A 54,130-nucleotide genomic window follows, 5' to 3' on the forward strand; every position below is an offset into this window, starting at 1 on the left:
TTTGTTAGTTGTTAGGTTATTACTTGTCCTACAACTCTTCAACGGGATCGTGACTAATAATTTGTACCTCTAATAATTTATGGAAGAGATACAGGTGCATATTCTATACAAGTGCTTATGTACACGAGGAAATTTACTATTTTACTGCTAAAATTTGAATTTGAAGATGGATTGAGATGCGGTTTTTTTGCTTTGGGTTCTAAAAGGTATTTATAAACTTTGTGAATATTGCAGATTTACTGGGAGCTAATTTCACTCGTTTGTGGATTTTTTATGCATTTTTTTAAGCATATTCCGTCAATAATGTACCGAGTGGACTGAAAATAGTTTCTCGGCGGTTTTTGGGGTCGCTAAAGACGAATCCGACGTCAAATAATTCCTCAGAGTACCTGAGGACCTGGGTATCTTGATTTTAAAAGCTGAACTTCAATAAATAATTCTTTTTCTAATCATTTTTTAACATTTTATAAAAGTGGGAATTTTACATTTTTTAATGAACAAGCGAGAGAAATTATTCCCCAATAATCTGCAATATTAACAAAGTTTATGAATACCTTCTAATGCAAAAAACCGCTTCTCAATCCAATTTTCTTTGAAATTTTCGTGGTTTCGACATTTTTTGTGTTAAATTCCCTCGCCTGATATTCAAGTAAACAACACTAATTGATAAAAACATTTTTAAACACGTATAAGTTGCACACGTGCTCAAATGAATAATTTATTATTGAATTTTAATAGGTTTTTCAAGTTATACCTTTCATCAATTATTAAAAGCATATTCAAGCAGTAATAAAAAGCAATTTTTTTTAAAGTCTTATAAATGAATTTTATTTCAACTGTAAATGCGGTAGCCACACCCATTTCTACGAAACTTGCTATGATTTAATATAAACTCGAATAAAATTTAAAAAATCTCCCGAGTTTCTGAGCTACATTACTAACATCATATTTTCCCCTCATTAAATGTTTTTTTTTATTGAAATGTCTCCCTATTAGCTCAGTTGGTTAAGGCGTAACCAATTCCGTCCGCGGTATGCTTAGGGTAGCGGGTTGGATTCCCACCGTCGCAACAAAAATTAATTTAATTAATAGTTGTGATGAGCTGGTGTAGTGCATGGTATATCCATGAAGGAGATGCACTCAGCCTCTGAAATTGAGGAGCTGATACATGAAATTATGAGCGGAAAGGTGGTAAAACACAAAAATGGTATCACAATGGGCTCTATAGCCTAAGTGTGTCATTCGTGGGCAGCCAATATAACCTAACCTAGCCTATCCTTTTATTGAAATGAAAATTCTGTTTGTTTGAAAAACGAAAAGTGGGAAAGATATTAAAGTTTTTACAAAATAATTTGCTAGAACGTAAAATAAGGTAGTTGAAGTTTTCGAATGGTATGAAAAAAATTTCAGCGCGTTGATTATTTCAAAAGATACAGAATTTTAAATCCAGAAGTGTCAATTTTGCTTGGAAAACGAATATTTTGGTCCAAAAAGCTCGTATGGAAATGTTTTATAGCTCATTTTCAAGAAAAATAAACTGGCTATTTGAGTGGTCTTTACAATTTGTTGTAAAATAATTTTTATTTTTGGTTAGCTATTAAACATCATATATAATTTAGGGATAACATTTCTCACAATTTTAACCATCCGCGTAGAGCGGTAAGGGGTGATAAAAATTTTTGGAGAACAGATTCCAAAACTAGAAAAGTACAAGTTTTCAAACAAGCTATTGCGATTCCAAATTCGATGATTTTTCGCCTAGATACAGCTTGAAATTTCGGTAAAATTTTGTGGTAAAAAAATGTTTCTTTAATACTAAAAATCATCGGTTCAAACAGAAACCATGTATCTCTTATGAAATTCTAAGAAGTATAGAAGTATGTCCAAAGTTCTAAAATAAAAAAATTCAAATTTTATATTTTATTTGGTTGTACTTTAGGGAAATTATTTTCATAATCTTGGAAGTTGAATGTGTGTATCATCAGAAATATCACCTATTTTATTGTGACCACTAAAACAAAATTCTTAAAAGTTTAATTTAAAGATAATCACAAAGATTGTAATTTATTACTCATAGTAATGGTGAAATATTTAACATAAAAAATCACAAATATTAAGGTAGAGATATATTTTTTGGAATTAAATTACTACTTTTAAAATTTTTAAATCTTTTTAAATTTATAAGTCTGGAATTAATACAAAGTATTCAGATACACAGATATTCATTATTAGTTTATGCATAGTGGTAAAAAAGGTACACGCGTATATTATTTAATTTTAGTGACTGATTTTTGTAAAATAATACCTGAACATTAGTGTATATTATTACATTTTATGGACAGCATGTACAACGATGTTCGTTAAGCAATGCATTTTTTCATTTTATAAATGTTAAATATTAAATCTGATGATATATCATAATCAAACTTAAGGTAGTACGAGCGCCAAGGCAAGTTTAGACTTGTGGTTGAACAAAATTCTTAACTAAATCGGAGTTCAAATTATTATTGCATTATTTTTTCTCGAATCCTAGCAATACTTTTGTCGTTATATTCGTTACTCTTTCGGCTGAGCCGAAAATAAAGTTTTCAGCTTAATCTTAAATTAATAAAAGATGCCTATATGTTGGAATATTTTCGTTTATCTCGGAAACGAGAAATCCAATTTCCATGGAATTTTCGTGGGAAAGTTCGTGAGAAAGCGTGTCTACTTAACTTGATTCCATATATGGAAAATTTTTCAATTGTAAAGTTTATGAAAAAGAGTTATTCTTTATAAAAATCTCTTCTTTCGAAAATATTAACATTCAGCTATTTACCTTTGACATCGAATGTACAGAGTGTCCTCAAATTATAAAAGTTCAAAAGGAATGTTAATGGTCGTTTTGAAATGTAGACCGTTTAGAACAGATAATAAGGAAAACGGTTCAAGAAACCATTCCCGAAATATGTAGAAGTGGACATCCTGTACATTCAATGTCAAAAGTGAATAGCTGAATGTTAATATTTTCCAAAGCAGAGATTTTTATAAATAATAATTTAGTAAACCTTCTAATAAAAAAGTTTTCCATATGAAGCCAACTTAAGTAGACACGCTGTTTATCAATCCTCCAATATTTTCTTTGGCATAATCTCTTTTTGATAAGGTAATCCAAAAAGAGGACCACCATAAATTAAATGATTGGTTAGTTTTATTCTACTGATATGATTCGCTTTCATGAAACTGAAGTTTGTAAAGCTATCTGGGTAAAGATAAACTTAGTCAGGAATGGGACAAAGAAAATTCCAATTTTCAAGAATTTTGGTGAATGTCAGGAAACAATGATTTTACCATTTATTTTTCGATAATCTTTCTGTTAAATTACCAAAAAAGTGGATAGATACACATCAATTTGAAGCTTGAGAGTGCAATCAAAAGTTTTCTGCGAAGAATTCGATAAATTCCTTATTTAAAAAGTCGCTCAACAGGACATAAAAAAACACGTTTCAACGATAATTTAATTAGAATTTTAGGACTACAGTGAAAAAAAGAAAATTTTAATGAAATCTTTTGTAATTGTTTAATTTTTGAACATTTTTGTATTATGTAATAAGTCAACTCTGTCTAGACTTTAGACTTCTTCAGTTCGTATTAATGTTTATATGGGTTTGTTCTGTCTATATAGTGGAGTAGGTAAGTTGTTTATTATAATAAAAATGATGTGCCCAGTAGCTGATTTGGTGGGTGCGCCCACTTCTCTTTCTTGAACGGTAGCTGCCTGAAGACGTTATATAAATAATCTTATTTTATTTTATATTTTACAATAAACATTTATAGTAAAAGTACACATAAATACAAAACTTTGAACAAAAGGGAAGCAGGGCAGTTTTTGGTTGAACAGAAAAATAAAAACAAAAATATAACAATAGAGAAGTTTTAATTTTTCTTTTCGAAAGTTTACTAAAAAATACTAGAAAAATTAAAAAAAAAATTTCAAATTGGTTTTTCGTGTAATTTTTGTGCAAACGCAAGTGACGTCAACACATCCTTTAAGCAACGCCACCGGACGGTGAAATGATAAAATAACATGCAGAATGACAAATAGTTTGTATAATTAAACGTAATTTTTCATAGAAACAACCTGGAAAATTTAAATTTAGCGTGAATCTGATTGGCTCATCGCCTCCATGGGTGTAAATACGTCACTACCTTTTTTATTTATTGAAAAATATAACCCTTTTTTCTCTTTTCTCAAAACCAATACCTAAAATATGAAATAAAATTTGTAGATGGTTTCAAATTATAGTGAAATATATGTTTTCTGTCTTCTATATAGTAGTATTTCAACAACTAACTCAGTCAATCGTTTATTTTCACTTGTTTTTAAAATTAACTTTTAGTAAAAAAGGAAACCATTCCATACCAATCCTTTAAAAAGTTTTCTTTTCTTTCGTCAATGTTTCTGATCGTAACAGAACTAGTTAATATTCAGATATGACACCCATATGTGTAGATGTTAAATAAAATCCGGTTCCCGTTGTTTAATAAATTTTCTGAATATTGTTTATTAATATTCGCTTAATTTTTTACCTCATGTGTATACTAGACAACGTTTGAGAAGTGTACTTAAAAAATAAGAAGAATTAAAACTAAAAATTAATAATCAGTATAAGTCTGGTTTTATCCTAAAGTATAATTTACGATAATATGTTTATTAGAATGTAACAATTATTCAAATTCTGCCTCAATAGAATTAAAAATTTTGTATGAAGTTGATTTATAGATTAGTTGGTTCTCTCTGAAAATCACGCCCTTATTTCAATTCTTTTGCCACGTGTAATTCTTACTTCTGTCGTCTTCCAATGTTAAGCTTTATTACATAATTTATTCAGTAAACCCACAAAATTGTAGTAAATTTCGAAAAATTGTAGTAAGTTTCGAAAAATTAGAAAATAATTTTTTAATATGTTAACTTAGCTACGTGAAAAACTCGTACAATTTGTCCTGCCAGTTCTTTGCTACCCTTCAACGAGATCTCTCTTTCAAAATAAGATACAGAAAAATACAGATACAGAAAAATTTTTCAAGCAAAAATTATTCTTATTTATTAAGAGGAGAATCTTATAAGGCACCTCGGATTGATTGTTTTTCGATTTGCGAAACACTTCTTAAATACCTCTGAAATGCAGAAAATTACCATGTTTTCCTATGAAAATCAAATTCGTAATTCAATTTTTTTGCCAAAAGAGTAGAATTTCGGGGAGGTTGAAGATTTTTGATCAAAACACGATGTAACAAAGGTCAAATACTTGGAATGTGAAGCTGAATGAGAGGAACTGATGGGAAAGGCTTAGTATGTTGGGTTAATTCTTTCTGCCTCATAAAACATACCGATCTTTGAAGTTACGGACCCAACTTTTATAGCATATAAATTTAATTCGTATAAAATGAACTTTATAAAAGACATAATTTATGCTTTGATTCCATACCAACATTTAAAGAAAGCTACAGGCGATCGTGGTAACATCCCATTAAACAATATACATAATTTAAAATGCCACAAACATTTGTATACAGAAGCTACGTCCTTTTTTTTTAAAATAATAATTATATCATGTTTAAATGTACCTTCTCAATTCCAATTTATTGTATATTGGTACTTATTTACTAAACGATTGCATAAACATTAAATACAGCAGTAATTATAAAATAATGTTGTGTAGAATAAATTATGACTCGAAAAAATTCTACAATCACGAGTATTTGCTGTAGATTTTATATATGAATGTTTGGTTTATCAATAAATATAAGAAAAATCTATTAAGTCGGGTATTAACAAGGCCAGTAATTTTAGCAGAACAATAAGCTCTCCTTGTAAGTCAGTGAGATAGCATAAGTTGCAGTTCTCGGAACCTTGTAACCAAAACTAACTTTGTTTCAAAACCAGCAAACTAGGAAAAAGGAAAGTAAGCCAACTCCTATGAGACAATTTACAATTATGAGACTCTATTTTAGATGTTATTCGCATAATCTAGGGAAAAACTCCAGTAAACGAGAAGAAAAAAAGAAGTTTCACCCTTTGTTCACTTTTTATATCAAAAGTTATATGGTGCCGAGTGGTCCATTTGCCCAGGAGATGGTAGCCACTTCTTTTAGGGGGTGGAAAAATATATGCCAAACTATTATAGCGTGTTAGTAACGACTAATAATAATTAACTAGCTCGGTCCGTGAGGAATTCCCCTCCCGTAGTTACCGTAACCCGTGGCTACCCTGTACCCTTGGCTAAAAACAACAAACAACAAATTTCGTAGAAAAGTGGTGAAAAAAGTCAAAAGTCCTTAAATAATTATTAGGAGAACATGTATTAAAAATAGTAATTATATGTCTATATAGAGTATTAGGTGAGCATCTGTAAAAACTAACATGTTTGCCCAATAAACTTATTAAATTTATGATATTTTTTCGTTCGAATTATTTATTTCTAGCGTGTTATTCCTAAGCGGCACATTTTTAGACCGTGAGTATATTTTTCGTCAAACCTAGACATAGTATGCTTGAAAATAAGGGGTAAATCACGGAATCATTCAAATTAATTTAGACTTTGTTTACTTAATAAAATCTGTAGTCTCCTTAATGTTCCTAATTTTAAATAAACGAAGAAAAATAATGAGATCATAAATCTCCCGTTTAAGACAAAAAAAATCTATATAATAATAAAATCAATAGCGTGAAATTAGTAGAAGTAAATCCTAGAATACATCCGATTTATCAGAACACTTCTAAAACAGGAAATATATTATTTGTTGTGTTTATACAAACAATTAAACAAAGTTAATAATTAAAAAATTAATTTTTTTTTTTGTTTGACCAAAATTTTTATATTATTTTAAATGATTAAGATTTATGGTTTAATTATATGTAAATTATGTATTTATTTTACATCTATATACAGGCTTAATCAAACATTTGATAGCCTGAGTCGATTAAAGGTGTTAATATAGTACTAATTTTCAATTTTTATAAGCTTTTTATTAACGTTCTTGTATATTTGCCTGTTTGTCCGATAGAAATTATATTCTTGGAAATTTAGGTAGCTCCTACTGATTTGGAGCCATTAAAATCGCAAAATTTAATGATTATTTAACATTATATGAAATAGATAATATCCCTGTTCAAAAAAATGGGTTGGAATTCTGAACGACATTTGCATCAATTTTTAGAATTCCTTCAAAAAAACGTTATACTATTTTTGTTTTAAAATGTGCTTAAAAGAAACGTAATAAGACGGAACACCCACACGATATCTAGTTCCATCAATAGTTCAGTTACGGACTAAGTAAAAGTCTTAAATCGGCCCACTAATTTGAACGTTTGTATGCCTCATATTCCTATACTCAGATTGATTGATTTAATCTAACAATCTCTATTGGCAGAGAGCATGCTAGATGAAGGCAACAGCTAAATCTATCGCAGAGCTGTTGTTTTATAAAATTTTCAAATTAAAATTGTTGATAAATAATAATTAATTAAACTTGTTGCATTAGAAACTATGAAAATAAGAAACGAAATTGCATAAATAATATATTTTAAATATAAATTAACATAATTACTCATTTAAATTTGTTAGAAAATAAAATTAAATTTTCAATGTAAAACATATATAAAATTCATAGACTTGTATGTCCATCCATACAATTGTATTAAAAGAGTATATCGTTACTATGGTAACTCCTTGAAATAAAACTCATGCATGCAGCAAATAGGTACTCAAACTTTAATCTGTATACAGAGGTTGTGTGTGGCATTTACAATAATTTTTTTAAATTTATTTTTCTACTTATATTTTATTAAAAAAATATATCATCATTTTTATATGATTGTGTTATTATATAAGTATGAATGATGAGAATTATATTGTGAGAAAATTCTCAGTCTTTTTAATTAAAAAATAGAATTAAAACTATAAAATCAAGTTTTTATTTTAATACAAATAGAACATGCATATATATATCTACAATATTTATGAGTTCACGGTAGACATCATCCTGATCAAATATCCGTAATATTTCCGACGAATTCAGTAATTTATGTGCTTAAGTGCGTGTCATGCAAGCATTTACTTTCGTTTGTGATAGTACCCAGTAGAAGAGAACAATTTTGCTTGGAAAGCGAATATCTGAATCCAAAAAGCTAGTACGAAAATGTTCTATACCTCTATATATAAGCTTTCGAATGGTTTGAACAAATTTGTTATAAAATCATTTTTAAAATTTTGGTATACGCTTTATATAAAATTTAACAAAGGGTCAGGGGTGATACAAATTTTTGAGCAATAGATTCCAAAACTACAAATTACAAGTTTTCAAACAGGATATTGCGATTCGAAATTCGATGATTTTTCACAGAAATACAGCTGTTTGAAATTATGGTAAAATTTTGTGGTAAAAAAATTTTCTTTTAATATTTTGGCTGTGTATATTAGATACAGAGTCGACGAGATAGATATTTGTTTTAATATTTTGTACACACTAAGCCAAACTGTCAAGTTGGCCAGAGAGGTTTGCAAACTCGCTCGGCGAACCCACAGAATGTGTGGGCAAGTCTGAAAATGAGGTCTGAGATCGGGCTCGTGATCCCTCAAGTGAATGGTTAGTTTAATAGCTGCCTGGCAATTCGTAAGGTTAGCATTTTTCATAGTTTAAACTTGAATATTTCCATAAAGTGTAAAATTTTAATTTTCCAAATTGTAAATTTTGCATTGCTTTTCGTTTAATGTACTACAAACACATCAATCAACGGAAATCGTCCGTCTGACTTTATCATTATTTTCTCACAATTATGAATTTCAAAATAAATAAATTATTGAATAAATTAATTGTATTTTTTCTTAATAGTCCAGCAGCTACTAATAAAAGTTTTATTATTATTTGAAAGGTAGGATATATTAATGAGTGATATACCTCACTCATTACAACTTTGGCATCAAAAGTAAAATTTAAATTTATTTTTGAGCTGGCAAAATTTTTGCTCAAATCCATCAGATAAAAAAGAAATCGTTGAAATACGAAAAACGAAGAATACGTTTTGGCCTTAATACTACGATTTAATATATCCAAATCATTAATCAGTATTTTTCAAATAATAAAAATCTCTTCAAATATTAAAAGACGATGCTCAATAAATTTCTTAAATTTCTGTTAGTATCTAGCTGCCAGTCTAAATTGGTATTATTAATGACATATGAAATTTTTTTTTATTTTCTTATGATATTTTTTTTTCAATAAAAGTTTTTACAGTTATTTTACAGAAAGTTTATTATTTATATTTTTCTATTTTCATTGTGCTTTCATTGGTGTTGTGAAAAGTTAGTGATAATAATAATTTCGAATTTATTATTGGTATACCCACTGAATATTAGACATTTCTGTACCTCCACTACTTAGGTAAATTTTAACTCATTTTTCTTTATGATTTTTCTTTCATCATTATTATTATTATTTTTATTAACTTCCCAGAGTAAGTTAATGTAATGGGGCCTATTTTGAAAATCTCCAGCTTTACATATTTCCGTGGTTTCAAGGCCTTAATATCCGAATCAAACCTTTTCAATGTGATGTCTGTGTGTGTACGTATGTGCGTATGTTCGTATGTTCGTTCGGATTCTTTCGCCTCGGTTATCTCGCGAACCAGTAATGACATTAACACGTGACTGGGCTTATTCGACGCGTAATCGCGTATTTAAGAACTGAAAGAGTTTTCAGCAGAATTAATTGAGCCGTTTTTCATTTATCTAAGGAGATAATGAACGTTCCAGCATAAGCTGCAATACATGTTCGAAGAATAATCTAGGAAGGCTAACAAGACCTTTATTAAATGTTTTTTCCCCCTCTGAGAAGTTAGTCATGTGGACTACAGGGGTCGCACTCACGCGACTTCAGTACCACACTGACTATGTACTGCCAATTTATCTTTATTATTCTTTCATGTGGCCAAAATTTGGTAGCGCGAACAAGCCGTAAATTGATGGATATTTATTGTCTCGAAAATGGACACTTTGCCATATATATATATATATATCCTGTGTGAGAGAAAATGCTCAACATAGACTCCGAAGCTTATTTACCACGCGACAGAAAGTTAAGTTTCATTGATTTTCGAATATACTACTAATTTTGAACTAAAGAACATCTATAATAATGCCATGAAATTTGAAACTCTCTGTTTAACGGTGGTTGTTTTGGCCAATAAGTAAGATTGTTTCTTTGGTTACCAATTATATATTTATCATCGATATATATTTAAGTGATATTAATCTCAACATTTATGTTTACAAATACATTATATTTTGAAATTTTAATTGATTTTATAAAAAGTTTAGAATCCGATGATCTATTTTTAATGATATTATGGATTACATTATTTATTATTATTTTGACATCAACAATTATCATAATATTTATAACAATTAAAATACTTGATCGTATTCTTGATAATATTGGTGAACAAATTTAACAACTTCAAAAAGTTCACTATGGAATTGATAAAATTTATTGTTGTTTATATGGCAACAATCCATATTATTGTTTTTGAATAATTATAAACAAAGTTTGGAGAATCAAACTTCAATACAAACTTGTGTATTGAATATTAACAAATAATAATAATTATATAATTTATTAAAATAATTGGTATAAAATAAAGAAGACGGACAACCATGCTTTATTATTGTTGCATAGAAATGAAATTTATTTCTAATGAAAATGGTACCAATGATCCAATTTATCATTTTACTTTGCAAGAAGTTCAGAATGATGGTATACCAGGTATGTTATAAATTTTTGAACTTTTTCGTAGTTGATCATATGCGTAGTTAGAAAAGTGTCCCGAATTATACCATAGGATGACTAGGCTGAGCCTATAGGCCACCATAAAACAAGTGGCTCCCACGAGATAAAAAAAATTAATAAGTGGTTCCCACGAGATAAAAACAGTATAATTTTTGAACTATTTCAATTCAGAAAATTTTCGAAGCAATTTATTGCAAATGAAGACAAAAAAAAGAAACAGAAGAAATCAACTTCGACAATGAATTGTTCAATCTTGCAACGAGTACAAATTTACAATATATACAAATGTGACTGATGAGAGATCGTTCTCGATACCTGGATTAGAAGGGCATTCCGGGGTGTAAAGATTATACCGTTTTGTTGTCTAAAATTGAATTATTTTAATTGGCACAAACGAAACCAATGAATGTAAATCTCAAGCAGATGTAGATTTTAAAAATAATGACAAATTCAACGATATTTCGCAGTCGAATAATTCACCTCTCGAATTTAACATTATCTTTGTAGATGATTCTATTACGCATACATATGAACGAATAGATTAATATATATAATTTCCTACGTTTTGGTCGAGTTAATATAGCATTTGATTTTTATAAATATGATAATTCCGTACCAAAAGTAAATAATGTTTAAAACTCGTTTTCCATTAAATATGGTCTATTGAGTTTATGTTGTATTTGAGTTTTCTAGAACTTGAAAACTAAAATATAACTGATACCCAAAATAACAATTAACGGTTTTTTTCAGGGAAGCCTATATCATTATTTTCGTTAAAAAATTATTTTTCTTCTAATACCAATTTCGATTGACTAACAGACATCGGTGTAGTTATCTATATTGACTTATCTGTTCATACTTGATGAGGTAACTTCATCAATCTCTTCACTAATCGAAATTACCAGAAGATAGGTAATTTAATTACGAAAATAATGATATAGGCTTGCCTGAAAAAACCGTTCATGGAAAAAATTAATTAATATTAATTAAATTAAAAATAGCCATGAACACTTTTCGATAGAAAAACTATGATAGGAATTTTTAAAAATTAATAAAATTTCATTAAAAATGTTTCATCTGCTTATCAGATGGGTAAAGATCGACCTAAAATACCAGTCTTCAAAATGTTTGCGAAAAGTTATGATTTGAGGTATTTTGTTTTTTGTTGAAAACTGGCACACAATAAATGTTGCCATACTTTTATACAGTGGCAGCGGCTACAGACATTTTCTAGCTGTTGTAAATTTATTCAATAGATTTTCAAGACTATTTAATTTTTGTGGCCATGAATGACCCAACAACTTCTACGTATTCTTCTTCTATGTATTCATCATAAGTGTAACTCACATAACCGAATATAATTATAATTATTAAATAACAAGTAAATCACCACACAATATATGGGGATATATGTTCGTTATAATACATAATAATTGTTATTTTAGTGATATGCATCAGAGAATCCTAGCTGATTTATCATCATCAGTAGTCCATTAATATAACGAATGTATGTTTTGAGTATTATTAAACGTACGTATATGACATATAATGGTTAACTATGATTGGTACCGTGTAATTGCAAATTTGTTACGTTATATATTAACATTTTTATGCCATGCCTATCTCGCAGCCAACTAGCTTATTTAGCCGTTCAGTTAACAACATAGCCTTTTTATTAAACATCACCGTTCAACTAGCCGCCTGAGACGATATTCAGCCATAGCGTCTAATACAACATTTAATGAACTGGCTGGCTGATGCTTAGGCCATTTATATAGCAACTCTTGCTGTGAAATCCAGTTTTTAATAGTATCACACTTAGTTCCATCTTTTTGTCACTATACTCTCTATTGTACTTTTTTTTGAATAAACGCAATCATATATCTTTATACTGAACACATTTCATTTTGACTGCAAGTTTAGTCAGAAAATGTAATAATACAATAGTGAATATTCATGAAATTTAAATTTGGGGTCAAATATTTTTCTTCCGTAACTTTAATGACTGGACATTTTAACTAAACCATTATTTTAGTAATTAATATCTTTTTAATTACTTAAAATTAATTAATAAAAGTACAAATTCAGTGAGGGCATTTAAAAATTTCTAAAACGGAAATTCAAATTTTTATACGGACGTGACATCATAGTACGGGCTTGTCAAAATTGTTGACATACTGTATGATATTAATTACTTACATTTTATATGGTATTTCATTAAATTATACTGTTCTACGGATTTTTATTAGGAAACTTAATAATAACGAGTGTAAATATCTGTGTTGTAAATTCATTTTTTTAAAGTGTAAATTATACATTGAACTGTCACCAATTGACAGATCACGTACTTATACGTTATCAACAGAGAGCGCCAAAAAACTGCGTTTAAATATCTCCAAATTATAATGTATTTTAAATATATTTTTACACTTTAATACAGCATTTTTAAGCAGTATTTATATTTTTTACTTTGTTATAACGGTGTAAACAATGAATTAAAAATATAAAAAAAATACATGAATATTCCCTATTGTCCACCCCCTTTTCCAACCCCCAAAAACACCCTCCAACTTTCCTGCTAGAAAATAGGCTTATAATAATTAAAATTATGTTAATATATCTGCACTGTATATAGTATTACATAAATTCAATTTATGTAAATTGCACGGTATACAGAACAGTTTTGTTTTTAAATTATTGAGGAAGTGACATCACGCCCTAGTATTGTGTGGTATGTTTTTTTTTTTTTGTTATTCCTATAATCATGATGGATATATGTTTAACACAAAGGATGACATGAAGAGAGAGTACACACTCATAACGATATAAATTATAGCATAAGTATTCGATTCCGTTACCATTTGATTATTTTAGTTTAATTTTCCGGTTCAAATCAATCTTATAAATTTAGTAACACTTATTATTATTATTAAATCTAAGTCGTTAATTTAAACATCTCTTGACAAAATGAAATATATTCTTAGCGAAATAATGATAAACGATAAGCAACGGGTGATAAATTATTCATCAGCTTAATTAATTCAGACAGTTGTGAGTTATAGTAAGAGGTAGTTTTCTGTTTGGCTTCGGTATTAAAATTATTTGGATACTTGTACAAGATATCTTCTTTTTTAAGTTGACATATGCTTGAAACTCGATAAATAAATTTAATCGAGGGAAATGGTTCATACGAAAAATTTGTTAGTTGCAAAGACACAAATCTTATACCGCATCGAATTCGATGTAAGTTTTTAAGCTTCACTCTGATTCATAACCGACAAACATTAGATGAACGCTTTAAATTAGAAAGTTGATCTTTATAAATACTCAAATATTTTTTTTGGAAACATTTTTTTTGTTAACCGAATAGTTTAAACAGTAATTGATAGCAAAAATCTAGTTATTGGATTTATTGGAAATTTTTTTTCGAAGAGTGTCTAGATTTCGCAGAAAAAAAAAATACGAAATAGCAATTTTGATACGAGAAAACAATTTTGAATTAAACTTTTTTGCCTAAGCTGTACGGTTTGCGGAAAAATGTTTCGAACAAAAAAAAAGTTACTTTTTTAATCAATTACAACTTTCTGATTTAAATTGTTCACCAGGAGTGGAATAGAGTGAGCTTGAAAACTTAGGTCAAATTTAATGTCTGGGTAAGATGTGCATCTACCAACCCAACATTTTTCGTTTGAAGCATTTTTATCAATAAAAGATATTTTTCGAGTTTCAAGCAAATGTCAACTTAAAAAAGCACTTTGTAGGTATATGTGTGAATTTTTTCAAAATTTCCAACGATGAAAAGCGTCAAAGTAAAAAAATTTGTGTAACCAAAATGTCAATAATTCGTAGTTTCACATAAAACCCTGATTCGCACATAAAATTTTGACTTTGGAAAAAAAGTAAGCATCGTAGCAAAGTTATATAGTTAATTTATTCACAGTTAAACAAATAGTGGATAGTAGAGTAGTAAACGAGTTTACTTCTTGAGAAAATAAATTAGTAGAAAATGATCCAAATTTTTAGTATGTTATAGTTAACGATACATATTTTTAAATCAAAAAAAATTTGGGTATCTTATCGATCAATTAAGAGAGAAATTCTTAATTAAAAATACACTAAATAACATAATCATCCTCATACCATGCTATGTTATTTAGTGTATTTTTAATTAAGAATTTCTCTCTTAATTGATCGATAAGATACCCAAATTTTTTTTTATTTAATAATATGTATCGTTAACTACAACATACTAAAAATTTGGATCATTTTCTACTAATTTATTTTTTTCTATTACTATGGTGAGGGATCCTCCTTAATTCACGAAAATAAGTATTGGGCTACTTTTCTTGTTTATAAAACTCTTTTATAAGAATTTCCTTGAAATAAAAAACATTTACTTCCTACAAGAAAATATCGACTTTCCATGATTATTTGTAACTAGCAGGTACTTTCTTTTTCCATGAGACAAAAGCTATATTTTGCCATATTAAAAATTATATTTTTTATTAACACCGCTTTTTTATCATTATTCAATACGTATAGATGAAAATGACGAAAATGTTAAACATCACAACAGTATCTACCTACGTATTCTCACGTTTTCGAAATTAAACAACTTTTAAATTCAAATTTTATTACAACTATCAAAAAACAAAAAAGCCGATAGGTAGGTAATAAATCATAATAGATGACAATGGACATTAAATTTACTTATTTGATTCTACTGTTTTTGTAAAATCGGAATTCAACGAATTTAATATCGCATCGGTATATTATAGGGCTACTATATTCAGTACGCCGAATTCTCGCATCTCGTAGGATATTTTGTAAAATCATAATTCAAATATTTTTATTATTTTTAAAAAATAAATAATAGTTTTTTGAATAAATTACAAATAATTTCACTTGTAAATGTTTTTTTAAAGGATTTTTTATATGCTCTTTTTTTATCTAAAATAGTGAAGCATTTAAGTAAATTAACCACCCTATCCGAAAACAAATTATATAACACACACTTCAGTTGAAATTTAGCTGTCCTACAAAAACGTGTTTTTTTTTCGTTTGACGCTAAAAGTTAAAAGCAACAGCGTCTAGAAAGTACATATTGATACGACTCGTGTGAATACGTGTATGAGTTAATTCATGAAATTTTATGATAGGTATTGACGCAGAATTTCATGCTCTACAACAGGCATGGGTTATTTTAAATCGAAGTCACCATTGTTATAACTTTATTGTGTGCCATAAACTTTATTGTGTGTTTCTTTATCCAAGTCCGCATTGCTCACAGAGGATGAAGCGAGACGGGTATACGACTCTTCTACTTTTCTCAGTTTCTCTAATAGTAATGAGGTAGGTAGAAAAAAAATGTTGTCTCTCTGTCTTACTCTTATGTTTAATTTCGCACTGGTTAGGTTATCACTGTCTTACTCGTATTTTAGTTACAGGTCTCGGGGGCTTCTCTAAGCCACCTTTGCCCATGCCTGCTCTACAACACGTCTGAAGTCTGACTTCTGACCTAAAACGAATCATCGATATTTCGTTTTATCATAGGCTCACGGTCTACTAATATATTATGCGATGCCACGCCTCTACAAGTAAATAAAATTTGCACAATTGTTGCTTTTATTTTCTAAGAACGTGTATATTCAATTAAAGTTTTATATCCGTAAATAAATTAATTTTTACATCTGGGTTTGTTTCTCAAAAAAACTTATCACCAACTGTTTTCTAAATAATCAGCCATGTGTTATTATTATTAACGCATTAAAGTACAGGTTGATATTTAAAAGATTTCCAAAATAAAATACCACTGCTTCAATACCTATACCGGATGTACTTATTTGAAACTCGAAAAATAAGTTTTATCGATAAAATAGCTTCAAGCAAAAGATATTGGGTCTATAGGCGCACACCTTACACAGACATTAAACTTGATTCGGGTTTTCAGGCTCAATGAAAAGTTCATTCATTTCAAAACATTTTTTCTTCGAAACATTTTTCCACAAACCGTACAGTTTAGGCAAAACGGGCTGAAAAGTTTTACCCAAAAATTGACTTTTCGTATGCATTCGGGCTAAACCTAGGCACTCTTCGAAAAAAATTCCCAATTAAAGTGGTTTGTTTTTCTATAAAGATCATTTATTTTCAAATTGAATGAAGATTTACGCAAAAAGCTATGATATGTAGTTTCTTAAAGGGTCTAATAAGGTAGGTATGTTTGCTATCAATTACTGTTTAAACTATTCGGTTTACAACAAAATGTCTCCAAAAAGAAAGCTTGAGTTTTTATAAAAAACAACTTTCTAATTTAAAGTGTTCGTCTAAAGTTTACCAAATGAAATTAGAGTGAGATTTTAATTGAACCGGAAAATTTAAATCGTATTCCAATACCCATATAAGATGTATGCCTTTAAAATTAACATTTTGCGCTCGTTAAAAAAGCCACCTGTAGAAAAAAAATCAATTTTCTGACGAACTAAGCTCTTATGATCAGTGGTATAAATTATTTAATAATTCTTCGGCAATTCTAAAAATTAACTACAATATAAGATGTGATGAATATTTTATAAACTAGTCTTGGAGAAAAAACTCTTTGAAATGGCCGAAATCGGAAACCAAAGTATAATTGTAAGAAAAAATCCAAATAATAGATAGGTATTTAGTTCATTGAGTGGTAAAAAAATATATAAATATGTTTTAACTATGAACTTTTTATAACCACCATGTATATGTAATATGCAAAGTATACTAAGTTTAGTCCCAAGTTTGTAACGCTTAAAAATTGTTACTATGAACAAAATTTTGGTATAGGTGTTCATAAAATCACCTAATTAGTCCATTTTCAGTAGTTCTGCTTGTCTGTCTGTCTATCCATTTGTCATCACGATAACTCAAAAACGAAAAAAGATATCAAGTTGAAATATTTACAGCGTGCTCAAGGCGTAAAAAGTGAGATCGAGTTCGTAAATGAGCAATATAGGTCAATTGGGTATTGGATCTGTAAGACCCATCTTGCAAACCGTTACGAAACAGAAAAAAAGTTCAAAACCCATGTCCTCACTACTGGTTTTCGTAATTTACCAGCATATGTCTTAAATCATGAAAGATGCTTAGCTCATGTAAAATGTTTGTCATTGTAAAATTTTCAATTTTTCTGTGCAGACTTTTTGCAATATTCACAAAAATATCCCCTTTCTTTCAAAATTTTAACACCTTCAAATATTTTATCTAGAAAAAGGAAAGTATTGAGTAAATTATTTTAACGTACTCCACCATTCGATGAAGGCCTGTTGTCATAACAAACCAGTAAGAGATCATGAGCTGCAAATTTTGCAATACAATAATTAGTTGCAATTGAAGCAATTAGCTTCCATAAATTATGTGTAGCAAGTTAATGATTAGGAAAGGATTATAATTTATACTTATTATAATTATTAAACAAAACATGTGCTCAAAAGAATTATTAAATATAATTAAGAGTAGTTATATGTTTAGCTATTTGTTTCTAACATTAAACAATTTTATTGAGGTCATTACTTATTTGTTGTTAACAATATTTATTTATAAATAAATTTGAATAGTTTATTGTGCATTCATCATATTCATAATCATCAAATGCATTGTTGTGCATAGAATAACTAACCACAGTTATTTATTTCATTTATAATGCTTGCTTTTATTTACGTACCGATACTTACCTAATAATGAATACAATTATTTTTACAACTCATTTAATTTTGCACGTACATACCTTTTACTTGCATACTGAGAAACTTTCACGTTTCGATTATAAAAACATCGAAAATTGTAAAAAGTTTTCAGAAAAAATATAATTGCAACGTGATAGATTATTTCTTGTAAATTTGAATTTTTTTTATAAATTCTTTCAGAGGCTTAATAAGATAAAGAGATCGTTCATGTAGGGATGGAAGCATAGTTTAGTATATAGTATAGGTATATACAGAACGTTAATAATGCGTTATCATACGTGTATCGTACAAAACTTTATCTACGACTCTAAAACGTTAAACAAACGATAATTTTTATTTAAAATTGGTCATGGCTCATTGAAAAAAATAGAAAATTAAAAAAGTTGCTTGTTAAATGAATTCATTACTGCCCTAGTGTGGTAATGAACTATTTTTCCCCACGCATACTGAATGAGAAAAATACTTTTCTCACGGGCGTAGATAAATAACTTCTCCATATGGTGCCGACTTAATTGGGCATTCTGTATATCTATGTGTTCAGCGCTTCCAGTATAATTTAAAGAGGAATGTTTATTTAGTTTGACGGATCCTTCTTAGGAAAATTAAATTGTTACAGAAACTATATGTTGTTTTTGTTCGTTATTGCTTTTTTAATTAATTTATTCTTCCAATCATCCAATCAAATGAAAAAAATTAATAAATGAGGAAAATAAACTAAATTTTTTAATCTTTGAGTTACATTACTAATTTTATTTAAACATAATTGAGTTTTAATGATAAAACGCCAAATTCGAAATTTTTTGTATAATTTTTATAAGAATTAAGTGTAGATTTCTTAAAATTATGATTGAATTTTTAAGCGCCCGGGAGCCGTTTAAAATCAAAGGTATCCCTGTTAATTCCTTTTTCTTTTTGTTATTATGATGCTTTATAGCTTCGTGAAACTCATCTACGGTACCATGAGTACACCGGTCTACGGTGGTCTTTCAAGCACGTTTTGGCCCCAAAAGAAATTTATGCTATAACCTGCCTCAAAAATGCAAGCGTGGCCATCTTTAGCTTAGGACCCTCCTGGTCAGACTTTATTTGATAACTTTCTGAGTACTGTTTAAAAAGGACTTAGAAGCTTCTTTTTCACTGTCTTAATAAAAATGTCGAGAATTTATACACAGGCTGCTTCTCCATTACTTTCCAAGTCAAATGTGTAAACTTCGCATAGTATATATCATTGCAAACTTCCAATCTCAAAATTTATAAAAATACAAATCGTTATTATGCAAAACATGGCATTGTTTGGATTTTGGATTGATCTTATGGCTAGTTGTAACACGGTGGATTACAAATGTCACTAGCTCCCCGACTATAAATTGAAGTTAAATAATATTCATTCAAGGTCTTACCTACTCAAATACCTTTTTAAAAAAAATGTAATAAATATGAAACGTACATATATCGAATTTATTATTTTCTTATCATAATAATGGAAAATTATAATCAATGTCATATTATACTTTTTTTTTTCCGAGTGCATATTTTTTCGTTCGTATTTACAAATAATGGATCGGCAGCTAACTAATACTTTACTCTTATAAGCTAATTAATTGGAACGCCGGTTGCATCATGTTCAAACATGATGCCGGTTTCTACGATCATCCTCCTTCGCTAGGGAGAGACTTATTAGTGCGAATCATCAAGTTGTACAATAAACTAAATGCCAGTATCAATGGCAGTTTGATTGTTGTTTATAAGACAATTTTAAGTGTGTTGTTAGCTGTAGGTCTAGAAGCTAATATAAGACATTAAATAATGAGGTTTATCATTAAGAGCGATAGTTTTTAAAATTTTAATAATAATTTGAAAATCGTGCTTTATTTTGTAGATTTAGACATCGAAGTTTAACTATCCACAAAATAATGTTCAAATACTCATCGCAACTTTTTGCAGCCCAGTAACACCCGACTGTAACTTCGAATGGGGCATCCGGGTGGCTTAATTATAATAAAAATCTCTATCAAAACATTAGACAAATACCAAACATTACTGGATTCATCTGTTAGGTAGATGACTGATACGGAAATTTTCCACATTGCCTGTAAACTAGACTTCATACCACTACAAAATTTGAAAGTTAAATTAAAACTGATCAATAAACGAAGAAGTTATATAGCTTTCAAAGATTTATGCAGGAAGTTATAAGCTTCCTACTCTACATAGAAGTTGCGCCACCTACTTTTAATCATATTTTGTGTACTTTTCACGATTTTCAAAAACCAACTTCACTTTTCTGTCCGTGCAGTGAGAATTTTTCCCTTGGAGTGATAAAAAAATTTAGTCATCATCTATAATATAGAGACAATATTATAATAAAAATAATAATGGGATTTAAATTCCGTTTCTCAGACCACCTCTATAGCAAAGGCCACCCACATTATTATTTTTTATCTTCTATTTATTTGGTAAACTACATCGAATAAACCATTAATTTTATGATGTGGGTAGAGTCGGTTACTTCGTTTTTATCCAAATGATGGCAGTGTGATCAATTTACCGCCCATTAACTATTTAGTTCACACTGCCGCTTCCTGGATTCTGTAACCTGCAACCTTCCAGCCATTAGTCAAAGCCTCCACTCACACGGCTACTGAGCTGGTTTAGAGATAATAAAACACTTTTATATAGAATTTTTAATTTCAAAAGACTAAAAAAGATTCTAGAAGCTATCTTCACTGTCTTTATTAACTACCGCACTAGAAGTTAAGTTTTCCCGAATGATAACGTTTTGTACAATTATCACAATTATATTTCCGCAGCTAATACGCTTTTTGTTTCTAATAATTACATAATATTTGCATATTATTTTTAATTTATTAACACATATTTATTAAATTAAATAAATTGTAAATAATGAAATGCATTTACAAACATTCTTGACAATAAACTCATTGACTTATTGAGTGTTGTAAGACACATTTGTTATTAATTTCTATCTTCTATTCAATAAAATAAATATTAAACATATTATTATTATTATATCTTATGAATAATGCAATAAATGTTATTGCTTAGAACATTAGAAATGATATTTTGAATGAACTATTAACAAGTGTATGTAGATAAGAGTCTAATGATATACAGGTTGAATCTGATAAGGTTGCCAACTTTCTGATGGTGCACAAAAACTCATTCCAAGTTTTGCTTATGTTTTTTAATATTTGGGTATAAAATATCGATAAAGTTAATCTTTTTTTGGGAGATGCTTTGAATTTGTTCTAATTTAAAAGACTACGCACATTGGATTTGGCTTTTGGATAAAAATACCGGAAACTCCAAATGGGCATCCAAATAGGTGGAATCCTTTAAAACCATTCGTTTTGGAATAATAGCTCTTTACTCCAGTAAAATCTTTCAATCAAAAAAACCTAAAATTGCAAAAGGCGATGAAATACTGCTTTTTTGGTATGCTATTTGGACTCCTTAGAGAAGTATAAAACTACATTTTCCAAGCAAAAAAAAGTTGTACTACCTTCGTAATCCGTGAAAAATTTTCTCACTTTTTTCAGTTTTTGCAGTTCAATTCAAAAACTATGAACTTTTGATATTAGTTGCTCGAAAGTTGCTTGGTACTTGTTGACATTAGTTGCTTGAAATCATATTAAATATGAAACAATTGTAGCCAACCCACAGCTTCATATGTCTAAAGTTCAAAAACTAAAACTCCGATGTCTAGAAAACTATGAAACAAGAAAATATTATCGTCGTAAATTTTCATGAGAAGAAAACCGTCATAACAGTCGGAGGACCATTCTGTGGAAAACATTTAGTCCTTAGAGGAGTCCTTATCCCGACTGTGTAATAATAATAATAATAATAATTTTATTAACAGCAAAAGACCAATACAATGGGGTTGCTTCGTCAAATAAACAATGATCGTAATGACGATCATAGTTTTTAGAGCGTGATTTTGAAGTCGTCGGGGTTTAGTTTTTGAACTTTAGTTTATTTTAAAAAATCCTCATAAAAGATGATATACAGAAATGTATGTTTTGGTTGTTAAAAAAAAAGATTTCACTGTTTTAATTTTTACCACTAAATAATCTCTCTTGGTTGGGAAGTCCATTAAAACTATGGGTATGACTAATAATTATTCTGCCCTTGAACGCATACTATGGTATTCGGAATTTCCTGCAGATTTGTGTACAAACGTACTCATTTACAAGTAATTATTATTATGTGAATTATATGAACTATTTATGATCGCTCTAAAACTGATCGACTTCATCGGCAAACTGAACCATATTTAAGGTACAAGTGAAGTTTTCAAAATTTAAAAAAGCCCCGACAAATTTTTCGGTTAGGGAACCCAAAATTCGCACTCGAAACATATTTAACACTCTCCATTAAATTACCTTTTTTCTTAAAGCCTTTTTCAAACTGAACCGATTTTGAAGATCATCGCCATTTGTTAGTTTTTCGGGGTACAGAACCCTTAATTGAACCAAGAACACTCTCCGAGGTAATTACATTTCAAAGAAAACAAAAAAAATCAAAATCAGTTCATCCGTTTAGGCGCTACAATGCCACAGACAGGCAGACACACACACATAGAGGTCAAACTTATAACACAAGTTTTTTAATTCGGGGGTAAAAAATGATCAAACTATCAAAGAACTCATCACCTGCCTGGATTCCAAAAGTGTGCTTGGTTAATCCTATAGATCCAAAGCAATGATTTGTTGCTGTATTCTTTTTTCTCAAAGAATTTCAAGATAGTGTGTTTAGGGAATAGCAAAAATTAGTATCGAGTCAAAAAAATCTTCGGAAAGTAACTGAGAAAAGCTGTCTTTCTTTTTAAATTTCGGTTGAAGAAAAGGACTCGTGTTGGTAAAAAGTAAAAAACTCCTTACTTTTCGTCTTAATTCATCATCAAAGTTAAAAATTTGAATCCTGAATCTACCTTGCTCGTTCTTCCTTAAGTATTATAATAAAATTCAACACGTTTCCAAAGAGGATTTTCCGAAACCGTGAAAGGTTGAAAGTTTATCAAAGTCCTGTACATATATGAATAACTTAAACAATCACATAATTTTGTTCTTGTTTAGTAAATACTTCTTATTAATATAATAGTAGAGATATTGAAAGTTATACCTACTTAGAGTTATTTTTATGTTAGTTAGAAATACAACAAAAAAAATCATGTTTTCGCATCTAATGAATGATTAGATATGCTGATATTCTCACATGTACTTGCTGCCTATTATATGTATACTAGCGTGATACTCACCCGCTTCGCTGAGTTTAAAAGTAAAGATTGATAAAGATTACTCCCGCTTATCCCTTTTCTATAACACTCGAAATAGTGGTGGGGATTGTTTTAAGGATGTTCCAGCATGGTATTTGCAGTTTCTATGTTAAAGCAATGGTACAATTTTTTTTTCGACAGAATTTAACGAAAAATTAAATTTAAGAATTTAATAATGCTTACTATTAATTCCCAAAGTTTCAGAAATTTTGACCGTTTAAAATGGGAAATAATTATGCCAACGTCCCAATTTCGGTCAATTTACGTCAAAATTAATATCTCGAAAGTGAAAATTAATTTCTAAATTTTTTTTTTAGAATTGTATTGTATAAACATTTTTTTCTACTTTTTCTTCCATATATAATAATATCATAAAAAATAGGAGAGAGACCGGACATTTTACATGCTTTAAATGGGACATGACCCTCAAAATCGCGAACTTTGTCTTTAAATATCTCGCGATCTAAACGGTCAAAAATTATGAAATTTTAGGAATTCATAAATAAAGCTATTATAAACCCGAGAAAAAAAATTCGGCCAAATCTGTCGAAAAGTGATTTCATGCTGGTACTACCTTAAACACGTAAAATATATTATTTTTTTAAATGTATAATAGTAATTATTCATTGAGTATATCAGAGAGATATGATTTTTTATTTTTTTAAAATATATCTTTATAAATTATATCTCATGTGTTATTCTGATATATCAGCTATATTGCTGTACTGTTTCATTAAAAACCATTCGCTAGTTTAAGCGTGAAAGCCTAACAAACAAACAAACAAACATGCTTACTTTCGCATTTATAATATGTAGAGATGTAGTTGAAATGTGCATTATTATTTATTAAAATATATGAATATGAATATTAATTTAAAAACCGCAATACTATGATAAATAATGTAAAAAAAAACAATGTATTTCAAAATGTTCCACAAATAGGTCATGTCATTATGTCAAACAGGACATATAGGTAAATATTAAATATTTTTAATATGAAACTACTTTATATTAGTCAAAGTTCCTTCATACATGATACTTTTAATAGCTTTTTCTATCTCAACACATTATACCACTTAACATATTAGGGTGAGACAGTACACTTCAATGAAAAAACGCACATGACGTATTTTCAGTTGAGCAAATCCGGTATACGACGTAACTAACTCCGTCACTTCTGTTCTATGTGAATGACTCAAATTATATGTTACCTCTTCGTGTTTTTCTATTTGGCTGTTTGTGTAAACAGAACACACAAACATTTCACACTGCTATATCGAAGAAGTCTAGACGAAAAGATTAATCCCCGAAAAAAATAAAATTTGTTTTCTTTATAAATAACAATAAAGTATTTTTTTAGCGTTCAATACCCAATTAAATCAATTTACAATCAATTATTGTTTTATGGTAGCCCCTTCTAGATTCTAAAGTGACACCTACTAATTTAATGAATTTGATTGGTCTGTGAATTCATAAATCTATCTATTTTTCCCATAGCCACATCTTCCGAATGAGGCCTCAAATCGAAATTTGGTAAAGAGCTTTTCCATTTGTCTTGATAAGCTTAATTTACTGGCATAATTTTCTGCTATCAATAACAGAACAACCTGTATATTTTTCATTTCTTTTTTACTTATCGTCGAATTCAAGATAGATTAAAAATAGATTCCATTCTGGCATGGAGAGTCGGATACAACTAAGAGATTGATATCACTTCTTTTGTAATATTTACTTCGGTGTTAATTATTTTGTAACATCGTGTAAAAAGTATAGTGCGATATTATTTATAACAGTAATTATTATATAGGAAGAAAACATTATTGACTATATTAAGTTAAAATTCAGTGACAACAAACTAAAACTACTTACTATTACCACTTACCACTATAACTGCTACTGTGGAAATATAATCGTGATTATGATGTTTTGTTTTTTATTTCATTTATTACATTACTCATTGATAGATTATAATGATTGGATGGATAGCTTACTAATTCAAGTATTATTTAAAAAAGGCGGAAGCTTTTAATATACATACATGCTTTAACAAGTTTTATTAAATTAATTATAATTATTATGAATAACACTGTGTATCATCAAAATGTTCGATTAAAAACCTAAATCATATGTGAGTGTGTGTGTGTTAAAGACAAAGTCGTGTTTTTTGTTATTATCTGCTACTACTAGTGTACACTGTGTATTAGAAATGTTTACATAGTAGCACAATTATTTTGGATGGAAAACTCTAGCTTAGACATTTTTCAGTAGTAAGTTTTCATTTTTACTTTATAACGATTGTTAACATGGCAAAGACCTTCCACACAACACATGGGGATTTTGATGTCTAGACAAATCTGTTGTAAATAAATTGTATTGAAGAAAAATCTTTATAGTCAGAGCCTTCAATACAGAACTGATTTTTTCCCATCGGTGTTTGGAAATATGTAAATTTTAAAATCCGGAAATCATGAAATTCCAAATGAATAATGTTCTTTTATTTTAAACGAAAACTTTTTTTTGAAACATTTATTCACCGAGATATTTCGAAAGTGCAAGTCAAAACGAACAAATTAAAAAAAAAAAAACATAATTCCGCAACAAGGGTTAAATTATATTGACTTTATATATTAAAAATTGATGTGACAAACTAATCTTCCACGATAAGAGCTGTCACACCAAATTTTCCTTAAAATAGATAAAATGGTCACTTACAAATTAATTTCCTTGAAAGTGCATTACTTGTAATTATTAAAAATACAAAAAATTTTTCTGCCAGGATAAACTCCGGGCACATCTAGTCCAAATTGTACCTATCGTTAAACAGTAGGTATTGATTCATATATGCGAAATTTCGAAATCAGAGTAAGTGCAGTTTTACCGTCACGGGTTCCCCGCTTATATTAACTGAATTAAAAAATGGGAATTTCTTCATTTCACCAACATATGCATGAGTTTGAGAATAACCTGAAAATCATATGATTGTTCAATCGCTTGTTTTTATCTGCAGTACTCATATATGAGTAATTGTAAAAGCTTTACTTAAAAACTAGAAAAAAGTATGTACATCAGCATTTATGGTGAAAGTGATGGGAAGAAAAAATAATGTGTATTGGCAAATATCTTAATTCAAGATATATTAAATTTAAAAATAAAGATTAACCATATACTAGCAAACTAGAAACCAAATTATTTAAAACTTGTTCTCATTAGAATGATCTTATCTTCAACGATTTTGAACATATTTTGATTTTGATACTTTCTGTAATAAGCTGTAATGGTAAAATAATAACTACTATCGATATCGATATTGAAAAATTCACTGTTCAATAAAAATTAACTCAATTCTGGATCCATCCATTCTGGATCTAACAATTAATCAAACAAAATTTACAAATACAAGTTTTTCTTAGTTAAAACAATGCAATTTAATAAGAGAAGTACGCGTGCGTAAACGTGAAACTTATTACCATATTATTATTTATGGTTATTATATTTAAGGATGTTCCAGCATGGTATTTGCAGTTTCTATGTTAAAGCAATGGTACAATTTTTTTTTCGACAGAATTTAACGAAAAATTAAATTTAAGAATTTAATAATGCTTACTATTAATTCCCAAAGTTTCAGAAATTAAATTTTAAATTGACCGTTTAAAATGGGAAATAATTATGCCAACGTCCCAATTTCGATCAATTTACGTCAAAATTAATATCTCGAAAGTGAAAATTAATTTCTAAATTTTTTTTTTAGAATTGTATTGTATAAACATTTTTTTCTACTTTTTCTTCAATATATAATAATATCATAAAAAATAGTTGGAGAGACCGGACATTTTACATGCTTTAAATGGGACATGACCCTCAAAATCGCGAACTTTGTCTTTAAATATCTCGCGATCTAAACGGCCAAAAATTATGAAATTTTAGGAATTCATAAATAAAGCTATTATAAAGCCGAGAAAAAAAATTCGGCCAAATCTGTCGAAAAGTGATTTCATGCTGGTACTACCTTAAGTAGCATATAGAAAAATTTCATTTTAATACCGAATGTCTCTTAAAAATTTTTCCATATAAGCCAGAGAATAAAGGTTTTTGAAATTATGACCTAATATCAGATTCATTTTCTTCCTTAATTTGTAGAACAGCCCATACGTATTCGATGGATGCTGCTGAATAGAGCTATTTCTAGAGGTAGCAAATTTTCTAACTTCACGTAATTAAATCAGTTCCTATTTATTAAAAAATTTAGGCAATATTTTTACCAAACTACCAAAATTATTGTGTACAAGGTAAATATTAGAAATTTCAAAAATTACTTTTTTCGCGTGAGAATTTCGCATGAATTTATACATATTTCTGACAGATGGCTCCGTAAACCAAAAATAATTTTACTAAGTGAAACTACGTTTTGCGAACAAAAAAATTTGTCCTTCAAATTATCAGACTTTTTTCAGTTTTCACGTATTACAAAGGTACGCTTTTTTTGCTTGCAAGACGTAGTTTCTCCCCTAAGCGGTCCAAATAACATAACAAATAAGTGCGTTCTACATCGCGATTTTAGTTTTTTTTTTTTTTTTTTTGTAATATTTTACTGACTTACTTATCAAATAGCTTTTTTTGACAAAGATAAAGAAAAATATGTCTTTAATTAAACAGATTTTGACATTTGCCCGAAAAAAAGAATCAATTTCATTTGAATGAAAAGGTATCTTTGTATTTTATATCTTGACGTAGAACAAGAAAGAAAACTGTTTTAATAACATTTTTACAGACCATACTGTAATAATGTTACACAAACACACCCACAATACATACATGAAACAGTGCACACACCACGTAACAAGAATACAATAGAAAATCTATATACTTATTACTCACTCAACATGGACGCTTAATATAGACGACGGCACGAAATGCGCCGCGCATCATGAAAAACAGTGCTCTGATGTCTATTATTGTATTGTATATATGAATGAATAGTGCATTCAAATATCGACGTCCGTCGTTCGTAGACGATATTCAACGACGACGAGGCGTCTACATCCGCCATTAAACAGAATTATTTTAGAAATAATAAATTCTGTTTTATAAAAATTCAATCAATCTTCAAAAGGTGTCGTTTAAAGTGCAATAACTAAATGCAAGTGTAAAAATTTTTGTGTTTAGAAATAAGCATCTTTGATTATGAATTCAAGGGCGTTTAATGTGTCGTATTAATTAATATTATATACAAGTACAGCTGATAAAATACTTGCATTATTTTTTTAATAAGTGCACCTGTGACTTCAGCTGTGATGTAATAAAGAAAATCTTTAAATGATAACATTCGGGTGATGTGTGTGGCAAATAATTAAAAGTGTAACGACCAATTTTTTGGATTTAATTCTATTTCTTCTTTTGGTAAATATTTTCTTTCATTTATAAACTTGTTTATTAAAAATTTAAAAAAAAAAAACCGATATAATTAATTCTCTAGATATTGTAATCAAAGAAGAGTATAATTGTTTTGGTGAAAATAAAAATATTTTTATTATGACATAAGATTACATGAAATAAAAAGGCATCCCATCGAACACCTCATACCTATAAAGTGAAAATGACTGAAAAACATGTAAAAAACCTTTTACACCTGCCAGACTAGTAAAAATTTGTTCTGGCAGACCTTTTGATTGAGTAATTTTGTTTATAAAAATGCATTTCATAGCACCTTCTTGGTTTTTTATTTTAAAGAAAGATATTTTCTATCAGTTACTACTTGACTGGGTGAAAATTTAAAATTTTGAGATGTTCGATGGTGTGACTTTTTTTTGTGTTATGGTCTCTTATACTATAATGAATTTTCACAAATTAAAGCTTTCTACAATAAAAGAATATAATATGATTATTCTAGCCTTTACCCACGTTTGGTTCGTGAAATCTTTAAAAAGTGAATGAAATAATATGAAATAAAAAAATAAATTGTATCTTTAATGTTTTATGAAATGTTAAATAATTAATCAGTTTTCAAATTTTTTTAATTGTAAAAAGTATGTGTGATTGCCGTGATTGACAGATGTCCATAAGTTGTCTCTTCACCCTGATTTTCAAAATAATAATTTAATTTTTGTTTATTTTTATTTTAAATACATCTTCATAAATTATAGCTCATGTGTTATTCTGATGTATGAGCTTTATTACTGTACAGTCCATTCAAGTAAATTCGCTAGTTTTTGCGTGAAAGCGTAATAAACAAACATCCTTATTTTCATATTTATAATATATAGGGATTTGTAAAAAGCTAGCTTGAACGCCATAAACATATAAGAAAAAGATACTCGACACATAGAAAGTTACTAGTTTATTAAAAAAGTGTATCAATCAGTTTTCTAAATTAAATAAAACTTTTCTAAATTAATATATCAAATATTTCATGATTATTTTCTGATTTCGTATATTTTATCAATAAATAAACGCGGTAAGATTTTTCATATAACCTTCATTCCACTATGCGTGTAAAATTGTATAATCAAATTGTTTTGTTACTCGATTGTTACCGGATTATTATATTTTTTTATAAAAAATTCTTGGAAAAAATGGAAAACTTATTTTGATACCTCTTTCCATCAACTGTAATATAATAATATACTAGAAAACAATTTCATCAGGAATAAATTAAATAACGAAAGACCATGTGCCAATATTATTTTTACATTTAAAACGGGTTCGTAAAGGAAATTTCATAATACTTTCCACGATAGCACGAGCTGCATAATCTTCAGATGGTGAATAAAATTCTCATCAAACATAATCATCCCGATTAAAGAGTATTTAAATAAGGAATTTCACATTTAAATCGGTATACTCGTTTACGATATAAGCTAAAATGTCTTAAGCAGATTACTTGACGACTGGCGAACAAACTAATCAAATCTAAAGCCACACTTTTATCCCGACTATTTTCATAGAATAAATTGTTTTAAAACTATGCATTTAAAACTATATATAATACTAGCGACGCGTCCCAGCTTCGCACGGGTGCAATGCTGATACTAAATATACTACAGAATGTCTTAAAATGTGTTTATTTACGACATCACATTAGAAACCTCTATAATTATCCAGTGTTTCTCTACTAAATAAATCTTCCTCTTGAATCTATTAAAACAAAAACCGCAAAAATCAAAATCCGTTGTGTAGTTTAAAAGATCTAAGCATAAATACTGCAAAATATGACTCTTCCTGACATCTATTGGTGTATATCGTAGTTAACGAAATAAAGTACATTACCGGGACAATTCAAATTGACATTTTCATGGAGGCATTTTAAACGGTTCTTATATTAGTGATAAATTTGTATCTTTTTAACTCAAAAAATACCGAGCCAAGCTCGGTCATCCACGTACTATACTTATATGGTATACCACCAAGTAAAAAGGGCTGTTTTTAATAATTAATTTATCGTAAACCGTACAAAGGATCGACTTGTTGATACAGAAGGTATATTGAATACTTATTAATTGACACTAAATTTCAGTTTTTTCGTTACATTTTCGTTTTGGTATCGAAACGCTTTAAGGGTAGGACGATAAAAAATCCAAAAAAACCACCTAATGTATTTGGTAGGTGTATACGTTATTTATTAAGGTGAAGCTTAATTTTTTGGTATTATCAATATTATCAATTAATAACTTAATGATTGTTATTTCTTATCGGAGACATTTCTTATTTTTTGCATCGTGCATCAACTTGAGTATTGATTTGTTTTTAACAGATTATTAATATGATTGTAGGAGCGTTTGTATAATCACTCTAAAGTCTCTGAATGCACTCAATAAGCGCATCAAATGCGCAGTCATATTGAACGATAAAATTAATGTTATATATAGGGTGAATTAAAATTTCACGGTATTTGTAGATATAGCAATAAAATTAACAAAAAAAATTTCATATAAACCACTAGCTGCTAACCACCCGCTTCGCTGGGCAACTTCAATTTTAAGTAGAAAGATTAATGTGTTATTCATTTTCACTTCATTTTTTAGTTTTTTGGTGTGCAGCACTATTTTTTTTTAAAACAGCCCATGGTAACTCTCGCTGATAATGCGTGAAATAATTTTTAAAATCGGTTAAGTAGGTAATTTTTCAGTTGGTTTTGGAAACACACATACAAACTTTTATCGGCTTAGGAGTTAAATTTCCGAAAATCCGTTCTTTATGAGCGTCTGCATCGCAAAAGGAGTAACTATGCATAATTTCAAGTCAATTGGGTGAATAGTTTTAGAGATATCGTGATGAATCAGTGAGTCAGTGGTATTTCGCTTATATATTTGTAGATTTATCTCAAATAAATTGAAATATCGAGGCGACTTAAGCATTAAAACAATATAAAATTCATATAAACTATTGCTGCTCCTTCCACAATCTGATTCCTAAAATCTTCTTCCGCGCCAAATGAATAAGCCATAACCTCCATTCAGCCATAACACAAAATAATGGTGATAGATCAGGAGATCGCAGTGAACAAATAACAGGTCCAGAGAAATAAATGATAGGCAATGATCGGGACTGCCTACAGAAGTGAAAACTGAAAACTTTGGAATAAAAAAATACTATTATAAATCAACAACTACTATTATAATTCAAGCGGTCACCCATCCTAGTGCTAATTGGGTCCCATGTTCCTTAACTTTGGTGATCGGATGAGAACCTTTAACTTTAAAATAAACTTTATTCACTTTATATAACAAAAATTATACAATTATATTCAACGCAAAATTATATATAATGTATATTAAATAATTTCATGTTTTTTCTCGGTTATTAGCCAAGGCGGATGAGAACCGATATTTTTCTGGTATTTAAAGAAGTTTTCACTTCAAAAAGAATATATAAACTTTTCTTTATATTATTATTTCTTAATATTATATTAATATTTTTCTTTATAACACCTATCTATAAATACAGTGCAGTGCAATACTGAATCATGCTATATAAAATATATTATAGAATTGCATTTTTATTGGGGTGCATATTAATATGAAATATAATAAATGCATTAATATTTACATAAAACAAAACAGGATTCACACTTTACGATTTCTTTCAACAGATTTTTTTTCGCTTTGTTTTAATATCAATTACATAAATAGGTATAGTTGATAGATAATATATTGATATATATATATTTTTTTTTTTTTCATTATTAAAACTATCAGTGTGTATCTCTCACACCCTTGGATTAATAATAAATTTACATTAAAATAAACAATATAATGTTGTAAATTAGTGTAAAGTTTATTGAACTTAATTCGGGCATATCGTTTCATAATACTTTTAAGCCTGGAAAAATCATCGAACTTTAAAAACTCATATCATGGTCGTTTTCATCTTATTTTCTAGCAAGCACCTAATTAGCACTTATTTACCACGCTTAGTTTATACCTGATTAAGCATTCGCCCTAGTTTTAGAGAGACCTGATTTTTAGATCCGTTTTTCGAAATGCGAGACTTTCGTTTATTAACTAGGCAATTTCACGATCCTGACTGTTAAGCACATAATAAGCACCTAATTACGTTTCCTTAACATTCATTATCTTTTAATTACTTTCATTGCAACTTTGAGTATTGAGTTGCGGTGTAAGTAACAGAGAACCTAATTTCTGGTGCCTAATTAGCACCTAAAAAGTACCTAATTTTGGCACTTTTTAAATGCGGTTTCCGTACTTTGAGTGACTGGCGGAACAGAGCCCTAACTTTCCAGTATAATAAAGAGTATAAAATAAAAAATTAAAATAAAAACTTGACCGACTCGAAACGACTCAACCGAATTTTCTTTCGGATCATATTGCCGTTAATACACTTTGATCGATACCTCAACGAAGTCGATTTAATTTTTTGTTCCAGCGTTATTGATCAGAAAAAAAACCACGAACGTGCGTTCGTAGTTTTACCCCTACACACACACACACTCACTCACTCACACACATACACTCACACACACGCACATCCGCACACATACTTCTTCTCCAAATTGGTGTTAATGCCTTGTCCTTACCATAAAACGTAAACACGTAAACGTGTTGAAAGTTTCGATTTCGAAAATCGGACTCATTACAATAACTTCCTATACTGGGAAGTTAACAATTTGAAACAATTCGTTTCTACTTCAACCCTTAATAAAAAGTTCATGTTTCATTTTTCGTAAATTAAAGAGAGCAAAGCCACAAAGTAGTCAGTCCTTGATATGCTTTAATTAAATTAATTCGTTGTCATTAATTAGCGTGTGTATTTTTATATGTGTACATTTAATTAATTGTTTAATTGAAATAATTGATATTTATAACTAATGGTAGACAATGTAGTTTTTCATTTAATTAAGTTTTAAACACAAGTACCGAACGTTTCTCAAAACACTATATACACAATACACAATACTGTTTACAAATTTCTTTTTTTTCTATAAAAAGTACCGTCGATATACCCATAATTACGAACATCGAATTAAATATGATTTATTTGTTTAAAAAAAAATTTAACAATTTTTTAAAATTTGTGCCCTGCGCCAACACCAAAATACAATAAGTATTGATACTAACACACACATATGCATAGACACGTATACAGTGCAAATATAGCTAGATATACCGATTTAATATCAGTATAAAAGTAAAGGTCACAATGGGATCGATTAAGAGAACTTATAAATATAAGAATAATGGGGTTTAACCTCCGTTTTTCAGACATTTATCTATAACCGAGGCTACCCGCATCATTACTTTTAATGTTTTTATACTTTAAACTACTTCCAATATACAATTAAATTTTATGATGTGGGCGAAGTCGGTTACTTCCGTCTTATCCAAGCGATGACAGTGTGATCTATTTTCCGCCCCATTAATTATAATTGCTCACAATGCCGCTGCCTGGATTCGAATCCGCAACCTCTCAGTCAGTAGCCAAACGTTTAAAGACGATTGTGCCTTTATTCGCTAAGCCACTGAGCTAGTTATAATAATATGTAAATGAACTTTCACGTACTCTCGCTCTTGAACAATCTCATTCACAATAGGGTATAAAGAATTCTCAATTCACGAATAAAAAAGTTAAGTTGATTCCTAAAAAAACTAGTATGCAAGATCTAAACGTTTAAAATTCCTAATTAAACAAAGAGGAAGATACCCTCTAATGGTCATACGTGGGTATCGCCATACAGATTACATATAAAACTGTCTTTTGCCAAAAGGAGATGGACAACCTTTGAATGCAATCTTTGATTGCTTATAACTTCTGCGTTTTTTAATCAATTTTAATTTCACTTTCAAATTTTGTCTTGATATCAAGTCTAATTTTACATTTTTATGCGTAAAAGGTTTTTGTTTTACATTTTTATCTATAACAGGGCCAGGTTTTACATTCAAATGGGTACAGATGTAAATAATGATTATTATTACTTACTTAATAATGATTATTATTACTTACTCAATGGCTAAGTAAACCGCAAGTAACCAATTTGCTAAGGGTGTAATCTTTGTAGAAATTATTCATTTGAATATAAATTTTCGTGTTTCGATCCCCATAACATCAACCAGGAACTTAGAAAAGAAACTCTATACAGTCAAACCTGGATAAGCGAGAGTTCAAGCGAGCACAATTTCATTCTCGCTTATAGAGGTTTCTCACTAGTCCGAGTTTCTCGCTAATTCAGGTATATGGGTAGCGTTTCTCTCTTATAGAGGTACGCAGTTATAACAAGTCACAGCAAGTACGAATGTAGTAAATATGTAATGTAATATGATTTATTGTAGCTATAGTTCTTTCTAAATAATATAAATAAATAAAGCTCGACTGTCGCTTATAGAAGTATAGGTAAGCAGCAGTCTAATTTACGGAGGTCCATGAGGTAAAAAACACTCTCTCTTACAGAGGTTTCTGTTTCTCGCTAATAGAGGTTTTGGAAGCTTAAAATGATGGGTCCTGGCTATTACTCTTACTTATCCAGTTTTCATTTACCCAGGTTTGACTGTATTTCTAAAAATTTGACAAATGTTGGATCGCAATCGACAGATTGAGACTGTTTAAACATTTATATAGATTAAAAAATAATATTTGATTTATATGTCTTAAGATAACTATCTTAAAAATTTAATGCAATAATGTTTGTGCATGAGACACATACTCATATATGTGATATTATATTTACGTATATGTATAAAAATACAAGGCCGGACAAACGATCCAACCGTATTTCCGTTCTCATCACATAACAAATGTCCATTGTTTTCTGTGTAAACTAAATCATTTTGTATCCTGAGAATATACAAAAAAAAAATTGAAATATATATTTCAATTTTAAAGTCTATTATATGTAAAATAACAATTTTATTTAATTTGACAAAATGATTATATCCAGTTACCATGTATACGTAAAATTACCTCTATGTTTAGAGACCTGGATAAATTCAAAAAGATGCATAAAGTTATAAACATTAAAATTTGTTGTCCAAAAAGCACGATTATATATTCGATCCAAATGTATAAATATCCCTATTTGGACAGTAAAAGATGTTACAAAAATCGGCTAATAAGGTAGAAATGAAAGAAACTGCTCGCATTTTGCTAAAACCTCATGGAATGTGTTTCTTATGTGTCAAATATCATTAGTAAGAGGGTATAAGTTATTGGTGCAAATGTTTCTATTTGTTAATAAACAATAAATTTTTAATTCTATGAATTAAAAATTCAATGATCAATGTTAAACTTAAAAAATTAGTAAATAGACAACTTGTTTGACGTAAATGTTAAGTGTTTGTCAATATACAGTAGAATCTCGATAACTTAAACCTCGGTAACATAAAAACCTCTGTTACTTCAAAAAATACTATGTTCCCTTCCCATCAGAGCCCAAAACTTCTATAACTTAAAAGACGCAACCTCTATAACTTAAATAAATAATCTCTGTATAGGCCCTCAGTAACTACATAGAAACATGTACATACCTCTATATTAACTAGGGTACATAGAAACATGTACATACCTCTATATTAACCTTTACCTAACATAGACACTTGATAACTTAAAACCTCTATAACTTAAAATATTTTGTGTTTCCCTTGGACTTTAACTTATCGAGATTCTACTGTATAACGTATACGTAATTCAAGTTGCCTATTTATTAATTTTGTATATCAACTTTTACATAAATCATTCTATTGAATTAACAATAGAGACATTTGCACCACTAGCTCATGCGTTACTAATTGACACCTAAGAAACACATTCCATGAGCTTTTAGCAAAATCCGAGCGGTTTCTTTCATTTTCCTTTATTTGTAACACCTTTAACTGTACTATATAGAATATTTATACATTTGAAAGTTAAGCTTAATATAAATTATGTCATTTAATCATTGACGTTTTGGCTTCCATTTAATGCAAAAACACTATTTTTCAATCCTTATATCTTAGATATTAAATAAATGTGATCTATTCAAATATCTAAAAGTGAAAATTTTATTCAAATGTAAAAGACAATTGTATCTAAAAAATAATAACAGCTACAAAGTCTTAGATCACGTAATATATAAATAGGATATAAAAAGCTTCTTTAACAGTTGTAGCTTAATTGGCAGTAACCCATTTTGCTATCGAAAAAACATAAATACCGCTATTTACATGATGTTGTTCTACAAACAATTAATATTGGCAACTGCGATGATTGTTTTCGTTGCAATGATATTCATTGATTTTTAGCAAGACGTTTGATTGTGTGAAACATGAACTTTTTTCGAAAAAACTCCATAGTTATGGCATCCTTGGATTTTTTCACAATTTAGCTTTATTTTATTTTATTTTTTTTTTTTTGTGTCATGATATTTTTGACTTTGAAATAGTATAAAATATTAAACTCTTTTAGTTAACTCCGATTTTAATATAATAATAAAACTTTAGGATTTGCTATAGTTTTGACAATAGTTAAGATTAATTAATATTTACTCGTTATTTTTTTAATCAAAATTATCGAAAACATTTGATTTATGGCGATTCCATTCCTAATTTCTTGATAAGGATGTCGTTATTGTGGCTTGTGCCGACTAAATAGTGATATTAAGATTAAAATGACTATTAATTTTTGTTAAAGCTTTCATTTTCAAGCAATAACTAATCTTCAAATACCATACTTATTATGATGTAAATCCAACAATTGTTATTGGTATCAAATTATGGGTACCAGTTTAGTAACCAGCTTTTCAATATTCAAGTAACCAATTCTTCAATATTCAAGAAAATTTCTATATAGGGACACAGTGAAGTTTTTACACCAAACTTTTTTTATTGCTTAGCTGAAATTAATGTACAGAATCTTCATTAATCATAAAATAAACACACATACCTATTGAAAAAAATTAATTATGTACTTAAATCACGATAGGTTACTTTAAAACTAAAACAAATAAATATTTACAATAAGCCAAACATCCCGAAAAATATTTTTTCCTCAAAATTCGCTCTATATAAGGGAAATAAATCAATTTCTCCAATTTTTTTTTCTTTATGATGAAGAAAATTATAAAAAAATTTTCCTGTCGTATATGAGATTCTATAACATATGCCAGAACATCTCTATCTTTATGTCCTGGAGTCGTAAAATATTATTATTAAAATAAAATAAACTAAGTCTAGAGTCGTAATATATTAGATCGGAAGATTTACATTCTATTTGAGATCTACATGTTAGTTTTTTGTAACATTTTGTAAGAAAAAAAGAAACCGCTAAGTACTTCTTAGCCACAGCATTTTGAATTAAATTTTAGAAATCGAAAAGTGGTAAAAAGATACATCTAAAATATTTTGTTATTTTGACAAAGTTGCATATAATATGTATGTATATGCGTACCACTTAATAAACACTTTAAAAATATTAACGCTTTGCATTAGATACACTTAAAAAAATACATCAAATGCAAATTTCCGACCATCGTTCACATCTGTTAAATTTCGTCTCAATAATCGTTATTAACTTTTCTAGTGGCTGTCGAGCGGTATCGTAAAATTATTAACGGTGATTCCCTTTGGCAAAAATATGCATAAAAATATGATCCATCTAAAATAATACTTTGTGGATATGATGCTTGGAGTCAGTCCTCTAACTTGAGTAAATAACAGTTACACTGTGAGACAAGATTTTGGTACTCTGAATACTAACTTCTTCTATGAAATTTAACCTATTGAACACTTAGATAGCAATTTTTGAAGGAAAACATGAGAGCTTTAGTAGGTAGGTAATAACGAAACAAAGATGTATTCACCTCGAAATTTTCGAATTAGTTACTTTCGCTTTCACATGCGTAACTCAATATAACTTATATTCAAAATACAACATTAAGTAAAAAATCAGCTCACTTGTTGCCTTGTATGCTAGAAAAAATTAGTTATTTTGGAAACAGCAAGTTCAATTTTATTAAAAAATTGCCCTGATTTTATCACCAAACTAGTGGAAATGTTTTCAGTAAAGATTTCAATTTGATTATTTAAAAGTAAGCATATTTAACATTGGGAAAACGATAGATGGATGATGTTTTCATAGATTTCTCCAAAACTAGTCGATGGAAATTAAAACAAAAATTATTTAAATTTAAGTTAAAACCATAATAAATTATTGAAAACAAAAAACCGTTGTGCCCGACCAATTAAGGATCTATGAGCACGACACATGGGACACAAATTTAAAAAAATTAATTTTAATTATGTTCTTTTGTGAATAAAATTTTTCAATATCTGAAATAATTTTAAAATATCGAAAATTGAAAATTTTGTTTATTTTGCTTTCGATATTAAGAGAACCAAGGCAAATATGGAAAAATTGTATTATTATTTTTTGTCTACATTCATGAATTTATCACAAAATTTATCATCAAAGTTTAAAGTAAAATAAGGTACAAATAATTTCAACTCTAGATTTAAAATTGCCTTGACGGTCGGTTTTCAGTGTAAAACAACTCGAAATTTAAAGACATCATAAAAAGTGCGAATTTGGTTTTTAGGGTGAAATCAATAACTTGCTAACTGCAAATTTAATCATATACGTACGTGTGTTTGAACACTTTTTCTACCCTCATAATTTTATAAAAGTGTAACTTATGCATATATAAAAACCACCCTCTCTTATATTTTGAAAATCGCAGATGTTCACATATGGATGGATCTCTAGGGTCCACATATAACTATTTCTCTCTTACTCTGTCGTACATATATATTTAATCAACTTTTGATATACTCATTTGAACGGTATTGATTTTTTGTTAATATTGCATATGCTATCATTTTGTGGGTTTTGTTTTGGAGTTGCAACTGTACTTTGATAAGGGTCGATATACATTTCGATGTTATTGTATAAATTGTATTATATCGATCGGCATCAAGTAAACGTGGTACTTATAGTACTAAAGCCAGCGTAAAGATTCTATAATTACTTTTTCATACATAAAAATAGGACCAAGCGAAATTATTAGATAGTCAAACAACGCTAAGCAAGGGTGATGTTGAGAGAAATGAACTACTCAAGTTATGGACCCGAAAAATTTGTCCCGCTAACTTAAAATAGGTTAATAGTTTCTTTTTTTAACCCCCGAACCAAGAAAAGGAGCGTTATAAGTTTGATCGCTATATGTGTCTGTGTGTGTCTGCCTGTCTGTCCGTGGCATCGTAGCGCTCAAACAGATGGACCTATTTTAATTTTTATTGTTTCGTTTGAAAGGTAATTTAATGGAAAGTGTTCTTAGCTATGCTTTAAATGCGAGTTTAGGATTCCGTACCCGGAACAGCTAAAAATAGTCCATGATCCTCAAAATCGGTTGAGTTTGGTGAAGGCTCTAAGGAAAAAGGTAATTTAATGCAGAGTGTTCTTACATATGTTTCAAGTGCGAGTTTAAGGTTCCGTACCCAAAACTTGTTCTCATTTTAATAAGTTAATCGACTCTCCCATACTGTAGATTTTTATTCGTCACTACATGAAACAGCACTTCGAAGTTTTTAATTTAAAAATTTTCCAATGTAACAGGCTATAGATACTCCTTTTTGATGTGTGCAGGTTCAAAGTCAACAGTCATATTTTTCTATTAATAAACATATTATTAATAAACAGCTTAAATTTTAAGCTGACGAGGCAATTAAAAATTTGCTACGCATACTTAGTATTGAAGCTTTTTTCATATCACCCTTGTTTATTGTTGCCGAACTATCGAATCACTTCGCCTGGAAAAGTTTTTACCTATTAAAAAAATAATTCCAGAAATATACACTGGCTTCAAGACTTTTTGATAAAATTATTCATATTATTGTGATATCGTCTAGGAGCCTACAATATTGCCTTTCCTAAAATCCATTTTTTTCAAGTTTTTTTCTTGATTAAAGTAGATATTAATTAGGACATGGGTTTTTAGGTTATTGAGAGCCTCGCGTATGCTATTCAGTCAATAGATCTCGTTTCTCATATTCTGTATCATCTGCTCTATCCAGAAAAAGATCACCATTTACTTTATTTAGTTCAATGGAAACATTTGGCATTTTCTTGGTTTTTGAACTCTCACTCTCAACTCTAACTCTAACTTGAAAAACTCCAAATTTTGAAGGGCATTAATATTCTTTATATAATTTTTACAATTTTTCTTGTAGATTCTATCGATCAAAATGCAATAATCGAACCCTCCTTCATTTGTTACGATCATTACGAGGGTCTGTTGTTCACTAGGAGTACGTAAATTAATATATTTTCTGTGCAAATTTTCCAAAATGCGACGGAAATGGTTGTTTTTTAGTAGATTTCGATTTCTCGAATCTTATAAGTCATCTAAGTTATCTGAAGCAATTTGGACATATTTGGAGTATGTAGCCAAGATTTTTTACACTTCGATTACCAGTTTCTTCTTACTTAGTCTCAAACAATCCAAATTAAGAGAGTGAATAGCGAGGAAAAAAAACATAAAATAAAATCAAAACCCTTCAATTATTTGAATCTTTAATAATTAATTTAGAATATGTCATCATTGGTGGTATACATTGGCTAGTCAATTTCCTGTCGTCACAAAAACAGAGGCATTGTTTTGAATGCCATATTTGTAACAAAAATAATATAATTGAATTCAATTTTAAAATTGTAATTATTTTATTTTATACGTGTGCGAGCAAAAAATTAATTGTTAATATAATTATTAATATTTTGGGTGACAAAATTTTTGTTTTTAATTTTAAATAAAATATAATAAATGAAAAATTTGCCCGCACAATACATTTTTTTATTCGCATATCGCATGCATATTCCCGTTCAAGGACAGAATAAATATGCATTTAGCAATTATAACAGGTGAAAAATTATCGCGACAAAAATAAATAGGTAATAGATAGATACCTAATAAAATATTTCACTTATTGTATTGTAAATAAGATGATAGATAATAATTATTTTTTGTGTTGTTTACTTTTAATCATGTATACGATATTTATTTACCATAAAAGTCGAAAAACTCAATTTCCACAAATGCATCACTCGAGTCACAATAAACACTTCTTATTTCTCTTTATTACTAAACTTCCTTTTATCAATTCTCTAAATAGCAGACAAAAATATTCATAGAAATTTCGCTTCACGGCCATTTTAAGTAGAGCATAAGAACAATAAAAATAAATTTTCTTATTCGCATAGGTATAAAAAAACTTTTGTACCTATATTATACCTATAGATGAAAATGTGTGACATTGGTTCTAATTTTGCATTAAAAAGATAAGAAAGTAATAAAAAATTTCAATATAAATTTTTAAGTATTGATTATATTTTTTAAACAATTATTTTTATAACTACATATTTATATGCATATTACCTACATATGTAGGCAGTATTATATTATAATACAGAATAATGTGACCTCGACATATTTAAAATATTACAATTGAGTAATAAAATTTCTGAGATATTGAACCATTTTTCTTGAAAAATTAAACTATACAAATGTTATAGTATATTATTTCTCTGGCCTGTTTTTGCCTGCCAACGCGAAATCTTCCTTATTCTTTTATAAAATTCCATGATTTCCCCTTCATTTTCAAGCTTACCCTGTCGGCTAATGACGAAAAATAGATTAACTGTCTAAAAATATACCGCTTAGGAAAAAACAAGCGAAAGAAATAATATTAAGATTTAATTTTGTTCAGTATGTAATTTTTATATCATATCTGTATAATAAATTGCCTATAAATAAAAAAAAATTAAATTACTCATATATTATTTCTCTTGCCTGTTTTTAGCGTTCTATGCAATTCCGTACGGGTCGAGTTAGTTTTTTTTTTATAAATTATGCAAAGCAAATGTTTAATCCTAATAACTTTACAATTGTAAAAGTTTGTATGTTTGGATGTTTAGATCGTTTGAATGTTGTTACTTAATCACGCAAAAACGGCTAAGCGTGTTTTAATGAAACGGATAGTTTATTACATGGAATAAACACATACGATATATAAAAATTGTCTTTCCGTTACCGGATATGAAGCATCAGCTAATTTTTTGCCTTCTTCGCCTGATAGCCAAGATAAAATTGAGAATTATATTGACGTTTAGATTTTATTACCTAGCATGAAAATGCTACATGCAAATTTAATCATTATTTCAAAGTTTCTTTAGACAGGACAGTAAAAAATTATTATATTTTCAATGTCAACAGGAAAATAATTTTTAAAATATATCAATAAAGAAATTTACATAAACTTAATTCTTGTCAGTGTCTGCTGCACATTATCCATAGACATTTTTAGGAAAAAAGTTGACATTTTTCTTCAATCTTATTTCCATTAAAGCTAAGAACTATTGGGAAAATAGATTTAAGAAGCCACAGATGGTTCCCAAACAGGCAGAAACGCAAAATACAAATATATGGGCAGGGATTATTTAAAAATCTTAACTGAAAAACCATACTTACGAAAATTTGTTCTGAAAATTTAATTTTTTAAATTATCTAATTTTTATTTTATTGTTACAGGTGCACTGATTCGAGTAGAAGGATGTCAAACGAAAACTTTACTAGAAGAAGCTCTGAATTTGAGCAAAACAGTGAAAACATCACATCACGAATTTCGATCACCACCCACTCCAACAACAACAACAACAACAACAGACAACCAACAATTATCCAACCAAGCTCCCATGTTTGCCGAAACTTATTTGGGAATGCTGAAACTACCGCATTGCATGAGAATTTCGAGAACTCGTTATATGAATCGTTACGCACGGCACGAGAACGATGGAACTTTGACTTTGAAAATGAACAACCGTTACCAGGTAAATGGCAATGGGAGAAGGTTACTAATGATGCAAGTAGCCCTACCATTATGTCAAATATCAGCAATGTTTCAACGGATACATCAATTGAACCTCCTCAATGTATACAAAACGATCATGATATACCTGAACATCATACATCGAATGAATCGATTGAAACAGATTATATTGAATTGCCCGATAATGATGTATTATTACAATCGTAATTTATCAACGATAAATTACAGGAGAAACCAAAATTGTGAAGAAGATGAATTAAGATATCGTGGTGACTATGATCAACTTTTCATTGATAATTCTAAATTATCGATAAAGAAATCTTCTAATGAATATTATGTGAAACGTGTTCGAGGTCATACAGTCAATCATTTACAAAATAGAATGATTTTTTCGTCTAATATATTTTTATAAGTTTAATGTAATATTATTACTGTATTTATTATTTATTTATAGAATTTTATATTTAAAAAAAAATATTTATATATTATTTTCTCTATTTTTTCTTATATTTATTTATTAATGTAGAAAAGGAAAAATCAATATGCAAAAATAGAACTATTCTAATACAGTGGCCACGTAAAGTGTAGCTTGAGTAACTGAAGATGTTTTTCGCGAGACAAAACCATGAGCATATTTAAGTTTAATCCAATTATATTTGTCAACAATTAATGCAATTTTTTAACTTATTAAAAATTTACCTTTTTTTAAGTGAATTTATGCGGTTCGAAAAAATGCAAAATTAAGACCAAATCGCAATTAAGTCAAAAGCGGCGTGAATTTTTTTTTTCGAATGAAAGCTACCTTTACTGGCTAAATAATTATAAAAAATACGAATACCAAACACCTCGAAATTATTACCAATGGTAAAATGTTTTAATACCCGAGACTATGAAAGTGCAATGATTTGCTGAAAGATAAAACTTCACAATAATCAATATTTTGTATATTTAATTTCTCAATAAGCAAATTAGGTAAGAGAAAAATTGAGATTTTGTTTTTCACATTAGTCCATAATTTTTCCTACACTACCCTGACGGAAAAAATATTTGAAGAATGACTTATTCACAATAATCAATATTTTGTATATTTAATTTCTCAATAAGCAAATTAGGTAAGAGAAAAATTGAGATTTTGTTTTTCACATTAGCCCATAATTTTTCCTACACTACCCTGACGGAAAAAATATTTGAAGAATGAATAAGTCATAATAGGTAAGTCTTAGAAACTCTGAAAAAGTCTTAAAAACTCTGAATTTCTCAACGTTTATGGACTGTCTAATTCAGCCTTAATATAAGTCTGGATAAATCTGAATTAGACAGTTCAAAAACGTTGAGAAATTCAGAGTTATTCAGAGTTCCTAAGACTTTTTCAGAGTTGCAAAGACTCTCTTTTTCTTTCTTCAAATATTTTTTCCACCAGGGTAACATAAGTTGAGTTATGGAAAAGATATTTTTCCTCTAAGCCATTTCCGAAAGACAACTGTGTACATTTGTTTCATATTTTGATATCTTGTATTGTACTTTTATTTATTTTTAACTGTTTTATACAGTTTTAACTGATTTAATTTAATTTCCTAAGTCTAACTTTGATGTAAAAAATGTTAAAATTGTTAAAATTGTTCAAACCATAAAAGATAACATTTGCCACCTCCGTTGGCTGAGGTATAAGGTTGTAGTAACCATGTACTTACTAGCAAGGGATGGAGATGCTAGTTTACAAAATAATTTAAAAAATGTAAAATATATATGAAGTTTTTTATCTTAGAGTTGTGGAAAATAAAATAAAAACCTAGTCAATGATTTCTACTTAAGGAGTTTTAGGTTGTCACTTATTTAAGTAAAAACTTTTCATGAAATCATTATTTTGAATAAAATCTATGTAATTATTAAATAGCTATTACTTTGATCTTCTTTCAAAACCAAATCTCCTTAATTTAAAAACAAAAGATTTTCTTTTAAAATATTTTATTAAAAATATGTATAAAAATTATATTTATGATTTGTATATAAAAACTCTATATACAGCTAAAATCCAAAGTAAAATACAAAAAAATGAAATAAAAATATATAATATATATTAGTTTGTAAAAAATTGTTAGTTAAACAAAGCCTTATCTAAATAAGTTAACCATAACTGAACTATTCATAGTACTTAACTTGATATAAGCCCTCAAGCCCACACCTAAAAAAACATTTGTGATTACCTCTCCGTTGAATGTTTTCTTTATTTCCTGTTGGACTGAACTTTTTTGAAAATTTCGTTCAATTTTTTTCAAACGTTCCCGGAAAATTTGTGATTTTGTGGCAAGCTTGAAATGGATCCTTTTTGTGGGAAAAAGGAAAAACCAAATATAAAATCTGAGATAAACATGTTTAGTATTTTAGGAGTGAACCTGAGGTCTGTAAATATTAAGGACTAAAATTAATCATTAAAAATAGTAGAATTTTTATATCCAAATTTAATTTAAATAATTTTAAAATTTACGAGATGCTAAATACTGTAATACAGCCAAACAAAACTTGAAAAACCTCCCGTTTCAAAACAACGGAAGTTGAGCAAATTCCAATCGAGCAAGAGTTCATTCCAATCGAGCCTAATTACCTTACAATTTCAACAACAATGGCTCTATCAGAAATTAATCATTACACAAAGCATGGCCTTTTTTTACTAAAAATTTACCTACATTTTCTTGCATTATTTCATTTATGGTACCATTATTGAAGACAATCGATAGACCTCCCTGTATATAACACTGGCGGCACCCATGATAATACTCGTTTTTCTCGGGAGCTAAAAATCTGTACTAAATACATCCAATTTGGCGTTTTAACATAATTAAGTTATCAAAACGGTATATATTTAGCATTTCGTGAAAAAAACGTGAGGTAATTTTTTTTATTTTATTCAATTCCGTTTTAATGTTAATTTATATATACCTACTGTTTTATTTGCTGTTGTTTCAAAGCCTAAATAGCCAACTTATAAGTATATAATCCATTTTATTCAACTCAAATTTTTTTCTAACTGATCTTACCACTTATTAGCCTCTCATTTTCCACTTATTTCTTAATATTAATATTCATAAGTAATTGTTAATAAAAAATTAAGTCTTGAAATTTGAAAATTGATACCTGAGCAAAATATACACGTTTGGAACAGTTTTGAATTATTAAAAAACGATAATTCGTAACCATAATCGTATAAAATTAATAAATTCACTTCTAAACGACTTTGTTTAGGAAGTGATACTTTCAAATTTAAATGTAAATTTTTTAATATTTTCCATGCTTCCATCATTAAGTATTACACTGTTGACATACCTAATTATCGAAAAAGAAAATATTTTGTATGAAATGTAAATATAGTCATTTTTAAAAAAAAATATTTATTTATGCTAATTTTGTGCAGTTTTATAGATAAAAATTTGTGATAATTTTTTACTTTTCTAGCTGACTAATAAATTTTGTATTTTTAAATTGCAATTTGTTTACTTTTATTTGAAGCAGCTGTTCACTGTATATTTTAAGCATTCCACCTTAAAACTTGAATCTTCCAGCCCAACGTTATATGTAAACGAAAAATCCTTACAATTATATTATGTGATTGCGGAAAAAACAAGAAATACAGAGGAAATTTACAAAATATAAAAAACCTCCAACAAATTTTTCTGGTACGGAATCCTAAACTCGCACTGGAAACATATCTAATAACACTCTCCATTAAATTATCTTTTTCCTTAGAGCCTTCTACAAACTGAACCGATTTTGAGGACCATCCCCTATTTTTTATCCCCTGTTCCGAGTAAGGAACTCTAAACTCGCACTTGAAATTTAGATCGACAAAGTTGAGTTATTAAATAAGAATTTAAAACTTTGTTCTTTGGTATATTTATAAATAAAAGGTGTTTGTAATATAATATAACACTAATTTATTAAAAATGAATAAATAAAATGACATATTTTTTTACATTTCAATTCTCATCTTTTATTACCGGATGTATTTTAGTTTCAACAACCATACATCGGATAGTCCACATATGTTTTAATATAAAAATATGTTTATGATTTAATTTCAATCATTTGAAACCTGAAACAAAGATTTTTGTAACAAAATAATATTCTGTGAAATGTTACTACTTAATACGTATATGCAATTTTACTACATGTTTGTATTATTGATTGCCTAAGCTAAATTAATTTAATAATTTGTTACAATAATGACCATTTTGATCTTTGTAAATTGACATATAAAATAAGATAAATAAGATTTTTTCGATTATTTTTCTAAATACTATACGTGGTATTTATTAAAAGAAAAAATAACCCCTCTTTTGGATTATCATGGCACGGCTATTCGGAAGAAAATGCAAAATGCTTCGATTATATTTTCATTGATATCTCGTGAAAAAATTTCATGGAAATTAAAATTTTCGAACCGGCGATAACTTGGAAAAAATTTCCGAGATTTTTGTCAATTTTCAAAAATTACATTCAAGGCTAATAAAATAATATTTTCTCACCTCCGTGCAGAAAGTGTCAAGACAAAAAAAAAAGCAGAAAGCAGAAAGGCGCTGAAAGGCAGAAAGTGCCTTTCAGCGGTACAGGTTGAGTACAGTGAGAATTGAATATCACACCCCTTGGTGTCTCATCCCTGCATCAACAAATATGTACAGCGTTGCTGGATACTAACTCTGCATAAGTATTCGAAGCAAATTACATAAATGCCGTACAGAAACAAATCCAATAACTTCGGAACCGGAACCTTTCTCTTTTTCAAACCATAATACATAAGAAATTTAAAAAAAGAAAAAGCTCCATTTTCAAACCCACCAGGGTATTTTAACAAGCAATTATGTTAGTTCTTATATCACTTATTTATTATTAATATTTTATGAACCGAAAACATAATATAAGATGGATTGTAGTTATCTTTCTTCCAATAACAGCATGAGGATGTAAATAATGCAAAAGGAACTCCTCAAGTTACACACGCGTTCCCAGTCATATCTGATGTTGAAGATATAAACAAACAAACAAAACACCCACATCAATGAAAAAGGTATTCGATTTCCACAATACGTTCATCGTCATCTAACACATGAGTATCTGTATTTCATGAGACAAGACTGCACCATCAACTTCAAAATGAAAGGTAATTAATACGAGATATATCTGTGAGAAGTTTTAATAAATTGTTTTTTATAAATTATGTATTTATTAACAACCTCTCGTTATTTTGAAATAAGTATAAAAAATATCTTTATTAGCATAATAATTTACAATATTTACTATAGACGTCATTACAGTTAAGATTTTCTTTGAAAAAGACGCCCAATAATTGGAATATTTGATAAAGAAATGAAACTTAATTTTGTAGATGCTTTAGCTTGTTTACTAGGTACCTTTTTCTTATATTTTTTCAAATATTTCCTACAAACACTTTCATCAAAATCACTTAATTCGCAATCTGTTATTGAATCAGAATCATTTTCCGTAAAACTCTTCATTTCAATTTCTGAACCATCTGTGGTACTCAAAATTTCTGGTGGATTCATACTAACACAACATGGTATTGTCATTGATTTTCTGGCATCAGCTGCCATAGTTCGTTTACCCTGAGTAACCTTTGATTTTTTGCTATCCGTTACCATTGCCTTTCTGCCATCACCAATTGTACTAGTATCGAATTCAGTTTGCAATTTCTGTAATGTATAAACATTGAAGCGTTTTGGTTTATTTTTAATTTTGTCTAAAATTTGTTCATCTGTTAATTGCTCCTCCGTATCATCGTCTTGTTTCTCGCGACGTTTCATTTTAATTAATTGTTTGGTTTTATTCAAAACATGTTCATCTTTTAAAAGTTTTTCCAATAAATATCGTTCAGCTTTATTAAATTTTGGTTGTTCGTACGTTATATCTCTTTCATCTTCAGAAATTGGGAGGGGTTCCATTTCTTTTTGGTAGATTCCACTACTAGTTGATGGTCGGGATAAGTCATGATATTTTTCTTTTTCTTCGATATTCGGCAACGATTCCTTATCGTAATTATCAAATGTGATATGAAAATCATCTTTTGTAGGGCGAAATTTTGTACCCTAAGTAAAACATAAATAAAATAAAAAATAGAAAAGTTAGAGAATATCAGAGATTGAAAAAAAGGGCAGAGAACGTGGGATTATTTTAATACAGAGCGCTTTTTTGATTAATTTGTAAACATATTTTAATATAGGTACACGTTTTGGCCTTCGATAAAAATTCTGTCCATATAATAACTTGCAGATCCTGGTCATAGGCAACGAAATGATGTAAAAAGTAAGAGCATAAAAACATAAAAATTACTCAGCAAATGATCATGAAAAATTTACATTTACCCCTTCAGAAAAAAACAAAGTTTTTTTTTACCCCTTCTTAAAAAGTTTTTTTTTTTTTGAGGTACTAAGCATAAGAAGTTAGAGCATCGCTACCAAATTTCTGGCCTGACTATAAGTCTAAAGTTTAATAGTATATTTCTCTTGCATTACCATTTTATCCTTAGTTCCACAAATTGATGCTTTAACTTCATTAATTTCTCTATAGATTGTATCATTAATTTCATCATAGGTAGAAACATCTTGATCAATCAGATCGTAAAATGTGGGTCGATTGCTATCAGTCTCAACACTTGTTTTACTTGTCGACGGTTTAACATCTTCGATAAAATCTAGTTCTTTAAATTTTTTTAATTCATTCGATGCAAAACGAACATGTCTCTCTAAAATTTGCGGATCGATTTCATCATCGACATTCAAAAACATTTCTTTTTTTTCAACTTGTTCGATCGAACGAGTGTATACTAATCGATGTTGAGTAATATCTGCTAAAAACAAATTTAAATTATCATCGCTCACAGCTTTACTAACCACTGGTACTTTCTTTAAACGACGTGTCACTTTTGGAACTTTAATTATTGGCAATGATATCGACCGACGTAAATTATTATAATCTGTTTTGTTGGGTGGTGCTTCGGCCGACTTTGGACTACAAGTAGAAGGTCCATCTCCGGATTTTGTATAATAATATTGTTCAATTTCATGTGCTAACAATTCACAATGATTTGCTTTCGCTAACACTTTATCTGTTTTAAAATCTAAAATAAATTGGTCTTCGTCATCATCATCATCACCTTCTGTTGTAGATGACTCCCATGTTACGTCACTCACAATGGATTCTAGGGAGCATTTTTTTAATTTGTTTACAACGTATAACATTTGTTTCACCTTTTTCTCTGGAATATAAAATTTTTTTTTCAGCTTAATTCTTTTAGCTTATTCCTTTTGTCTAACAAGTGAAATTTACAAAATTTTAAAAACTCTTGACAAATTTTTCGAGTACGGAATTCTAAACTTGCACTTGAAACATAGCTAAGAACACTGTTCATTAAATTACCTTTCAAACAAACAAAATCAAAATCGGTTTTCCGTTTAACTTCTACGATGCCACAGACAGACACACACACACACATACATAGCGGTAAAACTTATAACATCCCTTTTTTGGTTCGGGGGTTAAAAATAATAATCATATATTTAGCGTAGATCATAAATCAATCGGCGCTTTGGAAATATATCATTAATTTGAAAGTCGGGTTGGTTAGACCACATATAATCAAGAACGAATGGTCCAATTTCAATAATCCTAGGTTTTTGGATTCATTTCCACCCCAAATAGCCAAGTAAAAAAAAAATCCGAAAAATTTACGGTTACGCACCAAAAAAATTAAAACCTATAAAATTGTGAACAAACAGAAAACGACTGTATCAATTTTAATGATCTCTGATTCGTTGGATTAATCACCTAACAAATAGCAGAATAACTATTAAAAAGTCAGCACCCCCCGCCCCCAACTAAAAAAGGATAGAGAAAGGAGGATGAAAGATTGAATGAATTTGTCATTTTTGAATCCACAACTGAGCTGAAATTTTGTACACAAGTTTCGTTTGATGAAAATGCATGGTAAGTTAAGTGGCTTCCTGATTTTCACATCGCTTCCACCATATTTGATATATATTGTTTGCCCAGGTGAAATCTTACAATTCAATTTGCAAGTCCAGGTGGAGTTTGCAATTCGATTCTGCCGTAATCTACATACAAATTCGGGAAAAAGTCATTACTAACTATTTCTCCAATATTTTACCCCATCATTTCTAACAGTTAAGTGTACCTTAAACCGTACACTTACCTGGAATATAATATAATTCACCGGATGGCTTTACATGTAATGGGAAAAAATGTTCTTCAGGAGTATAGGCATCAGCAAATTTAAAAAATTCATTTGCTGCAATATTCTCCATTGCTTTACGTTTCTCTTCACTCAACGTTGGTAAAAGTATATTTTTATTAGCCAGTGGCTTTTGTTTTAAATAATCTAAGACCAGATAACGCATTGCATTTCCACGGCGTACGTTTAATGATCGATATGGAATACCGCTAGCTTTTTCTTTTGCAACTAGTCCACCAGCTCTCAAACGTCTTGTCATTGGCGTTATTGTTAAAGTAGATGGTGTATCTTTTCCAATTTTTGGTTTCATTATTGGAATATGCTTGATGGCAAAATAAGTAACTGTCAAGAAAATTTTTTTGAATAGTTTACAAACTAATTCAGTAATTTTTATACCCATTCTTTCTAGATTTCGATTCGAATTTTTCTATTTTATAATTTAACAGTATGTTTGATTTATTTATGTAAACAAATCCTTAGCAATTTCTATTAAACAAATGATTTCAATACATAAGCAGAATCTAATTTTTTAACACCCTAATAAAAAGAAATCTGAAATTTTCGGTTCAATCAATTTTAAATTAAAATAAATAAGATTGAATGGTAAAAAAATAAAGCAAACATTTTTTTTTTTTTAATATAATTTCTTTCAAAATGTAAACTAATTTGTTTTATGCAATGTGCACATGTGTTTGCGTAGTTAATATTGCCTAAATGTTAAGGCAATTAAAATACTCCTCTGTGCCTGTGGTTGAATAGAAATTTTGGTTTTGTAATTAAATCAAAATCGCGTATTAAAATAGATTAAAATGAAAAAAATTTTTAACCTTGAGAGCAGGTTGACATGTATCAAGATAATCAACTAATCCTCCAATTAAGAGCTAGTCTATAAAGTATTCTAAAGGTTTTGGATTTTTCTTGTTCGCATATTTTAACAAAATTTGAAAATACCGTAAAAGAGATGTAAAAAGTGAAATTAAAATAAAAATTGGCCAAGAAATACGGATGGTATAAGCATATTAAACTACTGATTAGACAAATATTAGTCCAGACAGATTGTACATAGTATTTAACGTCATATAGGTACCATATTTGCCATAGGAACTTCATGCTAAATACTGTTTTGCTAGAAATAGATACAAACAAATCTTTGATTGCTTTTATTTTGTCTATTTTTATAATTATTATTCGAAATATAATTTTTCTCTGCTCTTTGTTACATGAATGAGCTTTTCTTAAAGGAAAAAAATCATGATAATATTCCCTATTGCCTAGTTATTTTTTACGCCAATAGCAACTAGGTACTCATCATATATAGATAATGTGGAATAACTAAATGCCTAATAAATAATATTCCTGTTTATCTATATTCATTTAAACAGAAAAAAAATGGGAGCATGACCTATAAAATCAAAGTTTACGAAATAGTACCTCTGTTACATAAATAAACTTTATTAATCGCTAACAATAATCATGCAAAACTTTTTAATATTGTTGTACAGTCGAAAGCATTAGGAATGAACTAATATAATAATAATTTATAATTTAGATAGAGAAGCCTTCGTTAATTATAATTTATAATTTTGAAAATTTCTCGATTTAAATTAGTAAAATTGAAGTTATTTTAAGTTGTACAAGTTCATTCTTTTTATTATTCACAATATTTTACAATATTTCATTCCATATCCGTTTATCTATAAATATATAGGAGACTTTCTATAGATATAGATAGTCACTC

General features: G+C 28.8%; 2 protein-coding genes across 2 annotated transcripts; one reads left to right on the forward strand and one right to left on the reverse strand.

Annotated features, from left to right (window-relative positions):
- Positions 1-10,671: 10,671 nt before the first annotated feature.
- LOC123298791 lies at positions 10,672-44,547 on the forward strand. The gene is made up of 2 exons (XM_044880888.1): positions 10,672-10,803; positions 43,838-44,547. The coding sequence occupies exons 1-2, from the start codon at positions 10,695-10,697 to the stop codon at positions 44,545-44,547; spliced, it is 819 nt and encodes a 272-aa protein (XP_044736823.1). The 5' UTR covers positions 10,672-10,694.
- Positions 44,548-49,441: 4,894 nt separating this feature from the next.
- Positions 49,442-52,702, reverse strand: LOC123298792. Its single transcript, XM_044880889.1, has 4 exons — positions 52,600-52,702; positions 52,354-52,479; positions 50,657-51,399; positions 49,442-50,230 (listed from the first exon to the last, which is right to left on the reverse strand). The coding sequence occupies exons 1-4, from the start codon at positions 52,700-52,702 to the stop codon at positions 49,442-49,444; spliced, it is 1,761 nt and encodes a 586-aa protein (XP_044736824.1).
- Between the last annotated feature and the right edge of the window lie 1,428 nt (positions 52,703-54,130).

The sequence above is a fragment of the Chrysoperla carnea genome, chromosome 4 (assembly GCF_905475395.1).
Source record: "Chrysoperla carnea chromosome 4, inChrCarn1.1, whole genome shotgun sequence".
In the NCBI taxonomy this organism is placed as follows: domain Eukaryota; kingdom Metazoa; phylum Arthropoda; class Insecta; order Neuroptera; family Chrysopidae; genus Chrysoperla; species Chrysoperla carnea.

Excerpts from the sequence above, each read along its gene's own strand:
- LOC123298791 (XM_044880888.1), top strand. The coding sequence starts at position 10,695 with ATGCTTTATTATTGTTGCATAGAAATGAAATTTATTTCTAATGAAAAT. Across the intron at positions 10,804-43,837 it reads TCAGAATGATGGTATACCAG|GTGCACTGATTCGAGTAGAA; the intron begins GTATGTTATAAA and ends TTATTGTTACAG.
- LOC123298792 (XM_044880889.1), bottom strand. The coding sequence starts at position 52,702 with ATGAAACCAAAAATTGGAAAAGATACACCATCTACTTTAACAATAACG. Across the intron at positions 52,480-52,599 it reads TGCAAAAGAAAAAGCTAGCG|AGAAACGTAAAGCAATGGAG; the intron begins GTATTCCATATC and ends CGTTGAGTGAAG. Across the intron at positions 50,231-50,656 it reads GTGGAACTAAGGATAAAATG|GGTACAAAATTTCGCCCTAC; the intron begins GTAATGCAAGAG and ends TGTTTTACTTAG.